This window comes from Homo sapiens, chromosome 6 (assembly GCF_000001405.40).
Source record: "Homo sapiens chromosome 6, GRCh38.p14 Primary Assembly".
Taxonomy (NCBI): Eukaryota; Metazoa; Chordata; class Mammalia; order Primates; family Hominidae; genus Homo; species Homo sapiens.
In genome coordinates, this window is record NC_000006.12 from 57,786,473 (window position 1) to 57,858,197 (window position 71,725).

The 71,725-nt window shown below is 39.7% G+C and overlaps 4 long non-coding RNA genes and 6 other non-coding genes across 13 annotated transcripts in view, besides 1 other annotated feature; 3 read left to right on the top strand and 7 right to left on the bottom strand.

Moving 5' to 3' along the window:
- Positions 1-3,130: 3,130 nt before the first annotated feature.
- On the bottom strand, positions 3,131-13,813 carry LOC105375103 (uncharacterized). 2 transcript variants are annotated; one of them, XR_001744178.2, is made up of 3 exons: positions 11,648-12,124; positions 6,754-7,342; positions 3,131-6,333 (listed from the first exon to the last, which is right to left on the bottom strand). It is a non-coding gene; the product is annotated as an uncharacterized LOC105375103 (long non-coding RNA). The 2 variants fall into 2 exon arrangements; XR_007059627.1 differs by lacking the exon at positions 11,648-12,124 and adding an exon at positions 13,263-13,813 and having other exon boundaries at positions 5,618-6,333.
- Positions 10,775-11,974: an enhancer, noted in NCBI's record as "BRD4-independent group 4 enhancer chr6:58146291-58147490 (GRCh37/hg19 assembly coordinates)". NCBI's record gives its function as "activates an origin of replication core promoter dependent on BRD2, P300/CBP, MED14 and CDK7 cofactors, and independent of BRD4, by STARR-seq in HCT116 cells {active_cell/tissue: HCT116}" and the evidence as "EXISTENCE:reporter gene assay evidence [ECO:0000049][PMID:35650434]".
- TRI-AAT1-1 (tRNA-Ile (anticodon AAT) 1-1) lies at positions 13,739-13,812 on the top strand. Its single transcript has one exon. It is a non-coding gene; the product is annotated as a tRNA-Ile (tRNA).
- A 10,810-nt stretch (positions 13,814-24,623) lies between the features above and the next one.
- On the bottom strand, positions 24,624-36,169 carry LOC105375102 (uncharacterized). Of its 3 annotated transcripts, XR_007059626.1 has the most exons (5): positions 34,411-34,887; positions 29,682-29,772; positions 27,411-27,538; positions 26,883-26,990; positions 24,624-24,945 (listed from the first exon to the last, which is right to left on the bottom strand). It is a non-coding gene; the product is annotated as an uncharacterized LOC105375102 (long non-coding RNA). The 3 variants fall into 3 exon arrangements; XR_926901.3 differs by lacking the exons at positions 26,883-26,990; positions 34,411-34,887 and adding an exon at positions 36,025-36,169 and having other exon boundaries at positions 24,669-24,945; XR_007059625.1 differs by lacking the exon at positions 26,883-26,990 and having other exon boundaries at positions 24,669-24,945.
- Positions 29,502-29,574, bottom strand: TRA-AGC24-1 (tRNA-Ala (anticodon AGC) 24-1). The gene has a single exon. It is a non-coding gene; the product is annotated as a tRNA-Ala (tRNA).
- Positions 36,170-36,500: 331 nt separating the features above from the next.
- TRNAI-AAU (transfer RNA isoleucine (anticodon AAU)) lies at positions 36,501-36,574 on the top strand. Its single transcript has one exon. It is a non-coding gene; the product is annotated as a tRNA-Ile (tRNA).
- LOC105375101 (uncharacterized) lies at positions 36,541-59,800 on the top strand. Its single transcript, XR_001744179.1, has 3 exons — positions 36,541-37,218; positions 51,233-51,414; positions 59,068-59,800. It is a non-coding gene; the product is annotated as an uncharacterized LOC105375101 (long non-coding RNA).
- TRA-AGC13-2 (tRNA-Ala (anticodon AGC) 13-2) lies at positions 51,878-51,950 on the bottom strand. Its single transcript has one exon. It is a non-coding gene; the product is annotated as a tRNA-Ala (tRNA).
- Positions 55,742-55,814, bottom strand: TRM-CAT7-1 (tRNA-Met (anticodon CAT) 7-1). The gene has a single exon. It is a non-coding gene; the product is annotated as a tRNA-Met (tRNA).
- A 9,618-nt stretch (positions 59,801-69,418) lies between the features above and the next one.
- Positions 69,419-71,725, bottom strand: part of LOC101927268 (uncharacterized) — a 10,820-nt gene continuing 8,513 nt past the window's right edge. Inside the window, exon 4 of the long non-coding RNA XR_007059623.1 lies at positions 69,419-70,139. This is a non-coding gene — a long non-coding RNA (uncharacterized LOC101927268). The remainder of the gene's footprint in view (positions 70,140-71,725) is intronic.
- TRA-AGC12-3 (tRNA-Ala (anticodon AGC) 12-3) lies at positions 69,929-70,001 on the bottom strand. Its single transcript has one exon. It is a non-coding gene; the product is annotated as a tRNA-Ala (tRNA).

A 71,725-nucleotide genomic window follows, 5' to 3' on the forward strand; every position in this document is an offset into this window, starting at 1 on the left:
CTCCCTGAGGCCTCTCCAGAAGAAGATGCCACTGTGCTTCCTGTACAGCCTGCAGAACTGTGAGTCGATTAAACATTTTTATAATATCCAGTCTCAGGTATTTCTTCATAGCAATACAAGAACAGCCTAATATAACAGATAAGCAGGGACTAAAGTCATCAAAATTAGAATTGTGCATTTAATTTTGATTGCATTTAATTTTGATTGCATTGAAAAGGCAGATGCTTTGAGGCTAGAATGAGGTAATAACTGTTTTGTTTTGCTTTGTTTTGTTTGCTCTTAACAAATTAGTCTGACTTCAGTCCATAGTAAATTGGAGAGGAACTGATAGAAGATAAAAGAACTGGTAAAAAGCCATTGTAAATACTCAAGTTTCAAAAACAATTTTGTGGTAAGGGCAAATCCTCAGGTCAAGAAAAGTGTGTTACTAAATTCTGTTAGTTTCCAGAAGAAAGATAAAGTCATATGACACAGATTTTACTCCTTACGTTAGAGAGTGTGCTAAGGATACCACCCACATTTTCCAACATTTATTTCCATCATGTTTTATGATCTTCATCTATATTCCATCCTCGTTATTTCTAGCAACAGTCTATGAAATTTCTTACATTAATAGAAATAATGTATTAATATTCAGCAATGTGCTAAACATTGTTGAAACACTGTCTCAATATTACTCTTGGAAGAGCTCTGAGGTAGACAATATTTCCAATATATGAGTCATGAGGAAACTGAGGAATGGAAAGATTAAACAACTTGTTGAGGGTAGCATAATTGTAAATGGTGAAGACATAATACAAATCCTAATATCTATGACTCTAATGCTTTAAAAAATCATTATATATACTATGCTGTCTCTGATGTGTGAATCTACCCACTTCTAATTCATTATTTATAACAAGTATTTGTTGCCAGGTAGTATTCTAGGCTTTGGGGATACATCTTTGAAAAAGCTTATAGAAATCTCTGTCCTCAGGGAATTAATATTCTAGGGACTATACAATCAACAATAAGCAAAAATGTAATATGTATAGTGTGTTAGACTGTAGTAAGTACAATGGCCAAAAATTAAGAATGGAGAATGTCTAAGGGGACAGATTGTTTGGAATTTGAATAAAGTGGCTATGGAAAACCTCACTGAGATAATGGCATCTGACCAAAAGCATGAGGAAGATATAGAACAAACCATATCTGTTGCATGTTTAGTAATAACCAAGAAAATACTGTACGTGAAGCTGAGTGAGAAAATTACATAGTGGAAGGAGGGAAGTCCATAGAAGAATTGGGGGCTTCATGTGGTACAGCATCTATAAAGCATTGTGCAAGTTCTGACTTTTACAATGAATGAAATGAGAGATCAGAGTTTTACACAGAAAAAGGTAATAACCTGATACATGTTTTAAAGTGATTATACAAATTGCTCTTTTGAGGATGTACTGAAGGGTGCCTTATGCAGAATCAGAAACACCTGTTTGCTGGCCATTTCAATAACCTGGGCAATAAATGATGGTGGTTAGCACCAGGATGCTAGTGGTGAAAGTAGCAAAAATGATCAGAACTGAGCTGTATTTTGAACATACAGTTAATAAGTTCTGTGGCATGACAGAAAAATGATTCCATAATATTTGTATTGAGCAACCTTGTTGATTTGATATTCAAACTAAGTCCTAATATTAAACAATGTAGGAATTTCAATGAAAATATGACCAAAGGGAGAAAATGGCTCCCAACCTACTGTAATTAAAGTTCCCTTCTGTTGTTTTAAAATGCTACTATGGATAGAGAAAACAAGATATGGATTTGGAAGAAAATTACCCACAGTCTAATTGTCAGATTTATTGACTTAAATGTTACATGGCAATAAAGTTGAAAGAAAAATAAGAAGAAATTCTAAAAGCCAGCATGTTAGATTTATTCCCTCCACAAAAAGAATTGCTAATATTTATAAAGTGAGATAATATGCCAAATACTTGTACTTGGCATAATTGCATTTTCTCAACAAATCCTATATAATCAACATTGTTTTATTTGTATATGTGTGAAAAATCATGACACCTGCAGTTTAAGTTACATTTGTATGAAACAGTCAATATGTGGCAGAGTCAGAATAAAGCCCACGTTTAGATTAAAGGAATTCTCTTTCCATTGCACCAACCCGTATTGCCTGTGGAAACCCTAAACAAGCCATTTAAATTTGTTGGAATTCCGTTTTTCAACTTTTTAAAACTAAGAGTCCAGTCCTAAATCAAGTTAATGTTTAAATTCTTCACTTATGCTTAGTATGTACATTATTCCAAAATGTGAATTGGTCCCAAATATCATATTCATTCTAACAGAGGACATTAAAAGTTTAAAAGATATCTGTTATATGGTTGAACTGATTATATTTTATCGGAAAGTGAAAGGAACTGAAAGGAACTACTCAGCATATTTCTAATGAGTATACAGAGGAAAAGTATTTTGCCTCATTTAATTTTGTAAAATCTCTCTCTGGCACATAATTCACAGTCTTTTTTTGCCCACAGGAATAGTGAGGCAGATATGTATTAATTCATGTCATAATACAAGAATAGGTAGCAATAAAACTCTGGCATTTTCCAAATTGCCAGTATAAAGAATTGTCAGAAGAACATGGGTATTAGCTTCAGATTCTCCAAGGGGTTAACATTTATGTTATCTGTTAAATATGAATTATGTATTAACTTCTCATATTTCATATATAAAACTTTATGCTTTGGTCCTGTTCCTCAGGATGACCTTGATGTAATCAGAAATAATAGTGTTCTTTACCAAAGACATTAATCAATAACTTTATAATATGAAGCACTATGAATATTTAATGGCTTCAGCTTGAATAATTCAAATCCCGTATTACTAAAAAATAAAGTCAATTGAGTGACTGAGAGTTCCATATTCCACAATTCCTACTCTGCTTACTACCTATTCTATTTACTATTCTCTTTACTATTTGAGAAGGGTATGGAGTTGTATATGTTGCAAACATCACGTATCTTTTGTTCGACTTTCTTGAACACGTCATATTATTTTTTTAGTTCATTTTCTGAATATAAGTAATTTTTGGTGAATTAATACTTTAAACAAGAGTTCACCTGGAAAGCAGTAGGCAAAATATCATTAAAAATATTATTTTATTAACATACCTTAAAAATGTAATAGGACAATGCATCAAAGAACAATTTCAAAATAAAAACACAGAAAATAAATGACCAGCAAAATTGCTCTGAAGTCCTAAAAACAGAAATAAATACTTCAATAATCGTAGGTAATATGGAAATCCAGTGTATGACTTACCTATAGAAAACCCTTCTGGAATTTCATTTAAATCTAACGTCAATATGAGCTATGTAGGAAGTCCATTAATAAATAAGAATACTATATAGGTACACATATATATATTAATTTTAAGCCATATGCAGCCCTATTTGAAACTGTTAAAAAAAATCATCAGGATTAGTCCATACTGATTATTAAAAAATAAAATTGTCATTGCTTATTGTAGAAGATAAATGTCAGCTGTGCAGCAGATGTGTTTATAGCCACCCAGTAATCCTATCGCCTCAATAATGCATTTCCCTTTTTTTAGTTAAAAACTTAATTACATTAAGAAACTGTATGTGTTTAGGAATATGAATATAGAAGGAGTAATCATCGTTTAGTAAAATAAGTTTTATTTGCATATTAAAATTTACTGTGTTTGTGAAGATGCTGATAGTACATTACATATGGAGATCCAAGTGCACATAGTCACTAATTCTTTAAACTATGTTTGATATTAGTAATAATTTACTTTACATATATATCGGAATTTTATTGAAAAATAGTAAATGACTGCTAATGTACATTATTCTTCCGAGTTGCATTTTTGCTTAATGAAATAGAATTTTTAAAAAAATTGTTTATCTTTATTCCTACTAGATTATACATTTCATGAGAAAAGCATTATCTCTTTATTAGTTTATTTGTTTACCTATATTAGAACTTGACTTTGAAATAAACCAGAAAGGAAAGATAGCCATTACACATTTCACTTTCTTGAACTCAGCAGCAGAGATAAGGATGAAATCAATAGCTTGAGAGAACTAGGAAATTTTAGGGCCGTGTTTGCTTGTGTGTATGTACCTATTGTTAACAAATTGGTAATAGATCATAAATATGATCTAATATTAACTTTTTTTCTGATTGTCAGCCATACAAAAAAATTTCTCCTAATAGCTGATTATAAATAATAAAGTAAAATCTACAGATTTTTATGTTTTTTAAGACTCTTTTCACCCATAAAAGGTCCCTGGTCTTTCTTCCATTGATATTATTTTTAAAATTGATAGACATTATTTTTTAGAGAAGTTCTGGGTTTAAAGAAAAATTGATCAGAATAGATAGAATTTCCATAAACTCCATCACTCTCCCTCTCTTACAATTTTCCCTATTATTAACATCTTGCATCAGTGTGGTGCATTTGTTACAATTGGTAAACCAGTAATTATCAATACATTACTGTTAACTAAAGTCCACAGTTTACATTACAGTTTGCTCTTTGTGTTATACATCCTGGGTTTTTTTTTAAACAAATGTATAATGACATATATTTACCCTTATAGTATCATAAAGAGTTAATGCCAGTTAATTGTTGAAGGAACTGGGCCTTTTATCCTTAGAAACACCTCTATGTTGTATTTATTTCATTGTATCTATTTCCTGCCCCTTGACATGTTTCTTAATCTACTCTATTTCTTGTAAACTGGTAGTTAAAAGTAGAGGCTCACTTAGATTCAGCTTCGAATCTTTTAACAAGACAATTTGATAGGTGGGCTTGTGCACTTTCCATTGCTTCGCTTTATGAGGTACATAGTGTCTGGTTCTCCAACTTTTAGTCACCAATATTAGCACTAATATGTGGTTCAGCTGCCATTCATAAATACATGTATATATAACTCATATATTTATGTGAATATATATATTTATGTGTTGATAAATAAAATGATACACAAAAATTAGAAAATAACATTGAAAGACTGAACATAAAAGTAAACAAGAAGGGATTAACTCTCGAATGCACAGTTTAGAAAAGAATCAAAAGTATATCTTCGAGCTCCTTAGAATATAATGAAAATGGGGGCTTATAACGACATATTTCTAAGGATTCTGTAGAAACTGCTTTCTCGTTTTAACTTATACCTTTGAATACCCAAGTTACAAAACATTAGAAGAAATCAGTGCATCCAATATAAGAAGTAAGAAAAAGAAGAAAAAGAAGCAGCAGAAGCAGAAGCAGAAGAAGGAGAAGGAGAAGAAGAAGAGGAAGAAGAAGAAGAAGAAGAAGAAGAAGAAGAAGAAGAAGAAGAAGAAGAAGAAGAAGAAGAAGAAGAAGAAAAAGAAGAAGAAGAAGAGGAAGAAGAAGAAGAAGAAGAAGAAGAACAGGAAGAAGAAGAGGAAGAAGAAGAAGAAGAGGAAGAAGAAGAAGAAGAACAGGAAGAAGAAGAGGAAGGAGAGGAAGAAGAAGAGGAAGAAGAAGAAGAAGAAGAAGAAGAAGAAGAAGAAGAAGAAGAAGAAGAAGAAGAAGAAAAAGAAAAAGAAGAAGAAGAAGGAGAAGGAGAAGTAGCCCAAAAGAAAACCAGAAAACAGAATGGTGAAGGAAACACAGGAATTAACTAGAAAATTGGAAAATCTGCTTGGTCATTTGAAAACAAATGGAAAATTGTGAGTCAAATGTCAAAAATAATGATAAGAATAAGGGGCTATGGAGAAAGCACAAAGGAAAACCAAAAAACATTAGTGAATGCTATTATTAAGATTTTAGAAATGTGGCAGGATAATTTTTTTAAGTATTGCTTTGTGTTTGATCTCCGTTTCCTTATACTACTCACCTCATCTGTTCAAGGCAGTAACCGTATTTTATAGGACCTTAACTCTACACATGGTGATGAAGTGAGTTAAACACAGTCTACATAGACAGTGTTTCGGTACTCAGGAAGCTCCCATTCTAGGGGAGAGAAAAACAAACCAATAATTCAAAGACATACTTTCCGGAGGAGACGATATTTGTGAAGATGTAATAGGAACTGAGAGATCGTGTGGGCATCACTTTTAGCTGTACTTGTCTAAAGACGGGAAATTTGCGCTGACACCTGAGTACCTAGAAGTGCCAAACCTGTGGCAGGAGTGGAAAAGAAGGGAGGATGGAAGCAGGGGCAACAAGACTCTTACACGGGGATCAATAAAACACGGGCTCTAGGGAGGCGGCAGTTTCCTCTGATCTTCTCCCAGATAAGAGGCACAGATGTCGTCAACAGGAGAAACAACGGGGAATACAAACTAAAAGACATAAACCAGACAAGAAATTAGAGAATGCGGGCGTCGATCCCGCTACCTCTCGCATGCTAAGGGAGCGCTCTACCGCTTGAGCTAATTCCCCGAGGGAGAAATGCTGCACCCCACCCATTTTCCTGGTTATTAGGAGCATGCTGGTGCTTTGTGTCGCCAAACCCCTGGCAGGACAAGATTGAGGGCGGAGCTTCTCAGATACTGCCTTCAGCAAAGTTCTATGAGCCTGACAGTGCGAAGAATAGGGATTTCCAAAGAAGGTCATGAGGGAGACCTCTCTCCTCACTTCCCAATTTCGCCTTCTTCATCTCTCGGAATTAGAGAGCACATTCTGGATGGAGAAGCACCACCCGGAACTGCCTGGCTTGGGGGCACAGCTATTCCAGCACGCTCTAGAGTTGTGATCGTCACCTGCTCCTTGCCGCCACCGCCGCCCGGAAGTGGTGGGACAGCTTCTCCCAGCCCCAGAGCTTCACGGCATAGCCGCATCTTCAATAGCACTTTCCTCCTGTAGGACTCAGAAAGTGATGGAGAACCTTGGAGGAGTTGAGAAAGAGAAAGCTTGAGAATTTTCATCTCAATCTGTGGATTCATTCCTGAAGCACTTCTTCAGCACCAGGCACAGTGGATGAGGCCAATAATCCACACAGATACTGCCACAACAATAACGAGTACTGTGCAACTGTCATCTAGGCCAGATACCATTGGTAGCCTAGGGATTAAAAGAAGCTGGAGAATGCAGGCATCGATCCTGCTACCTCTTGCATGCTAAGCAGGCGCTCTACCGCTTGAGCTAATCCCCCACACTACACTTGTCTTTTCTGCCAATTTTTATAACCGGGACACAAATAGCGTCCTATGTCCCACTTAAGTTTCCAGGTTTTCGAACACCTCCGGAAACTTCCCTACCAAGGCGAAGCCAGGAGTGAAGCTTCTGGGAGACAGCCTCAGACCTGGAAGGCAGTGACCATCCTCTGCTTTTTCAATCTGAGTCGGGATCCTGAGAAAGAGAGAAAAGATCTCATTAGGAAAGCTCTAGTTCTAATCTGATTTCACTCTCCCATTAGATGAAAGAGAAGGAAGTACCGTCCCTAATTAGCAGTTACCTCAAATGCTCTGTTGAATGCATCACTTTTTAAGAACACAAACCTGGAAATAAACCCAAGTATCTTTTCACCGATTGATCCTTCAAGTAACTTATCTTCATCTAATATCTCTGTTACTAATTGTTTCTCCATTCAGGGGAGTTGAGATCTGTTGTTACCTATTAATCCTTGATAGATTTAATTTGCATTTTAGTACTGATTAATGTTGTTGAACATCTTTTAGTGTGCCTATTGGCCATATAAGCATCTTATTTTGTGAAATGCCTGCTCAAGATTTTGGCCTTATCCTTACTGAGTGTTTGTATCACTGAGTTCTAAAATGTGTTCTATATTCTCCATAAAAGTCCTGTTATATATGTATCTATAACACATATGATGTAAAACAACTATGTGTGCATATGACATATATTACATTTCTTTTCAAGTCTATGTCTTGCCTTTTCATTTTCTTAATATTGTCTTTCAAAGAAAAACATTTTGATATTTTATGAAATCCAGTGTATCTTTTTTTGTAAGGGCTCATGCTTTTCTGGTCCCTTCTGAAAAAGCTTTGCCTACATCAAATATGCGTAGACTTCTTTTCTTCTTTTCTTCTACAAGTTTGATATCTTTAACGTTAAGCTTTTTGTATATAAACTATTTTGATTTAATTGTTGTACAGGATGTGAGGTAAGGGTAGGGAATCCTTTTTTCCATACTCAGATGCCTGGGACCATTTGTTTAAAAAAACATTTTACCTCTGTCATAAATCAGTTGACCACATACATTGGTCTATTTCTGGACTATCTATTCTATTCCATCAATCTGGGTAAGTATCCTTGAGAAAATACCACATTATTTTGATTACCTTAGCTTTATAATAAGTCTTGAAATTACTTGGTGTAAGTCCTCTAACTTTGTTTTTCTTTTCCTAATTATTTAGGTTACTCTAGGTCCTTCAGAATAAGCTTGTCAATTTCTGTAAAAACAAACAAACAAAACAAAACAAAAACTCCTGCTGGGATATTTGTTGGGATTGTAGTAAATCTATAGATCAACTCAGAGTAAAAAAAGTTATCTAAATAATATTAAATTTCTCAATCTGTAAATATGGCAAACAACACCAATTATTCAGGTTTTCCTGAGTTTTTCTCAGCCATCTTTTGTAGATTTCTAGGCACAAGTCTTGTGCACATTGACAAGTTTATCTCTAAATATTTCATTTGTTTTAAACCTATTGAAAATGGTAATTTAATTTTCCATTTTTGTTGATGCTAGTACATAGAAATACAATTAATTTTTTTATATTGTAATCTGAGACATAGCTGCATTTACTTATAATGCTTATTTTTGTAGATGCATTAGGATTTTTTGTGTATCTGATCATGTTGTTTGCAAATGAATATATTTTTCTTTTCTAAAGTGAGTATGTCATTTATTTTTCATTCATGCGTTCCTTACTTTCTGGCACTAGCTAGGACTTTCAGTAAAATGTAGAAGTAGTAAGAACAGATATTTTGCATTTTTCTCCAATATTAAAGGGTACATATTTATTCTTCCACTATTAACCATGTTGCTAGTTGTAGGAGTTTCTTAAATGCCCATTATTCATCTAAGGAATTTTTCTTCTATTCTTAGTTTACTGAGATATTTTTAAACACCACGAATGAATGGCAAATTTGGTCCAATATTTCTTCTGCATCTAGTGAGATGATGACATGTATTTTTTGTTTTGTTAATGTAGTATATTACATTTAATTGACTTTTCAATGCTTAACTAGTTTTTTATTCCCAAGGCAATCTCCCCTAACTCTTGGTGCATTATGCTTTATAGATAATGCTGGATTCAATTTGTTAATATTTTAATTCAATATCTGTTGGTAAATGTGTCAGAGAAGGGTCTCCAAGCGTGGAACGCGCTGCTTTCGCAGCCCAAAGAAACATGGTGAGCATAGTGCTCCCTTCTAAGTGATGGGAGCTTTGAGGTGCAACAATGAGTCTTTTGGAGGAAATGTCTCAGAATTTCACAGATCCTAAAAACTTTCATTCACGAACCAGGTCGATGAATGGTTTCTGTGTTTCTCTCCCACCCTCTGGAGCATGCAGGGCTTAACAAAATCTATAACTTACTTGACACTTCTTGCTCATTGAAGATTTAAATGATACTATCAATACAGTGTACCAATGTTTTGCTGATGGTCCAGACAGTTCAATTCTCTTTGGACTAGATTAGGAAAAATTGGGGGACTTGATATACCTCTGGAGTAGGAACATAAATGCATACTTTCGTCTAGTCCATGTGAATATGAACTATTTCTGTTCCTCCTTCCTGATAGCAATAGAAAAGAATGCATTCCCCAAATCAAAGACTGCATGCCAAAGACCATGCAATTTTTGCTTCTATGTTCATATTGTTTGTAACATGATTAATTTATTAACTTTACATTCCAATTCTATTTTCTTAATTCTATTTTAAGTAAAAAGTGTTAATTATGAGAAATTCTGCACTATGGCACTGCTAATGTTGCAATCTATATCCCAGACTTCGTTTTACCGACAGAAGAAAGAATACCCTCATCAATTTCTCATGTCTTCGGAAGAAGGGACATGGGTTTGTAGTGGAATTCATGACTTTTTCTGCCTGAATATTAATTAGCAGAAGCACGTTCCATTTCTTTATATAAACCCACTCTTAGAACCAAGGTGAACTGAGTGAAAAAAATACTTGCCTTTATATTTCTCTTATCAAACTAACCATTCTTCAATCTACCTTTATCACTTTTCTCCCAGGACCTCCTAGTGGAAGAAACTGTGAAAATGGCTGGTGTCACTTCAGACGCAAAAGGAAAAGTGGCACATCATGTTCAGAATCCGATTAAATAGTGTCAGTAATTATTACCTCTGCTTAAAGGATTCAGAGCTGAGTTTGTTCAGCTACCCTGCCCTGACTAATGGCATCATGCAGGTGTACTTAGAAGTAAATTTAAAATTCCCCCTTACTTTAGGATCACACAACTCCTAGGGTAATTGCAGGAGTGATTGGGAAAGAGCAGTCTACTCTGAGGAGGTCAGATGGAGACCAAGTGAATCCTGTAGAATAGAAGTAGTGTCATATGACAAAAATGCAAATCCAACACTACTACGTCTTGGATTTCTTCTTTGTTTCCTTGATTAATTTTCTTGCTTCACTCCAAAAATCATAGCATAAAGCAAATTATTGTTCTACCTATTGCTTTCCACTTTACTCATCTTTCGTCTGGTGTCTGTGTGATTATGTCTCCATTAGAGACTGAGATCTGTTATTACCTATTAAATCCCTTCATTCCAGGATGTGGAACTAATTAGATAAGTTTCAGATTGTTGAATTTAGTGGTTATTTTAGAGGTAATTAGATGGTTAAATTTAACACTTGTAGCTCCACATAATGATGGAGTGCAAATATCTATTTATTCATAAATATCCATAGGCAGGGATCAGAATCAACATTTAGAAGACCTACTCCCTCAAAACAAGACGACCAAGAAAACAAATTGATTCTACTACCTTGGATTTATTAAACTTGCTGAGCAAAGAGCCGTACCTCTGTGGAGTCCCAGTACTGCCTAAAACAAGGGTGAGTCAGAGACCAGAATTTAAAGGGTTTGGGGACTGGAGCTATTCATAGGACACTTTTAGGGGGAAAGTTAGTAAGGTCCTTCTCAGGAGGGACTAGACAATTTCTAAACTAGGCGAATCATAGGTTTATTCAGTGGAACTTAGCTGCTGGAACATGAAGATCTGCGCAGAGTTGCTGGATCCGTTTGGCTTTGGTCTTATCTTGGATCATCGGGTCTGAGTAAGCTGGTGTTAAAACAATTAGAGCTTAGTGTAGCATGGCAGGGTTTGTAGACTTGTCCTGTGCTGTAAGTCACAGGGCTTTTGCAACTTCTGTGTTTGTTCATTTCTCAATTTGCCCTCTTTCCTCACCAACAGAACTGCCCAAGAAATCAACTTACAGTATAGCTACTGGAACTTAGCTCCGAAAATGTCCTCTGCAAATCTAGAACACTTGTTTTTTTTCCAAATAAGAAAGTTGAAGAGCAAAACGACGTGTCTAACGTCACACATTGAGCTAAAGACAGATAGGATCTGGCATGCGTTTGTCAGTTAACAGTGCTAGCACAAATACAACTCTTGTTAAAATCGTAAGGATTTTATGTCGTGAGACACTCAGGACTCACCTGATCTCGGTGTTCAGTTGTGCGTAGTTTTTGATTTGCACCTCGCCCTTGGGCAAGTGCAGAATCCTGGGGTTATACAAAGCGCATCACAGTTAACCCCTTTGTCCCAGTCCGCAGAATGAGAGCTCAGAGCCCGGCCATGGGAGGCTGGGTTATATAGGCAGGAAAATCAAGGAACCCAGGTATGAGCAGGGGCGTTTGTGGCGCGGAGAGAGCTCCTATCCCTGCCGTCCATCTACGTCTCAGGCTTGGCCCCTGGCGTGCAGAAAACCGCATCTCCCGAAATCCCAGAACGTAAACGTCGCCCAGGTACTCGCTCTCTTGTCATTCTCCGGGATGTAAAAGACTCGGGGTCTCTTCACGGATCACTGAAACCGCCTTCTCCGAGGCCTCCAGGGTGACTAAAAGAAAGGGTGCGTGTTCTGTGTTCTCCCGCCGGTGTGTTCCTCTTCATGTCCAGCCGCTTGTGTCTGTGCCCGCTAGGGTCTCGGGAGTTTTTATAGGCACAGGATGGGGGCGTGGCGGGTCAGGGTGGTCTTGGGAAATGCAACGTTTGGCCGCGGAGGAAGGAGTGCCCGTCCTCACCTAGGTCCATGGGCACAGGCCCGGCGGCGGAGCCCTGCTCCCCTCCCTTATCAGTACCGCGGTTAGTGCTCTGCTTTATGGCCGCAGCAATCTCAGACACTTTCGGAGCGTGTTTTTTTTTTTCTTGTCCTTTCGCTCCCCTTTTCGGGCGCCAGCTTTCAAACCAGACCAAAGGTGTGCTTTCCCCCATTATCTCCCAGCCTTCTTTCCTTTTCGCCTCTACTCAAGGCTGTGTCCACAATTAAGCTCTCAGGGGGAGGAGGCCTCCAGCTGCCTCAAGGAAGGGCATTTCTCGCAGTGCAAAGTGCGGAAGAGGGGAGCCATACCGACTGAAATCTTAACCAGAGTCGGTTTGCATAGAGGCTGCAATGGATAGAATCTCAGAAGTGAGGCGGAAAGACAGGCCAGCCCTGCGAAAGATGGATTGGAGAGAGGTGAGAATCTAGTTCAAAAGCCGGGAGAAGGAACAGGACATTAGCACAGTAGTCTAGGCAGAGAGCTGGACCATCTGTAATACGGCAAGGGGGTTGGTTGAGATTTCCTTTATTCAGTTATTCGAAATGTATCTATTGAGCTATTTATTAGTCCCTGGGTGCTGTGGGTGTTCCTGCGTATTCAACCACCTTGTCGACGCTGCAGGATGCGGCCCCATTACCCAGGACCCAAAGAACTTCCAAAAATGAATCCCGAGGAACAGCTGTTTCTCTACCGGAGAAGTGGGCAGCCAGGCGGAAACACGCAGGGAAATAGTTCTGTTTGGGACAGAAGGCATCAACCTCGTAAGACCCAGCGATCAGCAGAGCTCCCGGAGAGTGTTTCTTAATCTAAAGGTCATGAGTCGGGCTTCAAAGTTGTCTTGTCGTGCGTAAAATACCAATGGACTTACACCTGTTTCATCGAGAAGGAATACAATGCGAACACAAAGACTGTAATGGAACGTATTTCTCTACAGTGTCCTTTTCAGATAGAAATACGAGAGCGTTTTCCTGAGTTTTCTAAAAATGGGGTGGGGTAGGGATCAAATACTCACTTTTGGGAAACATGGGCGAATACAGTGGGAGTCGTGCTGGAAGTTACGAGCAGAGGAGCCTGGGTGGGGACTTATATTGGCCTTGACGGCCCGTGGAAAGAAACTGGCGGTAATTCCTTCCGTTTTCCGTCAATTTCTTCACGGGTTGCTCGGAAGCTACGGAAGCAAAGTAGAAAGGAGTGATAAGGGCAGGCCACAGTACCGGCGGACGGTGATGGCGTTGCGTTTAAAAGGGTGGTCACTGAAACCCCTTGTCATGAAACACTGAAGCAGGTGACATTTGAACTTTCCTTCCTCAGAATTGTATTTTAACTGAAATGTCAGGGTTCGGAGAAATTTGCCGAGGATCGTAACCAAGTTAGCAAAGATCGCAGGTTCTTTCCAGTTCCGAGAAGTTCAGAAAAGTTTCTTCGGTGATTGGAATAACGTTCGCCTTTAAACTTCTCAAGAGATTTAGGGTGGGTTTTAGTATGCGGGGCCGGTTAGCTCAGTCGGTTAGAGCGTGGTGCTAATAACGCCAAGGTCGCGGGTTCGATCCCCGTGCCGGTCAGAAGCGGCTTTTTTTAATGTTCATCTTACAGCAACAGTTGTGTGCAGTGATATCAAAAGTCACGGGAGAACAAGAAAAGAAATGTATATGTACTCAGTAATCTACACAGACTTTAATGCTTGTTTCACAGTAACAACCGTGTGCAGTGATACAGACAGTCACAAGAGAACACGAAAGTAAATGTATTTGTACCCAGTAATCTTGATGGGACGTAGTTCGCTGAATCGTAGGGTTGCGTTTCCAGTTTAGTGTTCCTGCAAGAGCAGATGATGCAGAGAGCTGAGATTCCAGAAAGAAATTGAAATCCGGGAGGAACGTGAAAAACAGGCGAAAACACGGAAATAAGGACCTGGGCTTTTCATCCTTTTACGATTTCCAAAGTGTACAAATCTTTCTCTGTCGTGACTAACTCCTGATGTGGGCTTTCCTAACTGTGCATCTGCTTACTTCCTGCAGACCTGTCCTTGGCTTGTGCAGGGTAAGTAAAGCCTCTCAAGAACTCCCATTTTTCATTTCTATTTCCTCCCTTTTAGCTTCCCACACTCAACTCGAGAGATACTGGACTTAAGGAAATGTCCCATAGAGCGCTGAGCCTTTCACCTCCTCTTTGCTTGTCTCACGGCTTTGTTAGACATGAAACCATCTTCTGGAAAATGTCTTCCCTGACACCTCTCCTACTTTTCTGAGTTTGGGTTGCTTTCCTCCTAGCACTCACGGAGATCCAGGTACGCATTTGTTTTAGCGGCATTCACCATGTTGGGATTGTCTGTTGCTTGGCCATCTTCTCCATGAGATCATAAGCTTCTTGGGGGTAGGATGCTTATTGCTGAATACTTTTAAAAGTCTGCATGAATCAATGAAGAGTGAGGGATATGTGTGCAGGCATGATGGAAAGAGTGTCTTGTGGTCCAAATGGGCTTCACGGGCCTGTAGAATCCATGCTATCGCAACATAGTGCATTTTGGTCAGACGAACAATAGGCTACACTATATGGTGATTGGTTCCATTTCACTGAAGGTACCTCTAAGGCTCTGAGTGGCTCTATATGCCCCCCAGGATTGGATAGTGGTAAACGACAGAGCATGCGCAATAGATCCAAAGTCAGGAAAGGTCTGAAATGTTTAACTTTGCTGAGGCTGAGAGACAGGAATGAACCCTCTTCCGCGATGGGAATTTCTACTCCACTGATCCATAGTAAATAAAACAGTGAGCCAATGCACCTCAAACCTGTATTTTCTACTACATAAATGTGATTGGTTTTGACATTTTCAAAATTCAAGTGATCAGAATGATTTAGAACTAATGTTTACAAAACTATAATTTAGGAAATCCTTAGCTGTAAGCAGATACACCTACACAGAATAAAGAGAGTGATATACCCTTTACTTCAGTGTCATTTATAACACTGGGGTAATAATACTTGGGGAAGCTGAAAAACGATATTGTCCGATTTACGTAAAAATTAAGAAACATTCAGTATAATTTCTGGCACATAGTCCTGAAAAAGTCCTTGTATGCGGAATATTGTTCACCTTTAAGGAAAATGCTTTCAAGGTCTGAGGAGAGATATTAATGCATTTCTGTTGCTACTGGCTGTTTTGCTCATGCAGTTGTAGCAACAAGCTTCTGTGAACATGAAAATGAAATAACGCTTAAAAAAACAAAATAGATGGTGGAGGAACACAATAGGGATGCATAGTAAGGTATGATTTTCTAGACAAAAATTGATTTGTACAAAAGAATGTAGTAAAGGATTTGTACCTGATTCTTTTTTATATACCCTTTGAAGCTTATTTAGCTTATATTCGAAAGCCTCAATTGTCTTCTTTCTCCCAGAAAGATTGTTTCTCTGTACCACGAACATTCTGGTCAGATTCTCTGCTTAAGCATCTTGACCTCTTGAGCAGTCATCTTCGTACTGAGACCCCGATATATGCCCAAATGATGCCCTTCCATAGGAGGGTTTCTTGCTTTGCTCAAAGAGCAATCAATTTTTCAAGCAATTTAGGGCTCTTTCCTCACCCAGTGTCTATGTGAAAACTTAGAGGGAAGGGAAGAACACATGCCTGTTCTTTCCAGGAAAAGAATCCTGATGGGTTCTAACCTCAACCTGTAAATCCACTAAGTAAGTTCCTACTGAAGGCCTATGATGCAAGCTCAATCCAGGAGGCCAGCACTCCACAGGGGGAAGGCAACCAAAGCAGTAGGTAATGTTTACTGAGCACTTACTTCTTTTTGATCAGATCCAACTCTAGGTGCTGGGATCCACCCAAAGAATCCCACAGTCCTTATTTCCCATGTACAGAAAGAAATTTGCAGTAGACTTTGTTACTGGAAAGCACTACTTGCTTTTTTTTGTTGTTTTTTAACAAGTATTTTAGAGTCCCTTAAATAAACAGACCATATACCTTTCCTTATCTAGGAATTCCCACTCCAATGCGCGGTCCACACACCCATTATTTCTGCTCATCTTCATTCTTCAAGGCCCATTCTTGGTTCTTTCATTCTTATTTGAAAGAATGTAACATGGAGGAATGTAGCAAACTAGTTTTTCCCTCGGAATTGCACGACTCATTGTCAGTAACTATCTTATGGTTTTTGCTGTTGTGACATTTAGTATGGATGTGTGCTATCTTTCATTAATATCCTCCATCTAGTAGTCACTGTTTCCATAAGGAAGCGCAGCCAGTGTGAACTACAGTCCAAAACCTCACATATGCATAGACTGGTTATGTAGTCTAAAGAAATTCCTGGCTCTGAGTCCTAATTCTGAAGGTAGTGTTAATCTTCAGTCCTTTGGTGTCTTATTCACTTAGGTTCATGCCAAGCTTATGGGGCCCAATGCAGGTCCCGGGAAAAGGAGGGAGGGATGTAATGCTAAACCTGTTCCTATTTCTACCCACCAGGTTTGTTGTTGTTGTTGTTTGTTTTTCAGGTGGAAGCTCAACAGCATCCATGCCATGGGTGATTGATGCTATGTTTCTCTAATGTTAGCAGTATCTTTTTCTAATGAACTCTCTCCTTGATGATCTCTTGTCATCTGTCTTGGCCAATGTCAGTAAGGGGTCTGCATGTAAAAATGCTCATAGGTACTTGAGATGTTCATCTTTTCCTCCTTGTTTGGGTGAATTGTTTCTTTCTTAATTCATTTATGCACGTGCACATACATGTATACATAAGTGTGCACATAGGTGCGCACGCACACGTGTAGATGCCTGTGCTTATATGTGTACATACAGGTATGCATACACATATGCATTCTCGTGTACATACATGCACGAATGCTCGCATGCATGTGTAGGTACGTGTATACAAACCTGATACACAAATAAATACGTGTACAAATGTGTTGATGCACGTTTACATGAGTGTACATGCATGTTAACATATGCGTATGCATCTACACATACACGTATACACACATACATGCACACATACATACTGTGTACACAATCAATGAATATGCACAAATGCATGCAGACTCACACATGTATTTGTACACGTGCATGTGTGTACATATGCGTGTGTGCACACATGTATGAGTGTATATGTGTGTATGTTTGTACGTATAGGTGTATGTATACATGTACACAGACGTCTGAATGCATGTGTGGGTACACATGTGCATTTGTATGCACAAGTACGTGTGTATGAACATATATGTTTGTGTACATGTATGCATCGTGCTTTTTTGCGCAAACATGTATGTATATATACATGTATTATGTGTGCATGTGTGCATGCAAATGCACATGTGTATGCACATGCATGTATACCCACATATCCATGTACACATATATGTCATGCATGCATGTGTTTGCACACAAATTTTTGTGTGTGCACATGCATGTGTGCACGCATGCGTGTTGTAGACATGTATGTGTGGATATGCACATGTATGTATGGACACTTCTATTCAGGCATACACACGCTTTCACGTGTGTGTGCACAGATGCATTTGTAGGCTGGTATACATGGTGTATACGTGTATGTATATATACATCATTCATACAAACATGTGCATACATGTGCACAATGCATACATGTATGCATACTTGTGTGCATGCATGCATACACAAATGCATATGCATGTACATGCATGCGTACACACGTGCATACACACGTACATGGGTAAACACATACACATGTACACACATACATGCAGACTTGCTTGTGAGCACATGTCTATCTGCACATATATCTACACACATACATGCATGCATACTCTGTACACAATACATGGATACACATACATCCATGCACACACACCCACATGCATTTGCACATTCATGTTTACATATCTTTACACACTCACACATGCACACACGTGTATATACATGTATACATACACACGTGAATGTGCAGCTACGTGTGCACATGCATGTACACGCATGTATGCATATGCATATGCATCTGCAAATACACACATGCATACACACATACATATGGTGTACATGCATGTATACGTAAACATGCGTGCGTGCATGTATACACATGTATGTGTAGATACCTTTGTGCATATGTTTACATGCATGTATGCATACACATGCTTGCACGTGTACCCACATACATTTACACATGCATGTGGTGTACACAGACATGTATACATAAACACGGGTGCAATCACATCTACATACACACATGCACCTGTAGATACATGTGTACATGTTCTGTGTGGAAGACATGTAAAGGGAGAAGAAAAGACACACACACAATATGAGGGTAAACAACGTTTATCCCACGTAAATGTCAATGCAGATATAATAAGCAAATGATATAGTAAGCAAATTGAAATAATAAGCAGACTGATATAATAAGCAAATTGCAATGGGAAGGAAAAAGACATATATATATATATATATATATATATATATATATATATATATATATACATATACATATACATATATATGTACACTCACCAGACTATGGAGGATTCACCAACAGACCGGGAAGCAACAGCCTGGGCTCCAGAGTTGGCCACCTGTCTGCCCACAGACGAGGAGAAGTCTCATGAAGCTTCAGCCCAGTCTGGAACCCTAGTTCTTTTTGTAACGAGTTGTTTGGCATGAGGCCCGGTCACGAGGGCCCTTCGCAACTGAGCTCAAGGATCACAAAAAGGTCAACTTGTTTTTGTGACTGTCTGTTCTTTTTCAGTAACTAATGTATAGGAATAGATTGAAATAGAGATTTCTCTGAAACAGCACTGGATGAACACCTCAATGGGTTCACAAACCTGTTCCAGACAGATTTCCCTCATGCTGTTCTCATGGCAATGAGTGAGTTCTCCTGAGATCTGGTTGTTGAAAAGTGTGTAACACTTTCCCCTTTGCTCTTTCTCTCGGACTCTGCCATGGTAAGGCATGCTTGCTTCTCCTTCGCCTTCCGCCATGATTGTAAGTTTCTTGAGGCCTCCCAGCCATGCTTCCTGTACAGCCTGTGGCACTGTGGGTCAATGAAACCTCTTTTCTTCATAAATTACCCAGTCTCCAGTAGTTCTTTATAGCAGTGTGACAATGGACTAATACAGGTGCCAACAAGTTCAATCACTGGCACCAAAATATGGGAGATACGGTAGTTAGATGCATGAGAAATGTAAAGGGGAGAAATGGGCAGATTGACTGCCTGAAGTTCCTTCTATATTGGGATTGGCCTGTAGTCCCAGGGCTTTTCAGGGACAACCAGATGTAGGCCTTTCCCACAAGACAGGTGTGGGAATCAGGAGAGAGGGAGCACTAGCATGAGGTCAACTTTGAGCCAGTCCCAGTGGGCTATGTGGAAGGATGAATGTAGCTAAGGAAAAAGAAGCAAAAGGAAGCTTTGAGTTTTGCAGTGGCTGGAAAAGCAGTCATAAAGAAGGGGGTACAGGAGAGTACATCATCATCAAGGGAAATGCACATGAGAATCCACAATCATGGATCGTATTAAAAAAATTATTCGTATTCAAACAGCTGAATGGAAAGCATGACACTGACCAATGACAACACCATTTAAAAGTAAGAACTTTATTATTCTCCCCACCACCCCTCCCTGGCTTTAACTCATCTTCCACCACAATTGAAGCACAGAAGTCTCAGAACAGTGGCTAACAAATGGTAGAATGTTAGGCTAAGAAAAGAGAAATGAAATGTTTTCCCTAGAAAACTATCCAAATAGTCATGACTCAACAGCCCCAGCAGGTAAAGGAAGAGATCTGATCTTTACGTCAAGTTTAAATTTTAGAGTGTTACATGGAGCTCAGCATCTTAACTTTGAGACTGAGACTGTATTGCCTGGGATGAGGCATAAAACTGTGTATGTCTTCATATGGAGGTAGGGAAAGAATGTATCCTACTGAATAAGATTAAAATGACACTGGGAGACCAAAACATATTTTTTGTATTATTAAATCCCAGAGATTGGCCACATTCATATTACAGAGTTTAGAGAGAACTAACTGATAAACTTATGTGGCTATCCCTTAATGAGCTTTGTTATTACTATGATTTTTCCCTGTCTGCTTATGTATTATTATGATATCTATATTATGATTTTGTTATGCCAAGTAATGACATCTCAGGGATCTGTGAGGCAGTACCTCATTTGGTATTCTAACCACATTTGACAAGTACAAAAATGTACACACCTTAGTCTATTTTGTGTTGCTAAAAGGAACACCTGAGACTGGGTAATTTGCATGACAATGAGTCATGCAATTCCGAGGGAAAAACTAGTATGCTACATTCCTCCATGCTACATTCTTTCAAATAAGAATGAAAGAATCAAGAATGGGCCTTGAAGAATGGAGATGAGGAGAAATAATGGATGTGTGGACGAGGCACTGGAGTGGCAATTCCTAGATAAGGAAAGGTATATGGTCTGTTTAATTAAGGGGCTTTAAAATACGTGTTAAAAAAAAAAAAAAAAAGCAAGTAGTGCTTTCCAGTAACAAAGTCTACTGCAAATATGAAGGTGAAAATGTAAACAACTTTGAGCCTGTCATGGTGGAATTTTGTCCCGCCCCACCTGTCATCAAATTCATGTCGAAACCCTAACTCCCAATAGGAGTTCTTATAAGAAAAGATGGAAATATGTGTAGAGAGAGAGACCGTGGGAGAATATAGCAAGAAGGTAAGTGACCATCTGCGAGCCAAGGAGAGAGGCCTCAGGAGAAACCAAAGCTAACAACCCTTCTAGCCTCCAGAACTGAGAAAATTTTCTGTTGGTTAAGCCACTCAGTCTGTGATATTTATTATGGCAGCCCTAGCAAACTAGTGCAGAGTGGGAGTTACAGTATCAAAATAAAATATTTAGGAAGATGCATTTATAAGAATCCGGAAGTTTGAGAGTACAGGAACCGGACCGGATAGGACAGTTTGTCCTGTCAGCTCCTGAGGTCAGGGATGGCTCAATTTCCTCTGAATCCTCAAAGCCTTCAGGTAGCACAGTGCCTGAAATGGAATGTGTCCTCAAGAATTATGTGGTGGGTCTGGGCACCGCACTTTGAGAACTAATGATTTAAGGTGTTTGTAGGGATGTGAGGGATAAAGGGCCAAGGATGCCTTGGAAATCTAGAACATAAATGCCGGGTACATGGCAGGTGGTGAATTACAGTTTGTTGAATGGACCAACGAATCTAAAATTCTATAGCTATTTGCTTAACAAATGAGTGTGGTAGTGTGGAGAGGAAAAGGGGAGATTACATGATCTAGAGGGAGAAAGAGGGCAGCACACTTTTTGGAAAACAAAGTCTGCTTTCAAGATCTGGTTTTGCCCCTTATCAGCTGTGGATTTAGTTCTGCTGAGCCTCAGTTTCATCAGTAAGATGGGGATAATGATGTATAGATTTATGGCAAATAAATAAATAAAGAAATTGGACTAAATGAAATTACGGGAATAAAATCTTTAATAGGGTATTTGCAACATAGAGGTGAAGAAAACATGAAGACTCATCATAAAATCAGTTGGTGATATTTTGAGGGGACTATCTCAGGTGACATAAGTGGAAATGCAAATTTAAATTAAGAGAGGTAAGTGTAAACTGCAGGCATGTTTGGGAGCTTTTCATTCATTCAACTAGCATTTAGTGAGAGCCCGCTATTCCAACTAACGGAACTGGACAGTAAATATTGCCTAATATATCTGAGGGGACGAAGATCCAGATCAATAGAAAATGAGATCAGGCATAATTGTTCAGTACACTATGGCTTCCGAGTGTGCGGTTCTTCCTATGGGCTAAAAAGGATCCTACGCGTGCCTATTGGAAATAATCTTGGAAAACTAGCGACCTTGGGCGAATAAAACTGAAGTACCAAAATAACCCGCCTGGGGAAAGAAATTAGGAAATTCCTGTGGAAGCTGGCGCGCCGTTGCACTTCGTCGTCTTCTTAGCGCAGTGAGCAGCGCGTCAGTCTCATAATCTGAAGGTCCTGATGTTCGAGCCTGAGAAAAGGCAGCTTTTGCAAGGAACGCTTACCTTCCCGGTACTTGTTATAGCTGTAACCCATATTCCCTTTACAGCTGGGGTATAATTCCTTCTTTTCTGAAATATCAAGCAAGTGGAATCGTGTCGGGCCCAGAGCTTCTGTGGGTGCTCGTTTGACACGCGCTCCCGGCTCCGCGCAGTGGCTGTTTCTGGATGAGTCTGGAGACTCCGCCTGCAGTCCTGTGCTGGCTCCACCTTGGCAGGGATGGAGCTCAGGAATGTTGAGTGGTCCCGAAAAACCAGGTGGAACACAAGACTTCTAGTCCGGAAAAATCCCCCACATGCCTCAAATAGCCAATAGCGGGGTAGGGGGCTGAGGTTAGCGGAATTTGTAACCCGCTCACTTGGGAGGCAGCGGCCTGCAGGGTCTGCGTCCGCATCCTCCGGCTTTGCTCCTTTCTTCCCTCTGGGTGGGCAACAGTCGCTTCCCAGTTGATCATCTGAGAGCTGTACGCCTGGGTGTAGATGTCGAATACATTGATCTTCTTATTTTTATCTGTTTTTATTTTTATGGTACACAGACGACAGGGAATCATTGGGCATCTTTGAAGTATAAATAAATCAGGTCTGTTTTTCCCCAAAAGGTTCCCATGGCAGGGGCTGGGTATACCTTGACCGACATCCAACAGACTCTATGTAGGCAATGAGGGAAAACCAAGGAGTGACGAGGGGCGGGAACTCCGAGCAGGTGCTCAAAGACGAAGAAAATCTGTGCTGGGCTGGGGTGGTCACTTTCTTCTCAGAGATGCAGAGTGCTACACGGCGAGTGGGAGGGTGGGCTCCCACTCCCTGTTACAGGAGCCGCTTGGAACTGGGGATTCAACCTGGGAAACAAGGAAAGCCTAGAGAAGCTAAGAAGAGAACCTAGAGAAGCTAAGAAGAGAAGCTAGAAGCATGAACGAGAGAATTTTGGGGAACAGATCCGGGCTTGGAGGGGAGACTGCGAAGCGCCAGTCAGCCTAAGGAAGGTTCTGATACCCAGTGGAATTTATAGAAAATGAATTCGGAAAGAGAGAAAGAAAGAGAGTGGTGGGCAGTCTGTCCTTAACGAGGCGTTATGTCCGCCTGCCAAGGATCCCATCGTCACTGGTCCTGAATCTATATTTCATCTGTAACGCCAGTCCTGAACAATAGTCTCAGAAATCCTTCAAACTCATGTGCCACACACAGAACCCGAGACAGTTTTTTCTCTTTTGTTATAGAGGCTCCTTGAGAGAGAAATGAATGTACAAAAATATCTCAGCAGAAAGTACTGAAAAGCCATCCCACCCCATCCATTCTCAGAGACTAAAATCAAGCTAGTCAGAGGAAGGGATTTACAAAGCAGGACTGCACTGTGGGACAATCCCTGCATTTTGGCTTTCCCTCACACCCTCTTCAAATTGAGCCCAAGCCCCACATTCTGAGGATGATACTCAGGACGTGAGGGGGCTCTGAAAAAGGGCTGATCCCTCCGCAAACTCAGGGTGATGCGCACAGCCTGGAGGAAATGAGAAAATTATCACAAGTCTTTCAGATTCACAAATGCCATATTCCCTTTGTTTTAAGGCCACGAAGATCAAGTAAGGACCCAAATAACTACCAAACATCTCAGAGAACGCTTTGGGCAAGAGTGCGGAGACAATCAATTGCCTTGTTCCCATTACAGTTTGCAGTTATTAATTTCATGGAAGAGAGCACGTCACACCTGGGGCAAGACACAGTAGGAACTGCCAGATTAAGTAGCACAGATATCCCGGAATGTTCTGCGGCTCTTGTATTTTAAGGAAGTTATGATTACTGACTGACTGTTGATGAGTCAACAGTTGATGAGGAGGAGGTTTTGGGGCTGGCCATTCCAGGCTCCACGTTCACACCACGGCACCACCATTCCTAGGGTGTCTAGACATGTATACTTGCAAAAATCATGTATATAGAGAAAATGATGTATTTATATGTGAGAGCACTTTTAAGTTTAAAACTTTCAATAAAGACTTTTTTTTTTTTTTTTTGAGAGTGCAGTGGTGCGATGTCGGTTCACTGTAACCTCCACCTTCCAGGTTCAAGCGATTCTTCTGCCTCAGCCTCCCGAGTAGCTGGGATTACAGGCGTGCACTACCACGCCCAGCTAATTTTGTATTTTTAGTAGAGATGAGGTATCGCCATGTTGGCCAGGCTGGTCTCAAACTCCTGGCCTCCAGTGATTTTCCCCCGCCCCCCGGCTCGGCCTCCCACCGAGCCTGGCCTAATAAACACTTTTTTAAATTTTATCATTTTAATTAAATATTTCAGACTTTAGATAGGAAAGGGAATGAGATAATTTTTGTTCGTTTTTCCAGGTTGCTGAACAAAATAATTACCAGAAAGAAATCAACATTTAGCTTTAATTTTTGATGCTACAAGACCCCTCTGGAGACAGTGTTCACGCAGTATCTGGAGAGTGTTGTTTAGGCTCCTGCTTCCTCACGCAGTCCCCTCCAACAATACTGTTGGTCCATTGTGCTTCCCACTGTCCTTAGTCCATCTCATCCATGAATAGGCCATCAGCTCCCCCAGACCAGCAGCGGTGGGCTTTCCTTTGAAATCTGGAGGGTCTGGAGGGCTGCACAAACTTCCCTCGACTTCGTTATCTCAGAGCATTGTGATGGAAAAGAAACATCCCATGCAAGTGGACAGCACTAGGTTGTGAACTGGAAGGAAGGTTGGAAAGGAGAGATACCCATTACACATTTCACTTTCTTGAACTCAGCAGCAGAGATAAGGATGAAATCAATAGCTTGAGAGAACTAGGACATTTTAGGGCCGTGTTTTGCATGTGTGTATGTACTTGTTGTTAATAAATTGGTAATAGATCATAAATATGATCTAATATTAACTTTTTTTTCTGATTGTCACCCATACAAAAAAAATTTCTCTTAATGGCTGATTATAAATAATAAAGTAAAATCTACAGATTTTTATGTTTTTTAAGACTCTTTTCATCCATAAAAGGTCCCTGGTCTTTCTTTTATGGATATTATTTTTTTAAATTGATAGACTTTTTTTTTAAATTGATAGACATTATTTTTTAGAGAAGTTCTGGGTTTAAAGAAAAATTGATCAGAATAGATAGAGTTTCCATAAACTCCATCATTCTCCCTCTCTTACAATTTTCCCTATTATTAACATCTTGCATCAGTATGGTACACTTGTTACAACTGGTAAACCAGTAATTAGTAATACATTATTGTTAACTGAAGTCCACAGTTTACATTATAGTTTGCTCTTTGTGTTATACATCCTGGGTTTTTTTTTTTTAACAAATATATAATGACATATATTTATCATTATAGTATCATAAAGAGTTAATGCCAGTTAATTGTTGAAGGAACTGGGCCTTTTATCCTTAGAAACACCTCTATGTTGTATTTATTTCATTGTATCTATTTCCTGCCCCTTGACATGTTTTTTAATCTACTCTATTTCTTGTAAACTGGTAGTTACAAGTAGAGGCTCACTTAGATTCAGCTTCAAATCTTTTAACAAGACAATTTGATAGGTGGGCTTGTGCACTTTCCATTGCTTCGCTTTATGAGGTACATAATGTCTGGTTCTCCAACTTTTAGTCACCAATATTAGCACTAATGTGTGGTTCAGCTGCCGTTCATAAATACATGTATATATAACTCGTATACTTATGTGAATGTATATATTTATGTGTTGATAAATAAAATGATACACAAAAATTAGAAAATAACATTGAAAGACTGAACATAAAAGTAAACAAGAAGAGATTAATTCTCGAATGCACAGTTTAAAAAGAATCAAAAGTATATCTTCAAGCTCCTTAGAATATAATGAAAATGGGGACTTATAATGACATATTTCTAAGGATTCTGTAGAAACTGCTTTCTCATTTTAAATTACACCTTGAATACCCAAGTTACAAAACATTAGAAGAAATCAGTGCATTAAATATAAGAAGTAAGAAGAAGAAGAAGAAGAAGAAGAAGAAGAAGAAGAAGAAGAAGAAGCCGCCCGAAAAAAAAAAAAGAAAAAGAAAAAAAAAGAAAATAGAATGGTGAAGGAAACACAGGAATTAACTAGAAAATTGCAAAATCTGATTGGTCATTTGAAAAAGAAGTGTAAAATGGTCAGCCAAATGTAAAATAATAATAATAATGATAAGGGGATATGGAGAAAGCACAAAGAAAAACCAAAAACATTAGTGAATGCTATTATTAAGATTTTAGAAATGTGGCAGGATAATGTTTTTAAGTATTGCTCTGTCTTTGATCTCCCTGTTTCCTTATCTGTTCAAGGCAGTAACCGTATTTTACAGAACTTTAACTCTACACATGGGGATGAAGCGAGTTGAACACAGTGTACATAGACAGCGTTTCGGTACTCAGGAAGCTCCCACTCTAGGGGAGAGAAAAACAAACCAGTATCTTAAAGACATACTTTCTGGAGGAGACGATATTTGTGAAGATGTAGTAGGAACTGAGAGATCGTGTGGGCATCACTTTTAGCTGTACTTGTCTAAAGACGGGAAATTTGCATTAAGACCTGAGTAGCTAGAAGTGCCAAACCTGTGGCAGGAGTGGAAAAGATGGGAGGATGGAAGCAGGGGCAACAAGACTCTTACATGGGGAGCAGTAAAACACGTGCTTGGGGGAGGCGGCAGTTTCCTCTGATCTTCTCCCAGATAAGAGGCACAGATGTCGTCAACAGGAGAAACAACGGGGAATACAAACTAAGAGACATAAACCAGATAAGAAACTGGAGAATGCGGGCGTCGATCCCGCTACCTCTCGCATGCTAAGCGAGCGCTCTACCGCCTGAGCTAATTCCTCACTGAGGAGGCCCGCCACCCCACCCATTTTCCTGGTTATCAGGAGCCTGCCGGTACTTTGGGCCGCCAAATCCCTGGCAGGACAAGATTGAGGGCGGAGCTTCTCAGATACTGCCTTGGGCAAACTTCTACGAGCCTGAGAGTGTGAAGAATACGGATTTCCAAAATAGGTCATGAGGGAGACCTCTCTCCTCACTTCCCAATTTCGCCTTCTTCATCTCTCGGAATTAGAGAGCACGTTCCAGTTGGAGAAGCACCACCTGGAACTGCCTGGCTTGCGGGCACAGCTATTCCAGCCCGCTCTAGAGTTGTGATCCTCACCTGCTCCCTGCAGGCAAGGCCACCCGGAAGTAGCGGGGCAGCTTCTCCCAGCCCCAGAACTTCACGCCATACGCGCCTCATCTTCAATAGCACTTTCCTCCTGTAGGACTCAGAAAGTGATGGAGAACCTTGGAGGAGTTGAGAAAGAGAAAGCTTGTGAATTTTCATCTCAATCTGTGGATTCATTCCTGAAGCACTTCTTCAGCACCAGGCACAGTGGATGAGGCCAGTGATCCACACAGAAAGTGCCACAACAATAGCAAGTAATAGTACTGTGCAATTGCCGTCTAGGCCCTATTTTAGATGCTGTACACATATTAATAGTAATGCAGGTAAAATGCCTAGAAATAGTTTATAATCTTCATTTTTTATATGAAAAATTATGGAAAATTGTCACCACAGAGCTCAGGGATCTCTCAGCCAAAAGGAAAAACAGATGCAGGTTATACCGTGTCTGCTGTGTAGGTGCTTCTCCTGCCATTTCCCTTCCCTGTCACCTTCCTCCCCCCTTCTCTTGCTCCATTGGGCACCACACTTGTCCTTCTTATGCCTGTCTAGTTCTTCAATTCCCAGGCCCACAGAAGAAGGCTTCCCCTGTAGCCCAGGGGAGGCTACATTAGCTCCACTGCCTTGGAGTTGTAGTGGATTCCAAATCTGCTTTCCACCTGTGAAGAATTCTCATTTAAGACAGGAAAATAGTTATTTTACTCTGAGTATAACTAGCGTCAAGTAGGATTTTTGCCTGATGAAAATTTGCTGAATGGAGAAAGGCTATACAGATAATTTAGAAGCCTCAAAGGAGAGAGTGGCTTCAGATCAGTAAAGACTGAAGAAAGGATTAGAAGCTAGGGTCTAACAAACCCATAGAAATGTTTTTGCCTGAAAAGGAAATGTGGTTGGGGAAGAGTGGAGGGGCACTACTTTCAGAGTGATTAGTGGGTGGAGGCATGGCCTTCATGGACCTGCAGGTGGTTTGGGGCAGCTTCAGGTCCCTCCTTCACGGTCCCAGTTTATTAGGAGAGCACATCCTGAGAATGAAAGAGGCTGCTCCTATGGGACAAAAATTCAACAACATGTTTATTATTTATGACATTCATTTTTGAGATCATTTATGAATAAGAAGATAAAATAGAAAAACATGTAATCAATAACATTGTCTTTCTATTACGATTAACAAAGGGCAATGCTGAGAAGTCAAATGGTGTCAGAGAGAGATTTGAGTGATGGGAAAGAAAGAAGGATGGAAAGAGGGGCACGTCCCAGGGACCTACAAGAGCTTCCTGGAGTCATCTATCCAAAGACCACTCTCTCCAGCATTCTGAGCTCTGCTTGGGCCAGTTGAGCTAGTCAACATATGTGTTGTTAATACAGCGCCTCATGTAGTTTCTTTAAATAGGGGATAGTGTTGCAATTTCAAAAATACATTTTTTTACATTTTGGTTCATCTTGGAAATTAGAGGAAGACCTAGGTCCCCATTTATTTTAAGCACATTTTTGTCAGAACGAGCTTTCAGAGAGATGAATAGAAGGAATAAATGTCACTTTTCTTAGTGAGAGTGTATCCGACCACTAGAGTTAATATGCTAGCTCCCACCTTCACTTATACTCCTTCCTTACCTCTCTCCTTACCTCTCTTACCTACACAGGAGAGAGGTAAGGAAGGAGTATAAGTGAAGGTGGGAGCCTGGCCAACTCTCAGATAATCTGATAGAAGACACGTTTTCATCCTCTACCTGACCATGTGTTGTCAATGTGAATAAAAGCAAAAGGTTGGCACATTCAAGTCTCCTGCTTTTGCCTCCTGACACTATTTCTAGGCTGTTTCTCATATTTTGTACCCAAAAGGCTAAAGTTTGATTTCCCCACAAAAATACATTGTATTAACTTCGAGCTGAAGCCCCAAAACCTGTATTGGCAAAACTCACTTGTGACTAATCGCTTCCTTTTTTGCTTTCGCATGGAATACTATGTATAATTTCCTTAAAAAAAAAAAGATGTACATAACAAGATGAAACTGAGTTAAACAAAGAGCGGTAAATCCGCTGAAAGTATTTACCAGATACCATTGGTAGCCTAGGGATTAAAAGAAGCTGGAGAATGCAGGCATCGATCCTGCTACCTCTTGCATGCTAAGCAAGCGCTCTACCGCTTGAGCTAATTCCCCCACACCACCTTTGTCTTTTCTGCCTATTTTTATAACTGGGACACAAATATCGTTCCATGTCCCACTTAAGTTTCCAGCTTTTCAAACACCTCCGGGAACTTCCCTACCAAGGCGAAGCGAGGAATGAAGTTTCTGGGAGACAGCCTCAGACCTGGAAGGCAGTGACCATCCTCTGCTTTTTCAATCTGAGTCGGGATCCTGAGAAAGAGAGAAAAGATCTCATTAGGAAAGCACTAGTTCTAATCTGATTTCACTCTCCCATTAGATGAAAGAGAAGGAAGTACCGTCCCTAATTAGCAGTTACCTCAAATGCTCTGTTGAATGCATCACTTTTTAAGAACACAAACCTGGAAATAAGCCCAAGTATCTTTTTATCGATTGATCCTTCAAGTAACTTATCTAATATCTGTGTTACTAATTGTTTCTCCATTCAGGGGAGTTGAAATCTGTTGTTACCTATTAATCCTTGATAGATTTAATTTGCATTTTTGTACTGATTAATGTTGTTGAACATCTTTTAGTGTGCCTATTGGCCATATAAGCATCTTATTTTGTGAAATGCCTGCTCAAGTTTTTTGCCCTTATCCTTACTGAGTGTTTCTATCACTGAGTTCTAAAATGTGTTTTATATTCTCCATAAAAGTCCTTTGTTATATGTGTATCCATAACACATATGTTGTATAACAACTATGTGTGCATATGACATATATTACATTTCTTTTCAAGTCTATGTCTTGCCTTTTCATTTTCTTAATATTGTCTTTCAAAGAAAAAGCATTTTAATATTTTATGAAATCCAGTGTATCTTTTTTTGTAAGGGCTCATGCTTTTCTGGTTCCTTCTGAAAAAGCTTTGCCTACATCAAATATGTGCAGACTTCTTTTCTTCTACAAGTTTGATATCTTTAATGTTAAGCTTTACGTATATAAACCATTTTGATTTAATTGTTGTATAGGATGTGAGGTAAGGGTAGGGAATCCTTTTTTCCATACTCAGTTGCCTGGGATCATTTGTTTAAAAAACTCATTAAATAACATTTTACCTCTGTCATAAATCAGTTGACCACATACGTTGGTCTATTTCTGGACTATCTATTCTAGTCCATCAATCTGGGTAAGTATCCTTGAGACAATACCACATTATTTTGATTACCTTAGCTTTATAATAAGTCTTGACATCACCTGGTGTAAGTCCTCTTTGTTTTTCTTTTCCTAATTATTTAGGTTACTCTAGGTCCTTCAGAATAAGCTTGTCAATTTCTGTAAAAACAAACAAACAAAAAGAAAAGAAAACAAAACAAACAAAACAAAAATCTCCTACTGGGATATTTGTTGTGATTGTAGTAAATCTATAGATCAACGCAGAGGGAAAAAAATGATATCTTAATAATATTACCTTTTTCAATCTGTAAATATGTCAAACAGCACCAATTATTCAAGTTTTCCTGAGTTTTTCTCAGCCATCTTTTGTAGATTTCTAGGTACAAGTCCTGTGCACATTGACAAGTTTATCTCTAAATATTTCATTTGTTTTAAACCTATTGAAAGTGGTAATTTAATTTTCCATTTTTTTGATGCTAGTACATAGAAATACAATTAATTTTTGTATATTGTAATCTGTGACATAGCTGCATTTACTTATAATGCTTATTTTTGTAGATGCACTAGGATTTTTTGTGTATCTGATCATGTTGCTTGCAAATGAATATATTTTTCTTATTCTAAAGTGAGTATGCCATTTATTCTTCATTCATGCGTTCCTTACTTTCTGGCACTAGCTAGGACTTTCAGTAAAATGTAGAAGTAGTAAGAACAGATATTTTGCACTTTTCTCCAATATTAAAGGGTACATATTTATTCTTCCACTATTAACTCTATTGCTAGTTGTAGGAATTTCTTAAACGCCCATTATTCATCTGAGGAATTTTCCTTCTATACGTAGTTTACTGGGATATTTTTTAAACACCACGAATGAATGGCAAATTTGGTCCAATATTTCTTCTGCATCTAGTGAGATGATTACATGCGTTTTTTTTTGTTAATGTAGTATATTACATTTAATTGACTTTTCAATGCTTAACTAATTTTTTATTCCCGAGGCAATCTCCCCTAACTCATGGTGCGTTATGCTTTACAGATAATGCTGGATTCAATTTGTTAATATTTTAATCCAGTATCTGTTGGTAAATGTGTCAGAGAAGGGTCTCCAAGTGTGGAACGCACCGCTTTCACAGCTCAGAGAAACATGGTGAGCACCGTGCTCCCTTCTAAGTGACGGGAGCTTCGAGATACAACAATGAGACTTTACTTTGGAGGAAATGTCTCAGAATTTCACAGATCCTAAAAACTTTCATTCACGAACCAGGTCGATGAATGGTTTTTGTGTTTCTCTCCCACCCTCTGGAGCATGCAGGGCTTAACAAAATCTATAACTTACTTGACACTTCTTGCTCATTGAAGATTTAAATGATACTATCAATACAGTGTACCAATGTTTTGCTGATGGTCCAGACAGTTCAATTCTCTTTGGACTAGATTAGGAAAAATTGGGGGACTTGATATACCTCTGGAGTAAGCACATAAATGCATACTTTTGTCTAGTCCATGTGAATATGAACTGTTTCTGTTCTTTCTTCCTGATAACAATAGAAAAAATGTATTCCCCAAATCAAAGACTGCATGCCAAAGACCATGCAATTTTTGCTTCTATGTTCATATTGTTTATAACATGATTAATTTATTAACTTTGCATTCCAATTCTATTTTCTTATGTATTCAAGTGAAAAGTGTTAATTATGAGAAATTCTGCACTATGGCACTGCTAATATTGCAATCTATATCCCAGACTTCGTTTTACCGACAGAAGAAAGAATACCCTCATCAATTTCTCATGTCTTCGGAAGAAGGGACATGGGTTTGTAGTGGAATTCATGACTTTTTCTGCCTGAATATTAATTAGCAGAAGCACGTTCCATTTCTTTATATAAACCCACTCTTAGAACCAAGGTGAACTGAGTGAAAAAAATACTTGCCTTTATATTTCTCTTATCAAACTAACCATAGTGGAAGAAACTGTGAAAATGGCTGGTGTCACTTCAGACGCAAAAGGAAAAGTGGCACATCATGTTCAGAATCCGATTAAATAGTGTCAGTAATTATTACCTCTGCTTAAAGGATTCAGAGCTGAGTTTGTTCAGCTACCCTGCCCTGACTAATGGCATCATGCAGGTGTACTTAGAAGTAAATTTAAAATTCCCCCTTACTTTAGGATCACACATCTCCTAGGGTAATTGCAGGAGTGATTGGGAAAGAGCAGTCTACTCTGAGGAGGTCAGATGGAGACCAAGTGAATCCTGTAGAATAGAAGTAGTGTCATATGACAAAAATGCAAATCCAACACTACTACGTCTTGGATTTCTTCTTTGTTTCCTTGATTAATTTTCTTGCTTCACTCCAAAAATCATAGCATAAAGCAAATTATTGTTCTACCTATTGCTTTCCACTTTACTCATCTTTCGTCTGGTGTCTGTGTGATTATGTCTCCATTAGAGACTGAGATCTGTTATTACCTATTAAATCCCTTCATTCCAGGATGTGGAACTAATTAGATAAGTTTCAGATTGTTGAATTTAGTGGTTATTTTAGAGGTAATTAGATAGTTAAATTTAACACTTGTAGCTCCACATAATGATGGAGTGCAAATATCTATTTATTCATAAATATCCATAGGCAGGGATCAGAATCAACATTTAGAAGACCTACTCCCTCAAAACAAGACGACCAAGAAAACAAATTGATTCTACTACCTTGGATTTATTAAACTTGCTGAGCAAAGAGCCGTACCTCTGTGGAGTCCCAGTACTGCCTAAAACAAGGGTGAGTCAGAGACCAGAATTTAAAGGGTTTGGGGACTGGAGCTATTCATAGGACACTTTTAGGGGGAAAGTTAGTAAGGTCCTTCTCAGGAGGGACTGGACAGAATTTCTTTTTCTTTTTCTTTTCTTTTCTTTTCTTTTTCTTTTTCTTTTTTTTTTTTTTTTTTTTTTGAGACGGAGTCTTGCTCTGTCGTCTTGGCTGGAGTGCAGTGGCGCGATCTCGGCTCACTGCAAGCTCCGCCTCCAGGATTCACGCCATTCTCCTGCCTCAGCCTCCAGAGTAGCTGGGACTACAGGCGCCCGCCGCCACGCCCGGCTAATTTTTTTTGTATCTTTAGTAGAGACGGAGTTTCGCCGTGTTAGCCAGGATGGTCTCGGTCTCCTGACCTTGTGATCCGCCCGCCTCGGCCTCCGAAAGTGCTGGGATTACAGACGTGAGCCACCGCGCACGGCCAGAATTTCTAAACTAGGCGAATCATAGGTTTATTCAGTGGAACTTAGCTGCTGGAACATGAAGATCTGCGCAGAGTTGCTGGATCCGTTTGGCTTTGGTCTTATCTTGGATCATCGGGTCTGAGTAAGCTGGTGTTAAAACAATTAGAGCTTAGTGTAGCATGGCAGGGTTTGTAGACTTGTCCTGTGCTGTAAGTCACAGGGCTTTTGCAACTTCTGTGTTTGTTCATTTCTCAATTTGCCCTCTTTCCTCACCAACAGAACTGCCCAAGAAATCAACTTACAGTATAGCTACTGGAACTTAGCTCCGAAAATGTCCTCTGCAAATCTAGAACACTTGTTTTTTTTCCAAATAAGAAAGTTGAAGAGCAAAACGACGTGTCTAACGTCACACATTGAGCTAAAGACAGATGGGATCTGGCATGCGTTTGTCAGTTAACAGTGCTAGCACAAATACAACTCTTGTTAAAATCGTAAGGATTTTATGTCGTGAGACACTCAGGACTCACCTGATCTCGGTGTTCAGTTGTGCGTAGTTTTTGATTTGCACCTCGCCCTTGGGCAAGTGCAGAATCCTGGGGTTATACAAAGCGCATCACAGTTAACCCCTTTGTCCCAGTCCGCAGAATGAGAGCTCAGAGCCCGGCCATGGGAGGCTGGGTTATATAGGCAGGAAAATCAAGGAACCCAGGTATGAGCAGGGGCGTTTGTGGCGCGGAGAGAGCTCCTATCCCTGCCGTCCATCTACGTCTCAGGCTTGGCCCCTGGCGTGCAGAAAACCGCATCTCCCGAAATCCCAGAACGTAAACGTCGCCCAGGTACTCGCTCTCTTGTCATTCTCCGGGATGTAAAAGACTCGGGGTCTCTTCACGGATCACTGAAACCGCCTTCTCCGAGGCCTCCAGGGTGACTAAAAGAAAGGGTGCGTGTTCTGTGTTCTCCCGCCGGTGTGTTCCTCTTCATGTCCAGCCGCTTGTGTCTGTGCCCGCTAGGGTCTCGGGAGTTTTTATAGGCACAGGATGGGGGCGTGGCGGGTCAGGGTGGTCTTGGGAAATGCAACGTTTGGCCGCGGAGGAAGGAGTGCCCGTCCTCACCTAGGTCCATGGGCACAGGCCCGGCGGCGGAGCCCTGCTCCCCTCCCTTATCAGTACCGCGGTTAGTGCTCTGCTTTATGGCCGCAGCAATCTCAGACACTTTCGGAGCGTGTTTTTTTTTTCTTGTCCTTTCGCTCCCCTTTTCGGGCGCCAGCTTTCAAACCAGACCAAAGGTGTGCTTTCCCCCATTATCTCCCAGCCTTCTTTCCTTTTCGCCTCTACTCAAGGCTGTGTCCACAATTAAGCTCTCAGGGGGAGGAGGCCTCCAGCTGCCTCAAGGAAGGGCATTTCTCGCAGTGCAAAGTGCGGAAGAGGGGAGCCATACCGACTGAAATCTTAACCAGAGTCGGTTTGCATAGAGGCTGCAATGGATAGAATCTCAGAAGTGAGGCGGAAAGACAGGCCAGCCCTGCGAAAGATGGATTGGAGAGAGGTGAGAATCTAGTTCAAAAGCCGGGAGAAGGAACAGGACATTAGCACAGTAGTCTAGGCAGAGAGCTGGACCATCTGTAATACGGCAAGGGGGTTGGTTGAGATTTCCTTTATTCAGTTATTCGAAATGTATCTATTGAGCTATTTATTAGTCCCTGGGTGCTGTGGGTGTTCCTGCGTATTCAACCACCTTGTCGACGCTGCAGGATGCGGCCCCATTACCCAGGACCCAAAGAACTTCCAAAAATGAATCCCGAGGAACAGCTGTTTCTCTACCGGAGAAGTGGGCAGCCAGGCGGAAACACGCAGGGAAATAGTTCTGTTTGGGACAGAAGGCATCAACCTCGTAAGACCCAGCGATCAGCAGAGCTCCCGGAGAGTGTTTCTTAATCTAAAGGTCATGAGTCGGGCTTCAAAGTTGTCTTGTCGTGCGTAAAATACCAATGGACTTACACCTGTTTCATCGAGAAGGAATACAATGCGAACACAAAGACTGTAATGGAACGTATTTCTCTAAAGTGTCCTTTTCAGATAGAAATACGAGAGCGTTTTCCTGAGCTTTCTAAAAATGGGGTGGGGTAGGGATCAAATACTCACTTTTGGGAAACATGGGCGAATACAGTGGGAGTCGTGCTGGAAGTTACGAGCAGAGGAGCCTGGGTGGGGACTTATATTGGCCTTGACGGCCCGTGGAAAGGAACTGGCGGCAATTCCTTCCGTTTTCCGTCAATTTCTTCACGGGTTGCTCGGAAGCTACGGAAGCAAAGTAGAAAGGAGTGATAGGGACAGGCCACAGTACCGGCGGACGGTGATGGCGTTGCGTTTAAAAGGGTGGTCACTGAAACCCTTTGTCATGAAACACTGAAGCAGGTGACATTTGAACTTTCCTTCCGCAGAATTGTATTTTAACTGAAATTTCCAGGTTAGAAGAAATTTGCCGAGGATCGTAACCAAGTTAGCAAAGATCGTAGGTTCTTTCCAACTCCAAGAACTTCAGAAAAGTTTCTTTGGTGATTGGAATAACGCTCCCCTTTAAACTCCTCAAGAGAGGTAGGGTCCGTTCCCCCCGGCGGGGCCGGTTAGCTCAGTTGGTTAGAGCGTGGCGCTAATAACGCCAAGGTCGCGGGTTCGATCCCCGTACGGGCCACAGGCTTTTCTAATGTTTATTTCACAGTAACAATTATGTTTCACAGTAGCAACTGTGGGCAGTGATACAGAAAGTCATGAGAGAACACGAAAGTAAATGTATTTGTACCCAGTAATCTTGATGGGACGTAGTCCGCTGAATCGTACGGTTGCGTTTGCAGTTTAGTGTTCCTGCAAGAGCAGATGACGAAGAGAGCTAAGATTCGAGAAAGAAATTGAAATCCGGGAGGAACGTGAAAAACAGAGGCGAAAACACGGAAATAAGGACCTGGGCTTTTCATTCCTTTACGATTTCCAAAGCGTACAAATCTTTCTCTGTCGTGACTAACTCCTGATATGGGCTTTCCTAACTGTGCATCTGCTTACTTCCCGCAGACCTGTCCTTGGCTTGTGCAGGGTAAGTAAAGCCTCTCAAAAACTCCCATTTTTCATTTCTATTTCCTCTCTTTTAGCTTCCCTCACTCAACTCTAGAGATACTGGACTTAAGGAAATGTCCCCATAGAACGCTGAGCCTTTCACCTCCTCTTTGCTCGTCTCACGGCTTTGTTAGACACGAAACCATCTTCTGGAAAATGTCTTCCCTGACACCTCTCCTACTTTTCTGAGTTTGGGTTGCTTTCCTCCTAGCACTCACGGAGATCCAGGTACGCATTTGTTTTAGCGGCATTCACCATGTTGGGATTGTCTGTTGCTTGGCCATCTTCTCCATGAGATCATAAGCTTCTTGGGGGTAGGATGCTTATTGCTAAATACTTTTAAAAGTCTGCATGTATCAATGAAGAGTGAAGGATAGGTGTGCAGGCATGATGGAAAGAGTGTCTTGTGGTCCAAATGGGCTTCACGGGTCTGTAGAATCCATGCTATCGCAACATAGTGCATTTTGGTCAGACGAACAATAGGCTACACTATATGGTGATTGGCTCCATTTCACTGAACGTACCTCTAAGGCTCTGAGTGGCTCTATATGCCCCCCAGGATTGGATAGTGGTAAACGACAGAGCATGCGCAATAGATCCAAAGTCAGGAAAGGTCTGAAATGTTTAACTTTGCTGAGGCGAGAGACAGGAATGAACCCTCTCCCGCGATGGGAATTTCTACTCCACTGATCCATAGTAAATAAAACAGTGAGCCAATGCACCTCAAACCTCTATTTTCTATTACATTAATGTGATTGGTTTTGACATTTTCAAAATTCAAGTGATCAGAATGATTTAGAACTAATGTTTACAAAGCTATAATTTAGGAAATCCTTAGCTGTAAGCAGACACACCTACACAGAATAAAGAGAGTGATATGCCCTTTACTTCAGTGTCATTTATAACACTGGGGTAATAATACTTGGGGAAGCTGAAAAACTATATTGACCGACTTACGTAAAAATTAAGAAACATTCAGTATAATTTCTAGCACATAGTGCTGAAAACCTCCTTGTATGTGGAATATTGTTCACCTTTAAGGAAAATGCTTTCAAGGTCTGAGGAGAGATAGTAACGCATTTCTGTTGCTACTGGCTGTTTTGCTCATGTAGTTGTAGCAACAAGCTTCTGTGAACATAAAAATGAAATAACGCTTAAAAAATAAAATAGATGGTGGAGGAACACAATAGGGATGCAAAGTAAGGTATGATTTTCTAGGCAAAAATTGAGTTGTACAAAATAATGTAGTAAAGGATTTGTGCCTGATTCTTTTTTGTATTCCCTTTGAAGCTTATTTAGCTTATATTCCAAGGCCTCAATTGTCATCCTTCTCCCAACAAGACTGTTTCTCTGTACCACGAACATTCCGGTCAGATTCTCTGCTTAAGCGTCTTGACCTCTTGAGCACTCATCTTTGTACTGAGACCCCGATATATGCCCAAATTATGCCCTTCCATAGGAGGGTTTCTTGTTTTGCCCAAAGAGCAATCAATTTTTCAAGCAATTTAGGGCTCTTTCCTCACTCGGGGTCTATGTGAAACCTTAGAGGGAAGCCTGTTCTTTCCAGGAAGAGAATCCCGGTGGGTTCTAACCTCAACCTGTAAATCCACTAAGCAAGCTCCTTCTGAACACCTATGATGCAAGCTCAATCCAAGAGGCCAGCACTCCGCAAGGGGAAGGCAACCAAAGCAATAGGTAATGCTTACTGAGCAGTTCTTATTGATCAGATCCCTCTCTAGGTGCTGGGATCCAGCCAGATTATCCCACAGTCCTCATTTCCCACGTGAAGAAAGATGATTGAAGGAAGGAGCAGGAGTGGGGAGTGGGGAGGGGGTGGAGGGTGGGTAAAGGATGTCTTCAATGTGACAACTTCTCAGATTCCTCTCCTAAAAGCTTCTGAATGGGCCATCTCCACACTCCCAAGTCCCTTACTGCCTATGGATTCCTTCCCAGTAGACATTGTCGCATAACATCTTATGTATTTTTCTTGTTTGCTTCTGATCTGTTTCTCCTCACCCCTATCAACTAGAAAGTAGCTTCGCAAAGGTGAAGAATATATGCGTTTTTTCACTGTTGAATGGCTGTACCCCGAACAGTCTCTTAACAAGATACGTGCTCGAGAAATACATGTAGGATAAAAGAATAAATGACTTCACCCACTCACCTCATAATTACAACTGGGTAACCTTGAGAGCAGAAAGCTCGACAAAAAATTTCCCGTTTCTTCCATCAGCTAGTGAGAAAGACCAATTATATGATATAGCTTGCAGTTTCTTCTGTAATCTATATCCCTTTACCACTCATTTTACTCAAACCACTGACAAGCCAAAAAACAAACAAACAAACAAACAAACAAACAAAAAAAACCCAAAAAACCTAAATGACTTTTCCATTCTAAGCTAATGTTGAGTCAGCCTTCAAACTGTTATCTCATAGCATTTGCATTTCATTATTTAGTGCACCCATTTTGTTTCCCTCAACTGAAATAGCAGCAAAAACTGTATCCTCTCTGATGTTCAAACTCCAAACCTTTAGATTATGAGATTGATGTGTGGCCTGCTGCAGAAAGAGGGCAGTTCTCACCCAAGAGTTGACATCCCACATGCTATTTTCCCAAGCACTGCTGCTTTATCAGTTCTTAACTTTCAAAGAACACAATCAATGGTGCTTGGAAATCACTCTTTATCAGCCATTCCTGCACCCAAAGAATTTTATCCTCAGGACAGGTGGAATCTACCCATTTCTAGTATTCATCTAACAAGACGACCATCTTGAGGCAAGAGGCCAAGAACAATTGTACCTGTTTTGCTGACTTTTTCCCTCTTGTGGCCCAGTGATCTGACTTCTCCCTCCTTCAGAGATCTTAATCACTCTCACACCTCCTATGGTGTCCTTTTTTGAAAAGACACACAGGACATGTTCAGTCCATAATAGTTCACTGACTGACCAACTGAACGAATGAAGGAATGAAAAAATAGTCTTTAAAGGTGTCTCCTGTCCATACTACTGTGTCTTACTCTCTATCTCCACTTGCATCTACACGACTGGAGACAATCCTGCTACAAAAAGTGTAAAGCAAATCTTGTATGCCATTAATTACACTAAGAGATTTATTGAATTTACTTCATGTAGTCCAATAGAGTTTCACCAACAAAACTATGTGTCCTAATCTGCACTTCCTAGAAGTAATGGAACCTCAGATAAGTTTTGTTTCCAAGGTGCCAGAGCTGCTAAGTGTCAAAGCTTGAACTGAGAAGATGTTTTAGATTTTAAAACGTGATTCTTTCTCTGCTCCAGTTCACAATCTTACTCCCTACTCCTCTCCACAGCACCCCATTCATTCAAACACCAAATATCTCATTCCCCAAATCTTGGGCTTTGTTTCCAAGTCAACTTTTGACACATTTTTCTCCTTCAAACACCACATCCAGTGATTTGTCAAATAGTAAACATTATTCCTGCACAACATTTTTGAACCTGTCAATTCCTTTCCATTGATTCAGTACACATTCACAGGGAAGATGCTTTGTGCCAGATACTGTAGTAAGTTCAGGAGATTCTAAAGATTCAAGCGGCCCAGACCTCAAGAGAAGGCAGGACAAATATGGAGAAGGGAAGATCCACGTCCAGTTTTACGATTTCAGTCTCCGTGTCATGTCATTTACAGCTAAATAACCCTTTCAAAAATGTCAGTTTCAATATATCACTCTTTTGCACTCTGAACATTCCTGATTTCCTAGTTATAACATGATCTTGTTTTTCTTTTATTTTTTTTCTCTTCTTTCTACCCAAATTGTGATTTTGCTTTAGAAAGTTGATTGATTAGATCCATTGCTGTATGGATGTTGTTCAGGTCTCAAATGTGTTTACTGATTTATTGTCTACTGGATCTATCAGTTACTGAGAGGGGACTGTTAACGTCTGCAAATGTAATTGGATTTTTCTATTTTTATCTGGATTATCCAATTTTGCTTACGAGTTTTGAAGCCCTGTGTCCTTATATGCATTTGGGACATTATTTCTCTGGTGTGTTGACACCTCTAATTATGTAACAGCCCCCTTTATCCCTGGAAGTTTTCTACAATTTAAAATCTGGTTTGTCTGATTTGAATATATCCACCACAGCTTTCTTTGAGTAATGCCTAAATGACATATCTTTTCCCATTCTTTACTTTCAATATGCTATATAACTTTTAATCTCACATATAAGTATATTACTAGTGACTTTCCTGTAGTCAGCATATTCATTTATAATACATTCTGACAATTTCTGGTTTTCAATTCATTGTTTTAGATCATTTACATCTAATGTTTTTATAGATAAGTTTTTAAGTAGATCTATTGTTTTTCTTTCTGAGATGGAGTCTTGCTCTTGTCACCCAGGCTGGAGTGCCATGGTGCAATCTCCCCTCACTGCAACCTCTGCCTCCCAGGTTCAAGTGATTCTCCTGTCTCAGCATCCCAAGTAGCTGGGACTACAGACACCTGGCTTCATGCCTGGCTAATTTTTTGTATTTTTAGTAGAGACAGGGTTTCACCATGCTGGCCAGGCTGGTCTCAAACTCCTGACATAAGGTGATCCAGCCACCTCGGCCTCCCAAAGTGCTGGGATTACAGGCGTGAGACGCCGTGCCCAGCCAATAGATCTACTTTTTAATAATTTATTAATCATTTGTTCCCCTTGTCTTAATTCTTCTATGTTCTTCGTCCTAGTTTATTTTGGTTTATTTAAATCTGGTTCCTAAGTGGTCTAGGGATCACCATATACATATATAACCTTTCACAGTATACGTAGAATCAATATTTTACCATTCAAGTTGAATATAGAAACTTCATCAGCAGTTAGACCCTTTACCTTTACCCTTTTATGTTATGTATGTAGCACATCTAGATACAATGACAACTGCATCAGATAAAGTTACAATTTTTGCTTTCAATCATGAAACATACCTTAAGGAACTCAAGAGAAGAATAATAGTCTGTAATGTCTACCCAGATATTTTCTATTTCTGCTTTCGTTCCTTCACTGATGGTGTCCTGTTTCCTTCTGGTATCACTTTTCTCATCTTAAATCTTTGCTAATTCTTGTCCAGCAGTTCTACCAGCAATGAATTCTGTCAGTTTACCTTCCTGTGAGAATGTATTTATTTACCTTTAGTCTGAAAGATATTTTTGCTCTACATAGCATTCTGGGTTGACAGGTCTTTTCTTTTGGTATTTAGTAAATGTTTCCTTGGGCCCCTATGGTTTCTGATGAGAAGTCCACAGTCATTCAAGTGGCAGTTTCCCTTTTATTTTCATTTGGCTGCCTTCAAGATTTTTATGGTTTTCCTTAGTTTTCAGCAGTTTGATTATGATGTGTCTGGGTATGGATTTCTTTGGGTTTAACCTACTTGACATTTATTGAACTTCTAAAGTGTTTTGATAAATTTGATATGTTTTCAGCCATTAATTCTTCGGAGTTTTCTTTCTGGAGGACCTCTTTCTCTTCTTCCTGCAGGATTACAATGATGTGTTAGATTTTTCTTATTTTTCTGTTTGTCCCGGAGGCTCTGTTCATTTGCAAAAGCACTCATTTTTCTTTATTGTTCAGGTTAGGTTGGTATTTTTGTTGTGTTTTCAAGTTCATTGACTTTATTCTGAGTGTCTCAATTTTGTTATTGAAATAACCCATTGAAGCTTTTTTTCTCCTAATAGTTTTGATGAATACATTTTTTAATTTTTAAGTTAAAATCAGTGTTTAGAGCTTCCAGATACTTGCTAAGACTTCCCAATTTTCCATTCACTTCAAGAGTGTTATCCTTTCATTCATGGATCATTGTTGTAATAACTATTTAAAAGTATGTGTCAGATGATTGTAACATCTGTGTCTTCTCAGTATTGTTATTCGAGGATTCTCTTTGCCAAGTGAATTAAGATTGTCCTGGTTCTTCATATGCTGAATATTTTGGGGTTGTACTTTGCATTATGTGATGAGACACTGTGTCTTGTTGAAATCTTAAGGATAATATTGCTATTTTTGTTTTTGCAGGCACGTGCTTGCCTTGTATTCAAGTTCCAATAACCAGCCAGCCTTGTGTGTTGTAGTTTCAAAGTCAATTCTATTTTCAAAGCCTTAACACTGCTATTCAGAGACTCTGGAGTATGTGCAACCCAGTGGCCAGTGAGGACTGGAAAGTAGGCTATCACTTAGTTCGATTCTCAGGCTCTTTTTAGATAAGTTGTCTTTGATCAGAGCCACTTATTCACAGCTCACAGGCGCATCCAGGAGTTCACATACAACTTGACAGGTTTGCTCTCCACAGTGTCTTTCCTGGTTACTTGGCAACTCCTAGTTTCGGTCTCCTGATCAGAAAGCTGGGGCTGTATTTACCTGAGTGGCTCTGCCCTGCGCTTTCCATAATTATGCTGCATTTAGGACCAAGCTGCAGGAGGAAACAGGGAGAATAAGTGCAACTGGATATGTCCCTTTGTATCACAGCTCATCAAAGAAACAGAAAACTAATTACACACTGATAGATCTATACTATACCACATACCAGTAGAATCTTAGTCAAGCCTGTATTGTTGCTGCCCTTACATAATGAGCCAAAGAAGTGTCCAGGCTGCTACTGAGATCAGTGTCTAACCTACTGTTTTCTGAGATCAGTGTCTAACACATATTTTTTTCCACTGTAACCTGGAGACCTGAGGTCCGACTAGTGAAACCTGGAGAATGTGGGCATCAATCCCACTACCTCTCACATGCTAAGCGAGCACTCGACCACTTGAGCTACTTCTTCATCTCACAGCATCTTTTTTCATCCTTAGTGGGCAGTCTAGAACACACGCGACTTCAAGGCCTTCACCGCGAAAGCAGGGCTCCACTAAGAGCAGATCTTCTCATTGATGGCCCAGGGCAAGAGTGCAGTGGGTACTTATTCTCTGTGAGGAGGGAGGAGAAAAGGGAACAAGGAGAAAGTCACAAAGGGAAAACTCTGGTGTTGCCAAAATGTCAAGTTTCACATATTCCGAGACGGAAAATGACATGTCCCACAGAAGGACCCTGCCCAGCTAATGTGTCACAGATATCTCAGGATGCTTAAATGATTTTTTTAAAAGAAAAGAGATGGCATTGTCACTTGTTTCTTGTAGCTGAGGCTGTGGGATGATGCAGATTTCTGGAAGGCAAAGAGCTCCTGCTTTTTCCACACCGAGGGACTTTCAGGAATGAGGCCAGGGTGCTGAGCACTACACCAGGAAATCCCTGGAGAGTGTTTTTCTTACTTACATCTGAGACATGTGTTGTCTTCTTGCTAAGGTGTGTCATGTAAAAGTTACATATCCAACTGCATGGCAGAACAATAATAACAAAAAAATGCAGATAAGAGGCATAAAGAATAAGAGACAAAGATCATATCAGAGTGAAAGAATAAAGAAAACACATTCAGCAATGCAGAGAAAGAGTGGACATAGGGTGGAGAAAACCTAGGGTAGGTATAGGGTGGAATGTTTGTAGGAATTCCTGTGTAAAGAAATATGCCTGTTCAATTTAAGTGGAGTGTGTGTGTGTGTGTGTGTGTGTGTGTGTGTGTAAAATATACACAGAGGGAAGTAGTGATTGAAAAGCCTGGATGCTTGGAGATATGTTGGGAGAATATTATAAAAGCTAAAGACTCATTGAAAAAATTCCAGGTAGAAAAGCAGCATTTTAGGGAAAGGTTTTTAGTTTTAAATGTTAAAGAACTTGAAAACGGAAAAACTGGATCTGGGGAGAAAGAGAAAGAAGTCATAAAGATATTAAAGGATTGAGATTTATCCACATTGACTGTGTCAGTTCCTGAGGTGAACAGCATGAGTCTTTCTGCAGCTTCAATCCCCTTCACACTTCATGGTGAAGAAAACATCCTCCATGAACATCATAGCATGGATAAAGAAGGAGGTGAGTAAAACAGAAGAAAAAGATTCTGCAGAGTTTATGCAGGAAGGATCTACAGTATTTGTCAAGACATTGGGTGGAGAGATTTGAGGGAGAGGAGACAAAGGCACTGGCAAGTCTTGAGCCCGGTGTGGCAGACACAGAAGAGATTTTGAATTCATATCTGATCGATGCAAGAATAAATCCACTCATTTATCTGTATTTGGTAAATGAGTGAATGTTACATTCGTGAGCTGGTGTGAAGAAAACAGATAAGACTATGTGCTAGACTAAAGCAAGAGCTTATGATTTTTTCATTGAGAAAGAAATCTGCTTTTCATATCTGGTTTCCCTCTTTAAAGTTATGTGATCTAAGGAAAATGGTTTAACTGCTCTGAGCTTCAGTGTCATCTGTAACACTAGGGTAATAATACTTGGGGAAGCTGAAAAACTATATTGACCAACTTACATAAAAATTAATAAACAGTCAGTATAGTTTCTAGCACATAGAGCTGAAAAATTCTTGAACGTGGAGTATTGTTCACCTATAAGGAAGATGTTCTGAAGGTCTAAGGAGAGAGATCAGTGCAGTTTTGTTGCCATTGGCTGATTTGCTCATTTATTTTGTAGCAATAAGCTTCTGTGATGATAAAAATGAAATAAAGTTTAAAAAGTAAAATAGATGGTGGAGAAACACAATAGGGATGCATAGTAAGGCATGATTTTCTAGGCAAAATGGATTTGTACAAAAGAATGTAGTAGTAAAGGATTTGTGCCTGATTCTTGTATTATTTTTGAATCTCATTTAGCCTGTATTCTAATTCCCCAATTGCTGTGATCCTTCTCCCAACAAGATTATTTCTTTGCACCGTGAACATTCTGGTGAGATTCTCTGCTTAACCATCTTGACCACGTGAGCACTCATCTTTGTACTGAGACCCTGATATATGCCCAAATGATGCCCTTCCATAGTGGCGCTTCTTGCTTTGCCCAAAGAGCATTCAATTTTTCAAGCCATTTAGGGGTCTTTCCTCACCCGGGGTCTATATGAAACCTTAGAGGGAAGGCTGTTCTCTCCAGGAAGAGAATCCTGGTGAGTTCTAACCTCAACCTGTAAATCCACTAAGCAAGTTCCTACTGAACATGTATGATGCAAGCTCAATCCAAGAGGCCAGGGAGAAGGCAACCAAAGCAGTAGGTAATGCTTACTGAGCAGTTCCTATTGCCCAGATCCAGCTCTAGGTGCTGAGATCCAGCCAGAGAATCCTAGAGTCCTCATTTCCCATGTAAAGAAAGACTATTGGAAGAAAGGGAAGCTAAATGATATCTTCAAGGTGACAACTTCCCTGATTCTTCTCCTGAAAAGTGAATGTGTCACCTCCACACTGCCGAGTCCTTTACTGCCTAGTGACTCCCTCCCAGTAGATAACATCACATGACTTCTTGTTTATTTTTCTTTTTTGCTTCTGTCTCTTTCTCCCCACTCCCCCCAAAATTGACGTAGTATCACAAAGGTGAGAATATCTGTATTTTATTCACTGCGAATTGCTATACCCAAAACAGTCTCTTAACAAGATATGTGTTGAGAACTATCTGTTGGATGATTAAAAGAATAAAAGACTTCACCCACCCCACCCCATAATTATGTTTGGATGACCTTCAGAGCAGGCAATTGGAAGAGAAATTTCCCCTGCCTCCCCTGTCAGCTAGAGAGGCAGACATATGACATAGCTTGCAGTTTCTGGTGTAATTTATATGTCTTCACCACGCCTTGTACTCAAGCGACTGAGAAGCCAAAAGAAGGAAAAAATAAATAAAGACAGAAAGAGAAAGGAAAGGAAAGAAGGAAGGAAGGAAGGAAGAAAGAAAGAAAGAAAGAAAGAAAGAAAGAAAGAAGAAAAGAAAACTCACTTTTAAATTTTAAGCTAATATTTGGTCTGTCTTGAAATCATTATCTCATAGCATTTGTGTTCCATTATTTATCACACCTATTTCATTTCTCTTAATGGAAATAGCGGCATAAGCTGTGCCTTGTCTCATGTTCAAACTCAGGACCTTCAGAATATGAGATTGACAGGTGGCCTGCTGCTCTAAGAGAGCAACTGTTCCTAAGAGGTGACATCCAGATTATTAAATCTCATTTCCCACGCACTGCTGCTTTATCAATTCCTAGCTTTTAAAGAACACAATCAATGCTACTTGGAAATCACTCCTTATCAGTCAATGCTGCACTGGAAGAATTCCCCACTCAGGACAGGTGGAGTCCACCCATTTCCAGTATTCACATAATGATAGGACCTTCTGGCTTGAGGGACCAGAAACAATTGTACCTGTCTTGCTGCTTTTTTTCCTCCTGTGGCCCAGTCATCTAGCTTTTCCCTTCTTCAGAGATCTTAGTCACTCTTCCTTTCCGTAGTCTCCTTTGTTGATAAGAAACAGAGGTAGTGCTCAATTCATGATAGTTCATTGAGTGACCAACTGAATGAATGAAGGAAGAAATAGCCTTCCAAGATGTCTGCCATTCATACTACTCTTACTGTGTATCTACACTTGCATCTATAGGACTGCAGACATTCACTCAACAAAAAATACAAACTGAACTTTTAATCATATCCTCCCTGTTTTTCCTCATATTTTTGTGCCATGAATTATACTAGGAGACTTAGGGAGTTTACTTGATGTAGTCTGATTGACTTTTGCCAACAAAATTATGCCTTAGTATGCACTTTTTAGAAGTAATAGAGAATCAGATAGGCTAAGTGCGTTTTTGTTGTTGTTGTTTGTTGTTTGTTTGTTTTGTGAGACGGAGTCTCGCTCTGTCTCCCAGGCTGGAGTGCAGTGGCCCGATCTGGGCTCACTGCAAGCTCCGCCTCCCAGGTTCAGGCCATTCTCCTGCCTCAGCCTCCCGAGTAGCTGGGACTATAGGCACCCGCCACCATGCCCGGCTAATTTTTTTGTATTTTTTCAGTAGAGACGGGGTTTCACCGTGTTAGCCAGAATGGTCTCTATCTCTTGACCTCCTGATCCGCCCGCCTCGGCCTCCCAAGTGCTGGGATTACAGGCGTGAGCCACCGTGCCCGGTCAAGTGTTTTTTTTTTTTTTTTTTAAGGTGCCAAAGCTGCTAAGTGGGAAAGCCCGAATTGAGAAGCAGATATTTTTAGATTTTGCATGTGATTTTTTTCCCTCTGCTCCAGCTCACGGTTATTCTGCCCATTCTTTTGCACTTTAGCTCATGCACTCATACACCAAATATGTAATTCCAGACCTCCTCTTTACTTACCTTTTGGGCTTAACTTTTTTAAAATTTTTTTTAAAAACTTTTTTTGAGTTAGAGTCTCACTCTGTTGCCCAGGCTGCAGTGTAGTGGCACAATCTTGGCTCACTGCAACCTCTGCCTCCTGGGTTCAAGTGATTCTTCTGCCTCAGCCTCCTGAGTAGCTAGGACTACAGGTGCCCTGCTAATTTTTGAATTTTTAGTAGAGACGGGGTTCCACCATGTTGGCCAGGCTGGTCTCAAACTCCTGACCTCAGGTGATCCGCCTGCCTTGGTCTCCCAAAGTGCTGGGATTACAGGTGCGAGCCACTGCGCCCGGCCTGGGCTTAACTTTTATATTTTATTTTATTTTATTTCATTTCATTTCATTTTATTTTATTTTAAGACAAGGTGTCACTTTACTGCCAGGGCACTGGTGTGATCTCTGTTCACTGCAACCTCCGCCTCCCGGGTTCCAGCGATGCTCCCACCTCAGCCTCCTGAGTAGCTGGAACTACAGATGCATACCACCACACCCGGCTAATTTTTGTTTTTTTTGTAGAGACAGGATTTCACTGGGTTGCCCAGGCTGGTCTCAAACTCCTGGCGTCAAGGGATCTGCCCACCTCGGCCTCCCAAAGTGCTGGGATTACAGAAATGAGCCACCACGTCTGGCCTTGGGCTTACCTTTCAAGTCAACTTTGATTCATTGTCTTCCATCAAACACCACATTCAATGATTTGCCAAATAATGAACATTATTCTTGCACAACTCTTTTGAATCTATCAATTACTTTCCACTCATTTAGTACATATTCACTGGGGAGATGCTCTGTGCCAGACACTATAGTAGGATCAGGTAATTCAGAGGAAGTATAGACACCCTAGACCTCAAAAGAAGACAAGATAAATATAGATGAGGGAAGATCCACCTCCAGATTCACAATTTTCAGTCTTTCTGTCATTTCCAGCTAAATAATGCCTTCAAAACTCTTTCAAAATAACTAAGTCACTATTTCAAACTCTTTCAATAATAGCACCCTTCTATATGATGGACCACTCTTAATTTCCTGGTTATAACATGATCTTACTTTTCTTTTAATTTTTGTCTTTGCTTTCTGGCTAAATTTTTATTTTGCGTTATGAAGTTGATCAGATCCATTGGTGGATGGTGTGGTTCAGTTCTCCAATATGTTGGCTGATTTGTTGTCTACTAAGTCTACCAATGACTGAGAGAGGAGTTTTAGTGTCTTCAACTAAAATTGGATATTTCTATTTTTACCTGGCTTATCTAATTTTGTTTATGAGTTTTGAAAATCTGTGTCCTCATATACATTTGGAACAGTATTCCCTGGAGAATGGACAATCATAATTATTTAGCAGCCTTCATTATTCCTGAAAAGTTTCTCTGCTTTCAAATCTACTTTGTCTGATTTTAATGTATACACCACAGCTGTCTTTGATTAATGCTTGCATGAGGTATCTTTCCCACTCTTTTCCTTCAATCTGCTATATAACTTTTATTCTGATATATAAGTGTATTGCAGGTGGCTTTCTTACAGTCTGCATATTTACTTTTAATACATTCTGATGATCTCTAGTTTTTAATTAAGGATTTAGATCATTTACGTGTAATGTTAATATAGATAAGTTTTTAGATAGATCTATTTAATAATGTATTAACCTTTGTTCCCTTTGTTTTAATTCTTCTATGTTCCTCTGTCTATCTTGTTTTGGTTTATTTCAATCTGGTTAGTAAGTGGTCTAGGGATTACCATATACATATATAACTTTTCACAGTATACTTAGAATCAATATTTTACCATTCAAGTTGAATATAGAAACTTCATCAAGAGTTAGGTCCATTACACTTACCCTTTTATCTTATCTATGTAGTACATCTCGATACAATGACAACTGCTTCTGATAAAGTTACAATTTTGGCTTTCAATCATCAAACATACCTTAAGGAACTCAAGAGAAGAAGAACAGTCTGTTATGTCTACCCAGACATTTTCTATTTCTGCTTTCGTTCCTTCATTGATGATGTTCTAAGTTTCCTTCTGGTATCACTTTTCTTATCTCAAATCTTTGCTAACTCTTTTCCAGCATTCTTGCTATGAATGAGAATGTATTGACTTACCTTCCAATGAGAATGCGTTTATTTGCCTTTATGTCTGAAAGATACTTTTGCTCCACATAGCATTCTGGGTTGATAGGTCTTTTTCTTTTGTTACTTACTGAATATTATGACATTTTTTTCTGGCCGCTATGGTTCCTGATGAGAAATCTACACTCATTCATATGGTAGTTTCTTTTTCATTTTCCTTTGACTGCTTTCAAGATTGTTTTGTACTTTCCTCGTTTTCAGCAGTTTGATTATGATATGTCTTGAAATGGGTTGGGTTTCTTTGGGTTTATCCTGCTTGACCTTTGCTGAACTTTAAAAACTTGATTTATATCTTTTGACAAATTTGATACATTTTCAGCCATTAATTCTTCAAAGTTTTATCCCACAAAGACCTTTTTGTCCTCTTCTTTTCAGATTACAATAATGTGAATGTTAGATTTGCTATTTTTTATTTGTCCCTGTGCCTCTGTTCATTTACAGAAATACTCCTTTCTCTCTATAGCTCAGATTATGTAGGTATTCTTGTTCTGTTTTCAAGTTCGTTGACATTTTCTTAGTCATCTGCATTCTGTTATTGAGATCATCCAGTTAAGCTTTTTATTTCCCCTAAGAGTTTTGGTTAATACATTTTTTTAAATTTTTAAGCTTAAAATTGGTGTTTATATATTCCAGATATTTGCTGAGACTTTCCAACTTCCCATTCACTTCATGAATGTTATCCCCTAATTCTAGGAGCATTGTTATCATAACTGCTCTACTCTATGCCTCAGATGATTTTGACATCTGTGTCCTCTCAGTATTGCTATTCGAGGAGTCTCTTTGCCATGTGAATGAAGATCTCCCTGGTTTTTCATAATGCTGAATATTTTGGGGCTTGTAACCTGGACTTCTTTGGATTATGTGATGAGACGCTGTGTTTTGTTGAAATCTTAAGAATAATATTGCTATTTTTATCTTTGCAGGCACAAAATTGCCTTGTATTCAAGTTCCAAGTACCAACCAGCCTTCCACGTGTTGTTGTTTCAAAGATAACTCTATTTGCAAAGCCTTTACGCTACTGTTCAGAGATTTCCGGAGTGTGTGCAACTTCAGTGAGGACTGGAAAGTGGGCCATTGCGCAGTTCAGCTCTCAGGCTCTTTGTAGGTAAGCTGTTTGGGATTAGAGCCACTTATTCACAGCTGGCAGGTGTGTCCACAATCTCATGAACAACTTTATGGGTTTGCTTTCTACAGTATCTGTCCAGGCACATTCTAGTTACTTGACACATCCTGGTTTCAGTCCCCTGAGCAGAAAGCCGAGGCTGTGTTTACCCAGGTGGCTCTGCCCTGCACGTTTCACGATTGTCTGACGTTTAGGACCAAGCTTCAGGCAGAAACAGGGAGAAAAGAGCAGTTTTATATGTCCCTTGGTTTCACAGCTCCTTGAAGAAACAGCAAATGAATTACACAGTAGATCTACACTATACTGAATGCCAGGAGGGAGTCATCACCAGCCCTGTATTGTGGCTGCTCCTATGTCTTGAACCAAAGCAGCATCCTGCTCTCAGACACTAACTTGGGTTTGGATACTTGAGTGTTTGGAGACCCAAGGTCCAAATAATAAAGCTTGGAGAATGTGGGCATCGATCCCACTACCTCTTGCATGCTAAGCAAGCGCTCTACCGCTTGAGCTAATTCCCCACGTCAGGGGAGCTTTATTGATCCTTAGTGGGTGTCCTGGAACACAGGGGATTTCAGGGCCTTCAGCAGGAAAGCAGGGCTCTACTAAGAGCAGATCTTCTCACTGATGGCCCAGGGCAAGGCGCAGTGGCTACTCATTCTCTGCAAAGAAGGAGGAGAAAGGGAACAAGGAGAAAGTCACAAAGGGAAAACTCGTGCTGCCAAAATGTCAAGTTTAGGGTATTCCGGGACAGAAAAAGGCACATCCCAGCAAAGGAGGACATATCTAGACCTGCCCAGCTAAAGTGTCAGAGATTTTTTAAAAATGATTAAATGATTAAAAATGATTAAATGATTTTATGTGTGTGTGTGTGTGTGTGTGTGTGTTGTGTGTGTGTGTTTATAAAAGTGGGATGGAATTATCACTTTTCCTTGTAGCTGAGACTGTCTGGGGGTTGTGAGATGGTCCAGATTTCTGGAAGGCAAAAAGCTCCTGCTGTTTTCATAACTAGGCCGTTTCACCAATGAGGCCAGCGTGCTGACCACTCCCCTAGGAAACCCCTGGAGAGTGCTTCTTTCACTTACATCTGAGATATGAGTTGCCTCCTTGCTAAGGTGTGTCATGTACAAGTTACATGTCCAACTATATCTCGGAACAACAACAACAAAATTACAGAGCAGAGCCATAAAGAATAAGAGACAAGATCATATCAGAGTGTAAGAATATGTAAAATATAGTGTAAGAATCAAAATTGAGCTATGCAGAGAAGGAGTGGACATATGGTGGAGAAAACCGGGCTGTTTTGTAGGAATTCCTGTGTAAAGAAATAAACCTGTTCAATTTAAGTGGAGAGTGTGTGTGTGTGTGTGTGTGTGTGTGTGTGTGTGAAATACACATGGAGGCAAGCAGTGATTGAAAAGCCTGGCCACTTGGAGATATATTGGGAGAGTTTTATGAAAAATCCCATGACTAATTGAAAATATCCCAGGCAGAATGCTTAAATAATTAAAGCAACATGTTAGAGAAAGGTGTTTGGTTTTGAATGTCAGAGCTTGAACATGAGTAACAGGAACTGGGGAGAAAGGGAAAGAAGTCATAAAGATATTAAAGGATTGAGGTTTACCCACATTTATCGTGTCAGCACCTGAGGTAGACAGCAGAAGTCTTTCTTCAGCGCTAGTGCTCACCACACTTCATGCTGCAGAATACATCCTCCATAAACATTGTAGCATGAATGATGACAGAGGTGAAAGAAAAGGAAGAAAAGATTCTGGAGATGTTGTACAGGAAGGATCTACTTTATTTGTCAAGACATTGGGTGGAGAGATTTGAGGGAGAGGAGACAAAGACACTGGGAAGTCTTTAGTCTAGTGTGGTAGACACAAAAGAGATTCTGAATTAATATCTGATTAATGAATCTGCTCATTTATTTGTATTTGTTATGTGAATGAATGTTACATGAATGACCTGGCGTGGAGAAAACAGATGGCGAGACTATGTGCTAGGGTAAAGCAAGAGCTCAAGTTTTTTTGTTTTTGTTTTTTAATTTAGAAAGAAATCTGCTTTTCATATCTGGTTTTCCTGTTTAAAGCTACGTGATTTGAGGAAAATGGTTTAACTCCTCTGAGCTTTACTGTCATCTACAAAATTTAGATAATGTTACTGAGGGAAGCTGAAAAGTCATATCAACCAACTTATATAAAGAATAATAAACATTCAGTTCCATTTCTAATGCATACTGCTGAAAAGTCCTTGTATGTGGAATATTGTTCACCTTTAAGGAATCTGCCGTCAAGAGCTGATGAGGGACTATTTAAGTGCAGTTCTGTTGTCACTGGCTGTTGTGCTCATTTAGTTGGAACCAGCAAGTCTCTGTGAACATAAAAATAAAATAAAGATTGTGGAGGAATAGAATATAAACACATAGTAAGGTAAGATTTGCACAACAGAATATAGTAAAGATTTGTGCCTGATTCTTTTTGCATTCTCTTTGAATCATTTTTAGCCTTTATTCTAAGTCCCCAATTATGGTTATCCTTCTCCCAACAAGATTGTTTCTCTTCACCACGGATATTCTGGTGAGGCTCTCTGCTTAACCATCTAGACCTCCTGAACACTCTTGTTTGTCCTGATAACCTGATTTATGCTCAGATGATGCTCTTCCACAGCAGGGCTTCCTGCTTTGCCCAAAGAGCATTCAATTTCTGAAGCCATTTAGGGCTGTTTCCTCACCCAGTATCTATGTGAAACCTTAGAGGGAAGCCTATTCTTTCCAAGAAGAGAACCCTGCTGGGTTCTACCCTCAATCTGTAAATCCACTGGGGTAACTGGGATTAGCTCAGATTAGCAACTGGGGTTAGCTCAGCTACTCCAGAGCTTGCTCTCTGGGAATGGATGCTGCTGCTACTTCCCATAAAGGCTGACTAAAAAGAGGCATCTGCAGGCAGGAGAAAGCGCTATGGCAGTTGCTGGAAGATTGCTTCTGACCATTGGCTATCTCTCTGACCTGATGGGAGAAGGGTGACAAAAATTGGAGACTTGAAAAACAGGCCAAAAAAACAAAATTCAAAGGAATTTTAAAAGAACCAGGTACAAATTCTTAATTAGATTCTTTTATCCAAATCCATTTTGTCTGGGAAATAATACCTTACTATGTATCTGTATTCTATTCCTCCATTATCTATTTTATTTTATTTTATTTTAGTGTTCACAAGAAGCTGGATGCTAGCTACCAAATGAGCAAATCAGCTATGACAACAGAACTGCACTAAAGTCTCCCATCAGATATTGATATAGTCAAGACCCTCATGAGTGCCTATGATACAAATTCAGTGTGAGAGGCCAGCTTTCCACAGGGAGAAGGCAACCAAAGCAGTAGCTAATACTGAGCAGTTCCTACTGCCCAGATCCATCTCTAGGTGCTGAGATCCAGCCAGAGAATCCCACAGTCCTCATTTTTCATATGAAGAAACACATGAGGGATTGACAACCCCAGTCCTCATGTATCATCAGTTTTCCAAGGAAGCCAACTAGCCTTCTGGGCAAAAAGCTCTCCTAACCCCCAGTTGCCTTGATAGGTAAAAGTACTCTTATGACAGTGTTAGAAAAACATGGGCACAAGTGTTCCGGCAAGATGGCTAGAAGAAGGCAAGGCTAAAGTTGTCAAGGTGACAGAGTCCCTGATTGTCCTCCTGAAAGCTGAATGTGCCACCTCCACATTCCCACACCCTTTACTGCCTAGCGATTCCCTCACAGTAGACATCGTCAAATCACGTCTTACATATTTTTGATTGTTTCCTGTCTGTTTCTCCCCACGCCTCCCAAGTATGATGTAGTTTCGCAATACTAGGAATATTTGTGCTGTATACACTTTCACCCCACTCCTCCCAAGTAGGATGTAGTTTCACAGAGGTAGGAATGTTTGCGTTGTATTCACTCTTGACCCCAGTCTCTTAACAAGATATGTGTTGAAGAAATATTTGTTGGATGATTAAAAGAATAAATGACTTCACCCATCCACCCAATAATTAGTGTGAGGTGACCCTGAGAGCGGGAAGCTGGAAGAGAAATTTCTCCTGCTTCCTGTGTCAGCTAGAAAGACCAATTATATGACATAGCTTGTAGTTTCTGGTGTAATCTACTCTTCTGTTTTCACCACTTATTTTACTCAAACCACTGGAAAGTCGAAAAAACAAGAAAACTTAAATTATGTTTCCATTTTCTACAAATATTGGGTCAGTCTTCAAATCCTTATCTGCTATAGCATTTGCGTTCCGATATTTAGTGTATCCAACTTCTTTGGCAAAAGTGATGCCCTCTCTGAGGCTTGAACTCAGGACTTTCAGATTATGAAACTGACGCGCTGCCAGCTGCACTAAGAGGGCTTGCTGTTGAGCTTGGGCAACATCCATTTTGTCGAAGTGTATTTCCCACCTACTTTACGGTTTCAGCTTTCAAAAACTACAATCAATCCTACTTGAAAATTACTCTGTATCAATCAACGCTGCACTAGGAAGATTCCATACCCACGACCAGAGGAGTCTACACCTTTCCAGTATTTCATAGGACCGTCTGGGTTCTGCGTTACCAGGATCAATTGTACCTGTCTTTTGCTGCTCTTTTTCCCTTTTCCTTCCCTCAGAAACCTTAGTCACTCTTACACTTTCCATGGTCTCCTCTGTTGAAAAGAGACAGGAGGTTCTCAGTTCATGATAGTTCACTGACCACCTGGATAAATGAATGAAGAAATAGCCATCAAACCTGTCTCTTGATCATACTACTGTCTTCCTTCATATCTCCACTTGCATCTACATGACTGAAGACATTGTCGCTACAAAAAAAACACAAAATACTTATAATGGCACCCTCTTTGTTTTTTACCCCTTTGTTTTTTCTTGTGTGCTATTAAGTATACTACGAGATTTCTTGCGTTTACGTAGTCCAATTGAATTTCGCTAACAAAACGATGTATCCTAATGTGCACTTTCTAGATGTAATGGAGGCTCAGATAATTATTGTTTCTAAGGTGCCAGAGATGCTAGGTGGCAAAGCCTGAACTGAGAAGCACATTTATTTTAGATTCCAAAAGGTGAGTCTTTTCCCTGCTCCTGCTCATTATCTCTCTGCCTGTTTTTCTCCACAGTAGTCCATTCATTCATATACCAAATATCTAATTCTCAACCTCCTCCTGGGCCTAGATTTCCAAGTCAACTTTGACTCATTGTCCTCCTTCAAACACCACATTCAGTGATTTGCCAAATACTGAACATTATTCTTGCAGGTCTCTTCTGAATCCGTCAGTTCCTTTCTACTCATTCAGTACATATTTGCTGGAGAGATGCTCTGTGCCAGACACTGTAGTAGGCCCAGGAATTTCAGGAGGAATTTGGCCAGCCCAGACCTCAAGAAAAAGCAGGATACATATGGACAAGGAAAGATTCACTTACAGATTCGCCGTTATCAGTCTTCCTGCTATTTAAGTAACTGTTTCAGAAATATCAGTTTCAATAATGTCACTTTTCTGCACTCTGACCATTCATGATTTCCTAGTTATAATATGATCTTGCTTTTCTTTGATTTTTTTGGCTCATCTTTCTACATAAATTGTGATTTTGCTTTATAAAGTCTATTAGATCCATTGGTGGATGGTGTTGTTCTATTCTCTAATATGTTTGCTGATTTGTTTTCTCCTGAATCTATCAATTACTGAGAGAGGAGTGTTAATGTCTGCAACTGTAATTGGATTTTTCTATTTTCTTTCTGGTTTATCCATTTTGTTCATAAGTTTTGAAGCTCTGTGGCCAGAAACAGACATATTTAGGACAGTTGTGTCCCTTCGGTGAATAGATGCTTTATAATTATATAACATCTGTCTTTCTGTCTGAGGGCCTCATCTCGTGTTAAGCAAGTGAGTGAGATAACCTTTACACTACACTGAGGAAACCCTCAGACTTCCTAAATCTAAGATAGATATATCTAAGATATTCAAGGTATGTATATATCTTAGATTTCTAAGATATATAAGATATATTTATGTTAGATTTATATATATATATATACACATACTTATATTCAAGTCTTTTTAAGTTACATCATATAGAACTCACATATTCACATCACATAAGAAAACAGCAAAAATTACAAAAGTATTACAGACAAGAACCATGGGGATTAAAAGATCAGCTTGTAGTAAAGGGATAAATATGAACCTTGAAGGATGCAGATGAGGAAGAATGCACATGAGTTTGAAGGAACAGGCATAGATGTAGGAATTCCTGTGTGAGGAAACATGCCTGTTCACTTGGGATGTGTAGTGCACAAGTGCATGTGTGCCTGCTTGTGTGTGTGCCTGTTTACAAAATGAAAGGAAGTAGTGATTGAAATGCCTGTGCACATGGAGATAATGATTGGGAAAACATTGAGACTTAAGAACCCTTGAAAAAATTCCAGACAGCTTACATAACCAAATTAACATTTAAGAAAAAGGTGTTTAGTGTTGGATGTCAAAGAGCTTGGGAACAGGGAGACTGTAATTGAAGAGAAATGGAAAGAAGTTATAAATAGATTAAAGAATTGAGGTTTATTCACATTTATTCCGTCAGCTTCTGAAATGAACAGCATGAGTCTTTCCGTAGCTCCAGTGCCCATTATACTTTGTGGTGCAGACTACGTCCTCCATAAACGTGGTAGAATGGGCAAGAGAAACATGAGTGAAAGGTAAGAAAAACATTCTGGAGAGGCTGTGCAGGAAAGATCTATGGTATTTGTCAAGACATTGGTGTAAACATTTGAGGGAGAAGTCTTGAAACTGTGGCACACAAGAGATCCTGAATTAATGTCTGATGAATGGAACAATAAATCTAGACATTTCTAAGTATTTGTCAAATGAGTAGAAGGATGAACAGATGAGCTGGTGTGGAGAAAAACAGATGATGAGACTATGTGCTAAATTAAAGAATGAACAAGAGTTTGTGTTTTCTTATTGTGGTAAAATATACTTAACCCATTTTACATTGAAAATTCTAAGTGTTCAATTTAGTGGCATTAAGTACATTTACAATGTGAGCAACTATCACCACTACCCATTTCCAGAAGTTTCTCGTCATCCCAAACAGCAACTCTGTACCCATTAAACAATAACTCCACATTTCCCTCTCCCCAACAACCTCTATTCTTTCTGTCTACATGAATTTGCCTATTCAAGATATCTAAAGTAGAATCACAAAACATGTTTTTAAATTGGGAAAAAATAAGCTTTCTGTATTTGGTTTTGCTCCTTACAGCTACATATTCGCAACTCAGGGGTGCACTCGGTGAGTTGACAAACCACTTGTGGGTTTGCTTTCCACACTATCGGCAGGACTTTCCGGTTACTTGGAACTCCACTTTACAGTGCCCTGACCAGAAAGAAAGCTGGGGTTTTACTCATCCTGCTCTGCCCTGCATTTTCCAGAGCTGTGCTGCATTTTGGCATTTTGGGTCAAGCTGCAGGAAGGAGAGAAAAGGAAAAATTGGGTATATCCCACCCTCTTGGGATCTCTTCTTTCCTCTGAATAAAGAGAAAACAACTTAGAGAATGGGTACTGTCCACTGAACGTTTTAGGGGCTATTATTAGCACTGTTTCTTTATGCCCATAGGTCTTTTACCAGTGAAGCATTCAAGATGGCTGGTACTTCCTCGTTTTCTTCGACAGGTGACTAATGAAGCCGTTCTCCACGTTGTACTGTATGGACATGCGGCCCCAAGTGACAACATCGATCCCACTACCTCTCACATGCTAAGCGAGTACTCTACCACTTGAGCTCATTCGTCACCTACCGCAAAACTTTCTGCCCTTTCCTTTATTCAGGAGTAGATGTGCGCGATTACCACCATTTCTTGCGTCTCGGAACAAAGGAAATGTCTGGATTATTAATGGGGAACCAGGACTCGACCTAAGGCGAGTCTACTCAAAAATGGCCAAGGGCAAGGGCATGATGGCTATTCCTCTGCGAGGGAGAGGGGAAAACGTAACCAGGAGAAAGTGGACACTGGAAAAGTCTGGTGCTGTAAGATTTCACGTTCCAGATTTTCAGGGAGAGAAGCGAGCACGTCCCAGCTGGGGAGCGCCCGCCCAGAGCGGCCTGCTAATTTGGCACAGCTATCCCAGGATGACGATCTTTCTTTTAAAAGAGGCGGGATAATCACTTGTTCCTTGCAGCTCTGGACTCCCGGGAAGAAGCGGCCACTCCCGGTCAGATTCTGGGAGACCAGAGAAACCTGTTGTTTCCGTTGAGTTTCAAATAGAGGACCTTCCATGTGTTAGGCCAGCGTGGTAACTACTACACCATAGAAACCCTTTGCATCACAGGCTTTTTATATTTTGAGATGAGCATTAAATACTTGTTTTTACAATTTTTTTAGTTGACAAATACAAAATGTATATATTTATGATGTACAACATGATGTTTTGATATATGCATACATTGTGGAATGGTTAACTCAAGCTAATTAACGTATCTATTACTTAGTGTGTGTGTGTGATGGGAACACTTAAATCTACTCTTTTAGCAATTATAAAGTACAGAATACACTTATTATTAACTGTAGTCACCATACGGCACAGTAGATCTGACCTTATTCCTCCTGTTTAACTGAAATTTTGTGTCCTTTGACAAACATCTCTCTAATTCCATTCCTACCTCCCATCTCCTCCCCTAGCCCCTGGTAACTACCATTCTACTCTCTGCTTTGATGAGTTTGACTTTTTTAGAGTTCACATTTAAGTGAGATCGTGCAGTATTTGTCTTTCTGCTCCTGGCTTATTTCACTTCACACAATGCCCTCCGGGTTCATCGACATCGAAAATGACAGGATTTCTGTTTTTTAAAAGACTGAATAGTATTTCATTGTGCAGTTGTAATATTTTCTTTATCCATTCATCTGTTGATAGACGCTTAGGCTGATTCAGCTACTTTAGTAGTAATTCTGCAATGAACATGAGAGTGCAGATATCTCTTCAATAGACCGATTTTTGAACATATACCCAGAAGTGGGGTTGCTGGATCATATGATAGTGCTCTTTTTAGTTTTTTGAGGAACTGCTGTACAAAACAGCTGCACTAATTTACATTCCTACCAACAATGTACAAGGATTCTCTTTTCTCCACATTCTTGCCAACACCTGTTATCTTTTGCCTTTTTGATAGCAGCCATTTTAACAGGTGTGGTTTTGATTTGCATGTGCCTGATGATAAATGACATTAAGCAAGTTTTCATATGCCTGTTGGCAATGTGTCTTCTTTTGAGAAATGTCTATTAAGGTCCTTTCTCCATGTTTTAATTGGGTTATTTGTTTTTTTGCTATTGAGTTGAGTTCCTGATGTATTTTTTATATCAACCACTTACAGAAGTATGGTTTGCAAATATTTTCTCCCAATCTATCGGTTGTCTCTTCACTGTTGATTTTTTTTGGGGGGGCTGTGCAGAAGTTCTTTAGTTTCATGTAATCTTATTTATCTATTTTTGTCTTTTTGCTTTTGGGGGGGTTCATGTCCAAAAAATCATTGCACAGACCAATGTTATGGAGCATTCCCCATATGTTTTCTTCTAGAAGTTTTAGAGTCTCACATCTTATGTTTGTCTTCAATCAATTTTTAGTTGATTTTTGTATATGGTATGAGATAAGGGCCTCCTATCATTTTTCTGCATGTGGATATCCAGTTGTCCCAACACCATTTATTGAAGAGACTATCCTTTCCTCATTATGTGTCTAGGCACGTTTGTCAAAAATTAATTGACTATAAATGTGTGGATTTATTTCTGCCCTCTCTATTCTGTTCCACTGGTTTATATGTCTGTTTTTCCACCAGTACTATGCTGTTTTGATTGCTATATATTTGTAGTATATTTTTAAAGTCAGGTAGTATGATGCCTCCAGTTTTGTTTTTGCTCAAGATTGCTTTGGCTATTTGGGGACTTTTGTGCTTCCATATGAATTTTAAGGGTTTTTTTTCTATTTCTGTGAAAAATGTCATTTGGATTTTGATAGAGATTGCGCTGAATCTGTAGATCACTTTGGGGGGGGTATGGACATTTTAATAATACTAATTCTTCCAATCTATAAACACAGGATATCTTTCCATTTGTGTCTTCCTCAATTTCTTTCATCAGTGTTTAATAGTTTTCAGTATACAGACCTTTCACCTCCTTGGTTAAATTTATTTCTAAGTATTTTTTGTAGCTATTGTAAATGGGATCTTTAAAATTTTTTATTTTGGTTAGGTTGCTGTTAGTGTATAGAAATGCTAGCTTTTGTATGTTGATTTTTGTATGTTGTTTTGTATTCTGAAACTATACTGAAATTGTTTTTTATTTCTAACAGTTTTGATTTTTGGTGAGTTTTTAGGGTTTTCTATATATAGGATTATGTCATCTACAAACAGGGACAATTTAACTTCTTCCTTTCTAATTTGGATGTCTTTTATTTCTTTCTCTTGCCTAATTGCTCTGGCTAGGACTTCCAGTACTATGTTAAATAGAAGTGGCAAGAGTGGATATCCTTGTCTTATTCCTGATCTTAAAAGGAAAGCTTTCAATTTTTTTTCCCACTGAGTATGATGTTAAATGTGGGGTTGTCCTATAAAGGCCTCTATTGTGTTATGGTACATTCCTTCTATACCTAATTTTTGAGAGTTTTTAACCATGAAGAAATGTTAAATTTTGTCAAATGCTTTCTCTGCATCTATTGAGATGATGAGATGGTTTTTGTCTTTCATTCTGTTAATACGGTGGATCACACATTTACAGATTTGTATAAGTTGAACCATCTTTGTATCCCTGTGATAAATCCTGCTTGATCATGGTAAATAATTGTTTAAATGTGCTGTTGAATTCCATTTGCTAGTATTTTGTTGAGTATATTTGCATACATGTTCATCAGGATATTGGTTTGTAATTTTTTTTTTTTTTGTAGTGCTCTCCTCAGGCAATGGGTTCACGGTAATGCTGGCCTTGTAAAATGTGTTTGGGAGTATTTCCTCTACTTCAGTTTTTTGAAAGAGATCGAGAAGAACTGGTATTGCCTCTTTAAATGTTTCATCAAATTCAGCAGTGAAGTTGTCAGGTCCTAGGCTTTTCTCTGATGGTAGATTTATCACTGATTTAATCTCCTTACTTGTTTTTGCTCTGTTCAGGGTTTCTGATTCTGTCTTGCAAGTTGCATGTCTCTAGGAATTTATCCAGTTTTTAGGTTATCCAATTTGTTGGCATATAATTGTTCATAGTAGTTTTTAAATAATCCTTTGTATTTCTGTGGTAACAGTTGTTACCTCTTCAATTCATTTCTGATTACATTTCTGATTTTATTTGAGTCTTTGCATTTTTTTTTCTTAATCAGTCTAGCTAAAGGTTTGTAAATTTTATTTACCTTTAAAAAAAATTCTTAGTTTGGTTGATCTATTTTTTCTATCTTCTGTTTACTTCTTCTGATCTTTATCATTTCCATCTTCCTACTAACTTTGTAACTAGCTTAGTTGATTGTTTTTCCAGTCCTTGAGGTGTAATGGATGCTAGGTAGTCTATTTGTGATCTTTCATCTTTTTTGATGAAAACTCTCTTAGAACTGCTCTTGTATCCTGTAAGTTTTGGTATATTGTATTTCCATTTTCATTTGTCCCAAAGTATTTTTTCAATTTCCCTTATGATTTCTTCTTTGACCCATTGGTTGTTCAGGAGCATGTTGTTTAATTTCCACATAGTTGTGAATTTTCAAAAATTCCTCCTGTTGTTGATTTCTTGTTTCATGCCATTGTGGTCAGAAAGGATACTTGATATGATTTCAGTCTTCTCAAATTTGTTAAGACTCATGTTGTGGCCTTATATATGGCCTGTCCTGGAGAGTGTTTCATGTGTACCTGACCAGAATGTGTATTCTGGCTAGGACTTCCAGCACCATGTTAAATAGAAGTGACATTCTACTGTTGTTGGGTGGAATATTCTGTATATGTCTGTTAGGTCCATTTAGTCTAACGTATATATCAAGTCCAATATTTTCTATTGATTTTCTCTCTGGATGATCTGTTCATAGTTGAAAGTGGGGGACTGAAGTCCCCTCATATTATTCTATTGCAGTCTATCTCTTTCTTTAGATCTATGAATATTTGCTTTCTATATTTAGGTGCTCCAATGTTGGGTGCATATAAATTAATAATTGTTATATCCTGTTGATGAATCGACCTTTTTATCATAATATAAAGACCCCTTTCTCTCTTTTCACAATTTTTGACTTTAAGTCTACTTTATCTGATATAAGTATATCTGCTCTCTTTTCGTTTCCATTTGCACAGAATGTCTTTTCCCACCTCTTCACTTTCAATCTGTGTGTCCTTAAAGGTGAGGTGAATTTCTTGTAGGCAGCATGTAGTTGGGTCTTTTTTGGGATATATTTTTAAAAATCCAGTTAGCCACTCTATATCTTTATATTGAAGAATTTAATCCATTTACATGACGGCAATTATTGACAGTTAAGGACGTAGTATTGACATTTTGTTAAGTATTTTCTGGTCGTTTTTTAGGGTTTTTTGTTCCTTTCTTCCTCTCTTACTGTTTTGATTGGTGATTCAATTATTTTCTGTGGTAGTATGCGTTATTTGTTTCTCTTTATCTTTTGTGGATTTACTATAGGTTTTTGTCTCATGGTTATCGTGAGGTTTACCTAAAACATTTTATAATTATATAACTATAACCGGCTATTTTAAACTTATAACAACTTAAATTTCAATCCCTGTTTATGTATTTCATATGTAGTCACATAACCATACCATATAAGTGAATAGCAAAAAACCAGAAATGTATTACAGAAAGGTGGCAAGGGGCAAGGCCATATTAAAGAGAAGAAATATAAATAGATATAGCTGAGAAATGAAGATGAAGATGGCACACAGGACAGAAAGAACAGTGATGGTATAGAAATCTTTTAGTGTGTATGTGGGACATACCTATTTAATTGGTGGGGGTGTGTGTGTATGTTTGTAAAATGCGTATTGATGGAAATAGTGTTGGGAAAGCCTAGACATTTGCAGATATATTGAGGAGAGGATTAACTCCAGGCGGATGGCTTATGTAATCAAAGTAACATTTTAGGAAGAGGATTTTAGTTGTGAATTTTAAAGAGGTTGGAATTGGAGAGAAAGCGAAATAAATTATTTAAAAAATTAAGGATCCAGGTTCATCCTCATTTATTCTGTCAGGTCCTGAGGTCAACAGCATGAGTCTTTCTTCATCATCAGCACCTAATTCAAAATACACTCTAAATAAATGTTGTAGAATGGATGAAGGAACAGACAAATGGGAAAAGAATATTCTGGAGAGGTTGTATAAGAAGGCTCTACAGTATCTATAAACACCCTAAGTATAAAGATTTGAGGGAGGAGAAGTCAAGGGCAATTGGGAGTTTTGAACCTGGGTGGCAGACACAGAAGAGATTCTGAATTAATGTCTGATAAATAGAAGAACTATTCCACTTATTCAGAGGTTCAAATGTAGATAGTAATGGATGTTCGGGTTTTTGGTTCTTTCTTCATTGGGCATGTACAGGTTGGGCTTGGCAATTATTTCACTAACACTCCAAGTAAAGGACTGTAAAAGGTAAAGAAAACCAAGAGAATGCAGGCTGCATTACAGAGGGTTGGAGCAGACATCCATTCCCCATACTCTGGGCCCAAAATAAGGTTATTTTAGTGGTGATGGGAAGAGCTTTTTGCTAATTGAGACTGAGATTTATGTGGAGATTTAGCCTCAAAAATAAGAAAGGCTGATATCTGACACTGGAGATGACAGACAGAGAGAAAGCCAGAGTCAGGGAATGAAACATTTGGCATAAACTAAATCCTTAGAAAAAAGTCTCACAGGCAGATCAGGAATAGGGTGTATGTGGCAGCAGGCAGTTAACTGTGGTTATTTCCATCTGCCTTGGGCCTCACCTTTGCAGTACTCTGTCTACTGTTTAATGTAATAACATCCAGGGAAAATTCCTCTGGATAACCTACTAAATTACAAACAGAAGAAATGAGGACATTTTTCAAGGTCACACATGAAACCTGGTAGATTTTTTTTTCTGTAAGTGCACAGTGAGCTGGAGATTGACCTAATCATGCAATAAATGCTCAGCAGAAAATGCTGTAAAGCAATTCCTTCCTCATCAGTCCTCAGAATCTGGTGAGGGTGAGCTAGAAGGGAAGGGCAGGAAGGTCATGATCCACACTGAGCTGAGCAGTGGGACTGTCTCTGCATTTCACCTCAGGAAAAGTCTGCTTCACTTTGAGCCTATGCCTTAGAGACAACAAGGAACTGGAAATGGAGTTTCCTTGATTGCTTGGGACTTTGGAGTGCAGTCTCGAGGCTTGAGAAAAAAGAACATTTTCATATTTGGCTCTGCCGTCAGTCTGGTAAGTGGGGTACTCTATTGGCTCGTCTTCTGGCTGCCCACAGAGGCCCAGACCCCAGCTGTCCGCCTCTGAACTCCACCACTTTTGCTCCAGACCCAGAACAGTGGACTCATTTTCAACACTGAGGCCACAACTCAAATGTCACTGTCTCAGAGAGCCCTTCTTTGACCTCTCCAGCTGAATCAATGTCCTGTCTCTCTCTCCATCTTTTAAATAAAATTTTTAATAAATTGGAAAACATATTAAATTATTGTTTTATTTTCTATCTCTCCCCTAGAATATAAGCTTCTTGAAAAGCTGACAATCTAGACCCCCCAGTTTATACCCAGTGTCTACAGTTATGATAATACTTTTCTTGTATTTTCCTGTTCAGAAATCAGTGACATGCAGAGGGAAAGCTTTCTTCTGTGTGTTTTCTTTCACAGGGTAAGTTCAAAAGGAATTCTTAAACTAAGATAAGATGGCAAGCTGTGAGCCTTTCTGGTTTTCTGGAATGAGCAAGATAATTAGCCACAGGTGAAAATAAGCAAGATTCATCTACCCATGAAGATTTTGCAAAGTTATTTCTACTTTGTAATCATAAAGTATGCCCTTTTGAGCTATTACTGGTTTGATGAAAAGGCAATTGGCATGACAAATTTGTAATAAATAGAAGTCATCAGCTTTTCCCAGTGGCCTGTCATGATCCTATAGTGGTTAGTATTCTGCATTGTGGCTGCAACATCTGTGGGAATCTGAATATGACAGCCTGAAATCTACTGCTTTTTTAATTAATCCCAGAAACGAATTCTAAGGCTTTAATGCAGAGCTAGGTTTTGTGTTATTTAGAAGATATATAAAGAAAACCTTCTTTGACTCCTTTCTAGGCACTGATTATCAAACCAGACAAGAATGAGAAAGCATGAATTTTTACAATCCATTATCCTTCAGCTTCCCTTTTCTTTCCATCTCCACTCAAGGTATCCACAGTTACATTTAAAAATGAGGAGCTATCCAGATGCCTTGCTCAAAGGTATTTGCAAAGTCTCAGAAGAATAAAACAACAGGTTTTGAAGGTGAATTAACAATGATTTTGTTTTCTGAGAGTGTGCATAGGATTGAATTCCAGGAGTAAAGCTGCGAGAGAGGCCAGCTTTTTATGAAGGGCTTTGAATGTCAGGATAAAATGTTTAAGCACTGTAAGCAAAGTTTGCTGGTAAATGAATTTAGGAGACACTGTAACTGAATTTGCATTTCAGTACCATTCCAATAGGGCACAGAGTTGAGAATTGAGTGCAAAGATCATGAGGAAGGTCAGGGTATTACCATAATGGTCTAGGCAGAGAAAGTATACATCTTTAATAGGGCAAGACAATGGAGTTAGACACCTTCATTCATTCAACAAATCTTTATGTGGGGGCATATGGCATGCCCCTAGGCTCTGGGGATGCAGAGTGCCTGTCTGAGGATTCAGCCACTGAATGGTTGCTAGATGGTCACGAGTATGAGGCGCTTTAAAAATTTAATCTCATGTGGAATTACATGGGGGAGATTCCAAGGAACCACTTGCGCTGGTGCGTCCGCGGCCGTCGCGAGGCGTCCGTCCTTCCCCGAGGGCGAGCGCCGGGCAGGCAGGGACTCGCCACCCGCAGCCCTGGAGCCGGGCAGTGAGCGCCTGCGCGGCGCTGCGTCGCTGTCCAGGAGATGTCTGCGCGGGAGACCCAGCTAAGCCTTGTGCGGCTACCTCCTCCTGGCTGATCCCAACCCGGTCCCCCAGCCACTCGATAGAAACACGATTCACATCGTCCCCGTTCCTGAGTGAAGGTCTCGTCTCCCACGACCTGCTTCGCCTCGCTCGTGATGATTTCCTACACTTGACTAGGGTTCCCGGTGCATTCGGCCCTCCCTCCTTAAGCTTCTGTCCTCTATCCGTTATGAAATCGTGTAACTTGTTTGGTGTGAACTGAGACAGCTGAACTTCGGAAGAAATTAGGCAGGATTCCCTGAAAAATGTGTGTGTGTGTGTGATTATATATATATAACTGCTCCTTGCGGAGCAGGGCTAATCTGGTAGCGTGCCCAGAGTAATCAAAATTTTTGTTAATTCTCAGGAGGGAGCATTAAAACAAAGAGCCAAAAGTTCTAAAACGGGGGACTTTTCACTCGAAATGGGCAGATGCAGAAGATACCATTAGTCAATTTGTACCAGATTCTTGATTTATTCCCTTGTAAATCTTTTCCAGCCTTCTTCACCTTCCTCCACCCAATCTTTCTCAGGTGTGTTATGATCCAACAAGAGTAATAATGCAAGTTTTATGAAGATCTCCTTATAAAGAAAAGGTTTCAGAAATATTGCTGTTTACTTTTTGATATGTGGATGATAAACAACACCCCATCTTTCCAGAACACAAGTAGGGGGGACTTCAAGCTAGCAGTTGAATCAGGAATCTTCTGATACATTATGCTTTGCATCATTGGCTCTGCTTAAGTCAACATGGTTTTTCAAAAAAATTGTTTTGTGTTAAATTTTATTTGTAAAACTTTCTACCAAATTAAGATGTGCAGATTAAATAAAATTTCTAAATGTGGTTGATAGCACTTGGCCTCCCTGCCATTTGTCTGCTCTCAGCTTTCCAGCTGAAAAAAATGAAAAGATTCATGGTCTTCTTGAAGTGTCATTCGTTCAATTTCCTGCCAGCCTCGGGTCCTTGACCTCAGTGGTGAGGAACGTGAAAGCAGCAGATGATGGAGATTTTAGGATTTTGTTGCTTGAAAAGGAAACCAGGTGTCAGGGACCGGTATGAACAAATGAAATAACAGAAACACTGGCAAATCCTATCAGGCTACTCATTCTCAAGAGTAGTGTTCCTTTCTGTACTTTTAGTGTACAGAGTATTCATCTCAATTGTGACTTTTATCAGAATTGTAAACAGCTGTTTGCTCAACTGTCTTCCCTACTCCATTGTAATATTCCTTGAGGGCAGCACATTCAGTGTCTACAAAAACTAATTTTACCTTAAAATTATGCACACATGCATGTAGGGTTGAGTGAGAAAAAATGCTTGCAAGAATCAGGAAAAAGTTTTAACTTGTAAAACAGGTAGGCTCACAGGTGTATGATCCTATGCTATTCCAACCCATATGTTTAAATGAAAAAACAGCGGACTGCTATATACAAAAGTGGTTTTCTGGGTTCTTGGATATAATAACTTTGTGGCTCACAATGGCTCTTATATCCTTAAGGCAGGAGAGAGTTGGGGCTGGGCATGTGTCAATTAAATCTAAAGCCACTGACAGACCATAGGGCTAGGCTGGAGCCAGTGGCTGAGAAGTTGGCCTCCTAAGTGAGGAGAATGTCTAATTTGCTGACAGGAAAGCAAAAGCTCAGTGAACCAAGTGCACGCCAGACAGACATTTTTCATACCTTTTATATGGCTGGTTTGAGTTAATGCCAGTGATTAGGATTTAGAACACAAAACCCACCAAACTTCTTTATGAAATATTTAGCACAAAGATCTCTACATTACTAGAAAAAACTCAGGAAACTCTTAGCAATAGCTCCACAACATTAAAAACACTCAACTGGCTTTTAAAAAGTAAATTTATTACCACACATAATCAGTCCAGAGAGTAGAGAGATTCCATCATGTCATCAAGACCCATGATAAATCTTTAAACATTTTGATTTTTTTGAACTTTACACTGTCACTCTCAACATATGGGTCTCATACTTTGGCTGGTTCCTCTGCAGTGCCTCAAACTCTGTCCCCTGAGCAGAAAGCCGGGGCTGTATTTACCCAAGTGGCTCTGCCCTGCACTTTTCATAATTGTCTCACATTTAGGACAAAGCTGCAGGTAGAAACAGGGAGAAAAGAGCAGTTGTATATGTCCCTTGGTTTCACAGCTCCTCAAAGAAACAGAGAATTAATTACATGGTAGATCTACACTATACTGAATGCCAAGAGGGAGCCATCACCAGCCCTCTATTATTGCTGCTCCTACGTCTTGAACCAAAGCAGCATCCTGTTCTCAGACACTAACTTGGGTTTGGAGACCTGAGTGTTTGGAGACACGATGTCTAAATAATAAAGCTTGGAGAATGTGGGCATCGATCCCACTACCTCTTGCATGCTAAGCAAGCGCTCTACCACTTGAGCTAATTCCCCACATCAGGGGAGCATTATTTATTGTTAGCGGGTGGCCTGGAACACAGGTGATTTCGGGGCCTTCAGCAGGAAAGCAGGGCTCTAAGAGCAGATCTTCTCATTGATGGGCCAGGGCAAACAGCAGTGGCTACTCATTCTCTGCAAAGAAGGAGGAGAAAAGGGAACAAGGAGAAAGTCACAACGGGAAAACTTCACGCTGCCAAAATGTCAAGTTTAGAGTATTCCGGGACAGAAAAGGGCACGTCCCAGCAAAGGAGGACCTGCCTAGACCTGCCCAGGTAAAGCATCACAGATTTTTAAAAAATGATTAAATACTTAAAAATGATTAAATGATTTTGTGTGTGTGCGTGTGTCTGTGTGTGTGCGTGTGTGTTTATAAAAGTGGGACCAGAAACAACTGTAACTGTCTTGCTGCTTTTTTTCCTCCTGTGGCCCAGTCATCTAGCTTTTCCCTTCTTCAGAGATCTTAGTCACTCTTCTTTTCCGCAGTCTCCTTTGTTGATAAGAAACAGAGGTGGTGCTCAATTCATGATAGTTCACTGAGTGACCAACTGAATGAATGAAGGAAGAAATAGCCTTCCAAGGTGCCTCCCATTCATACTACTCTTACTGTGTATCTACACTTGCATCTATATGACTGGAGACATTCACTCAACAAAAAACATAAACTGAACTTATAATCATATCCTCCCTGTTTTTTCCCCAATTTTTTGTGCCATGAATTATACTAGGAGACTTAGGGAGTTTACTTGATGTAGTCTGACTGAATTTTGCCAAAAAAACTATGTCTTAGTCTGCACTTCATGCACTTTTTAGAAGTAACAGAGGCTCAGATAAGTTAAGTGTTCCTAAGGTGCCAAAGCTGCTAAGTGGGAAAGCCTGAACTAAGAAGCAGATATTTTTAGATTTTAAATGTGATTTTTTCCCTCTGTACCAGCTCAGTTATTCTGCCCGTTCTTTTGCACTTTAGCCCATTCATTCATACAACAAATATCTAATTCCAAACCTCTTCCTTACTTACTTTTTGGGCTTAACTTTTTTTTTTTTTTTCAACAGAGTGTCACTCTGTTGCCCAGGCTGCAGTGCAATGGTAAGATCTTGGCTCACTGCAACCTCTGCCTCCCGGGTTCTAGTAATTCTCCTGTCTCAGCCTCCAGAGTAGCTGGGACTACAGGTGCCTGCCACCATGCTTGGCTAATTTTTGTATTTTTAGTAGAGACGGGGTTTCACCATGTTGGCCAGGCTGGTCTCAACCTCCTAACGTCACGTGATCAGCCTACCTTGGCCTTCCAAAGTGCTGGGATTACAGGCATGAGCCACCCCTCCTGGCCTGGGTTTAACTATTTTATTTTATGACAGGGTCTCACTTTGTTGTCCAGGTACCGGTGCGTTCTCTGTTCACTGCAACCTCCACCTCCTGAGTTCAAGCGATCCTCCCACCTCAGCCTCCTGAGTAGCTGGAACTACAGATGCATACCACCACACCCAGCTAATTTTTGTATTTTTTGTAGAGACAGGTTTTCACTGTGTTGCCTAGGCTGGTCTCAAACTCCTGGTGTCAAGGGATCCACTGATCTCGGCCTCCCAAAGTGCTGGGATTACAGAAATGAGCCACCACGTCTGGCCTTGGGCTTACCTTTCAAGTCAACTTTGATTCATTGTCTTCCTTCAAACACCACATTCAGTGATTAGTCAAATAATGAACATTATTCTTGCACAAGTCT